At 36.7% G+C, this 72,089-nt stretch overlaps 1 protein-coding gene and 1 long non-coding RNA gene across 2 annotated transcripts; one reads left to right on the plus strand and one right to left on the minus strand.

The window, feature by feature from the left end:
• Window positions 1–29,263: 29,263 nt before the first annotated feature.
• On the minus strand, window positions 29,264–30,163 carry LOC143578836 (putative mediator of RNA polymerase II transcription subunit 26c). Its single transcript, XM_077062303.1, has 2 exons — window positions 29,753–30,163; window positions 29,264–29,665 (listed from the first exon to the last, which is right to left on the minus strand). Exons 1-2 carry the CDS (start codon window positions 30,161–30,163, stop codon window positions 29,264–29,266), a joined length of 813 nt encoding a protein of 270 aa, XP_076918418.1.
• Window positions 30,164–32,859: 2,696 nt separating this feature from the next.
• LOC143578840 (uncharacterized) lies at window positions 32,860–45,929 on the plus strand. Its single transcript, XR_013143346.1, has 3 exons — window positions 32,860–33,020; window positions 33,095–33,333; window positions 45,519–45,929. It is a non-coding gene; the product is annotated as an uncharacterized LOC143578840 (long non-coding RNA).
• The last annotated feature ends 26,160 nt before the right edge of the window (window positions 45,930–72,089 follow it).

The raw sequence follows: 72,089 nt of genomic DNA on the forward strand, positions 1-72,089 counted from the left end.
GAATAACAATAACATACCCAATTTCACTCATTGTTAAGTATAAAGCCGATTGTTGAAAAGGGGATGAAGAATTTTTTAAGAAATTTTGGGAGTTTTTGTTAGTGTGTGAAGAAAGAATTAGTGTTCATCTTAGTCAACTCTCAAGATGGGGAGAACATCGGATAAAGGAAAAGGAAATGCGCCATCTTCAAGTGGGCGAACAGCCCAAGCAAAGAGACAGAGGTTGCATGAAGAGCAAGCACGTGTGCAAGTACAAACGGTAAAACCCACGTGGAAAGGTGGGGGATTGTCAAAGTACGCATTGGAATGGCAAGCGGAGCTGCTCATTGATAAAATAGCCACGTTGAATAAACGAATTGAAGGATATATGTGTGAGAAGGAGGTAAACGATCCCGGTTTTGAGGCTTTTGGGATAGTTGACAAATTTGAAGCTTTGGGTTGGGAAGCAACTCTAAAGTGTTATGATCAAGAGACTAACACTTTGTACGATAGAGAGATTGAGGAGTGGGTGTCCACATTAAGATGTCCCGCGTACAAAAAATGTAATGACATGAAATTGATTGGGACGGTGGGAGGTCAAGAAGTGGTGATGTCATTGATACATTTAATCAGATCACGCTTTTTGACACCAAACCAAGCAACTCATACATATACCCTTCTGCCAAAGACTTATTTGAATGCCCTGACAAGCACCCTCAATGGCATAACATGCTTGAAAAGATTCTTAAAAGAGGTGGAGGTTCGGGTGATTAGATTAAGAGAAAGGATCTGAAGATTGAGGCAAAGTTATTGATGTCCATTTGCTTGTACAATGTGATGCCTCGAAGGGGAGATATTTCGATAGTACGGAACTGTGATATTCCCGTATTGTATGCATTGGTGTGCGGGACGCCCCTTATTTCTTACCGGTATCTAGTCATGCATAATATCTGGATCAGCCAGGAAAGAAATAAGCGGAAGTTAATTCCGCATTGTCTACTGATCACAGCATTGCTAAAGAATCATGGTGTGATAACTGACGAGTCGGTGGGAATAACCTAGGTGTTCAAAGAGTTTAAGCTGTCGGATTTCCCGGGTTGGAAATACACACAAACCGATAGGCAGCACGTGCTTGTGTGTGATAATGTGAGATGGAGAGTAGTAAGAGAGGATGTTGAAGTGGAGGGGGATGATGAGATAGAACATGTGGAAGGGTTAGGTGAGCCCGATTACATGGATGTGGGCGGTGGCAGCAGTTACCAACACGGGGGTTGGGACTATTCGGATGGTTATAACTCCTATGGTAATAATTGGGCCCATGTGGGGTCAATGATTGAGGTGGTGGAAAGGCATAGGCCTTCCATGTATGAAAATTGGTCGGATGAGTCACGTGCATTATTTGACCATCAGACCTTTATGGTGGCTTATGCTGAATGGGCCGAAAAAGAGAGGCACGACAGGTTGGAGATGTGGAACCGTGCCAATGCTTATGGGCGAAAACATGAGATGAATATGAGATACTTGGATGATAGGAATCGGAGGATGCATGATCAATGGCATGCAGGTGAACCGGTTGTACCGGATCCACAAATTGTAGATTACACGATTCTACCTCCGTATGACGGTTCGGTACGATATCCCGAACCACCACTTCATCATTCCATATGGGTCAGCCCAATGCAGTCAATGGCACCACCACCACCACAAGAAGAAGGAAGCAGTGGCGGCGATGGGGCGTTTAATTTCGGCCAGTTTTCAGACTTCATGACATCTATCTTTGGGCCGGCCCACCCGCCTTACAACTGATCGAGCCTTGTGATGCCAGGTGAACACTGTTCTGTATATTATTGTATAGTTGTTATCTTTTGTGTTTTTATGTGTTTTTGGGTGGATGGGTGGTGGACAAAATACTTTTGAGTAAGTATTATGGGTGTGTTGAAATGAAGGTTGTGTTGAACAAGTGGTTTGTTTTATTTTTCTTAAAACCGTACATTGGGACAATGTATCCCAAGTGTGGGGATGAGGAAAATTTCGTTTGTTTTCGTTTGTTTTGAAAAAAAATAATAAAAAAATCAGAAAAAAAAAAAATTTCAGAAAAATAGAAAATTTTAAAAGAAAAAAAAATGTGTTTAAAGAAACCGGAAAGTGGTAAGATGGCGGGGTAAAGTTTTGGTCCCTTTTCATGGTCACAATTCCCTAAATAACATGTGTCTAATTATATTTAAAAGAAGATTATGTAGTTTTCTAACCAAGGTTAGCATGCTTTCGGTGTAATAACTTGCATAACTTATTCGTTTACACTTGAGAATTGAGAAAGTATTGTTTGGTGAAAAGGTTGATATTCTCCGATAGAACTTGCACAATTAGTGCATTTCGATATCTTAGTGTGGCATGAGTGCAAAAGTGATAGAGGCACTTAGGTTAAGCCTCGTCTGGATGAGCGAGAGTGTGGGTTTTGGGTGGTTGGGCCTCATACATTACATATATGAGGGAGGGTATGTGAGGGGCGGGGGGTTGGTTCCTTTAGAAAACTTTATTGGGCCTATTCTTTTATTTAATCAACCCCGGTGTTATATTGCGAAACGATCCGACTTAATAGGTTTCTATGTAATTATTTATAGTATTTGTCAATTAGTATTAAGCATTACGTTTATTATGCTTACAAAAAAAATAGGTTTGTATTAGAGTTACAATGTTTATGTATGCAATGTTTAAAGTATTATGTATTAAGTGAAAAAAAAAGTTAGCGATGTTTATAGTTGTTTATTTTATTGTTTACTTAGTTTGTTTGTAATAAGTCGGATCGGATCGCTTGAGCTACTTTCAATATTCCCTTCCATACCCTTACACTTGGCCCCATTACAACCCGTTTTAAGACCTCTTGATTTGTATTCATGTCAAAAAGCATTTACATAGGTGGAGATTTGATGAATGTACAAGCGTATGCGAGGAGAATTGATTAAATATGAAATGTATGGATGATCACCAATAAAAAGGTTAATGTGTAAAGGTGTTATGTATAGGTAAAAACCGAAAGCATGGTAGGTTTGGTTAGAAATCTATGGTTTAAATGGAAAGTCAAGTGAACTAGTGCAACCGATAAAAACAAGGGAATAGGGTATGACTTGGGACCTTAACTGAATCGGTTTTGTGGTAAGATTGGTGGATACAAGTTGAATGTAATAGAAAGTTGGTGTTGAGATGTTGCTTGGGGGCAAGCAACGATTAAGTGTGGGAATGTGACGGGTGGTCCATGGGACAACCCTTAATTGTTTTGAAGCCGTAATAATCATGTTTTGAATTGATTTATTTTGGGGAATTAGATAACTACGGTGTTGTTGGTGAATTGTAGGTTCAAAGGAGGTTTCGGGGCCCATTATGACGTATAACGAAGAAACCTAAGGAATCGGAGACGCGAAAGAAGTCAAAAACATGAAAAACAATGGAGCATGCTCAGAGTCCACCATGACCCACGGTTCAAACCGTGGGCCACGGTCCAAAGAGAAGCAAATGGACAGAGACCACCGTACCGTGGCCTCTGTCCCACGGTGAAGCCCACCGTGGCCCACGGTGGAGACCATGGGCGTCGGTCCAGTATTTCCAGAAGCCCACCGTGGCCCACGGTGGAGACCGTGGGCCACGGTCCGGAGTCGTAACTGCCGATTTTAGACATATTTTATGAGTTTTTGGGCTGTATTTTCATTATCTTTTCATGCTAAACTACCTGGGGACGATTTTTTGAGAGCAATAACAAGACTTTGGTGATTGTAATCATTCGTTTGGGTTTGAGATTCGTACTATTAACCTAATTGAAGTGATGATAAATCAAACTATGTGTGGCTAGTACTCTTGGTGTTCTCTCCCGAATTGTAAGGGTTTCAATTAGATATTTGTTAATCGTTTATGTGATTTGTGAGATAATATTTTTATCTTATGATTATTTTGCTATGGTGATTGTGAGTTTGTTTGTAATTGTTAGTATGGCATAAATTCGTGTTCTTGACTATCCGTTCTTGGTGCCATAGGCAATCGAGATTTAGTAGAAGAGAATTAGGGTTAACAATACTAAACTGATTATTGAGTGATAACCTTGCGTTTTTATAATTCAAGTACTTAGTCCTCTTTTGTCACATCCAAACACATTTTCACGAACTATATTGTGTAGTTCATCCCACAAGTAAACGTTAATTTTATCAACATTGGAAACCTGAAATCGGGAGAGGGCATTCTTTCTTATATTTTTTAAAACTCGTTTATTGTTTTAGTTATTTTTGTTAATCAAAACCAAACAACCAAATCTTTGAATTTACTTTTTGCACTTAGGTTAATTTAGATAAATAAGAAAACTACTTGGTAACACAATTTCCACAAACTCTCTGTGTTCGATACCCGCTTATCGCTACCTAATAGTTGTAATCGGTTTATTTTTGAGTGAGTCTTCGACTTCACGTCACTAACCACACCCCACACCCCCTTATATGCCATGGATAGTGCTATCCGTGGCATATAAGAGTATTTTCTAAAAAGACGTTTGTTTTGTCTTTTTGTGTTAATTTTATTTTACTTTTAATTTACTTTTATTATTTTTTTTATTTTGTTGTTTTATTCTATATCAACAATTATACAAATTATAACGAAACAATGTAAATAAACGATATATACATACACGCAACCATTACAACGAGTTTGTACAAATAATAACAAAAATCTATCTTAATGGCAGCGTCACGAATGTCATCGTTGCCGTCGTGCTATCAAACCTACATCTGAATCCCAGTCTATCGTCGTCTTCGCGGCCACGCCTGACACCCGGTGTGCTCGCTTCATGGTCAGAAAGTGGTGGTGGTTTTTTGTGTTTTTTTATTGTCACGTAAATCCTAAGATTTGATTATCGTCTGTTAACACGTTGATGACGTTATCATTTATATATATCTCTACATGTTATTATTTATACAAACTCGTTGTAATGGTGGTGGTTTTTGTGTCTTTTATTGTACAACGTCGTCGTTGTCCTCGCGACCACGCATAATGCTCAGTGTGCTCGGTTCATTTTCAGAACGTGGTGGTGGTTTTTTGTGTTTTTTATCGTCACGTAATCCTATGATTTAAGCATCGACTGTTACCACGCCAGTGACGCTGCCATTTAGATAGATTTATACATTTTGTTATTATTTGTACAAATTTGTTGTAATGGTTGTGTGCGTGTATATATATTGCTTATTTACATTGCTCCGTGATAATTGTTGTAATTCTTGATAAAGAAAATCAATAAATAGTTTTTTTTTAATAAAACAACAAAATAAAAAACAATAATCAAAATAAATAAAATTAATTAAAACTAAAATATACATATATATATATAAATATATATATAGATAAATATCAAATGTTGGTGTCACAACTTCTTTCTAGAAACCCACTATTTTAGTATTTATAATTTCAGTTTTATCATAAATACAACTTTGTAGTGATGGTGTGTTGGCTCAATTTTGTTTTGCTAACTGCATGGAGGTTGAGTTTGCTGTTGGATGCCAGGGTTCGAATCCCCTTTTCTGCTGTTCAAATCCATCTTTTACTTCTTTGTAACTATTTATTCTTTTAATTTGACATCACATTTTTGTTATCTATTTATTCTTTTAATTTGACATCACATTTTTTTAAAGGCCTTTTAATCTAGATTTTTTTAAAGTTTTTTTTTTTTAATTTGAAGAAATTGAGTTTTAGATTTAGTTTCGATATCGTAACGAATTTAAGCAACGCCAACTAAAAACGTAACCCATCGCCGCAACACTTGTGTTATTGTTTATTTAGTTTTGGTACCGTAACAAACCTAGCTAATAACAAAGTTATTTGTATGTTTACTTCTGGTACGATAACGAACCTAATCGTTACCGACCGAATGTATGTCAACTCAACACTTCAACGCCCGTGTTTGTTTGTTTTTTTAAATATGTCATTTTTTTCGAAATTATTTTTTGTGTTTAGTTCCAGTGTTGTGGCGAACCTATAGATGCTGGCCGAATTTTTGTCATAACTCCTGTAATTTGCCAACCGAATATACATCGTTCTAATTATATTATTTTGCATATCATAAGTTATACGTTTACTAATTTATTTTTCTATCAAATACCGTTCGTATATGTGTCGCTTTCATCATAAGTTGTACGTGTGTTGACACTATTTTGGGCGTTCACATATACTTTTTTGATTTAGTATAGGTTTCGTGACGAACTTAACTGATACTAACCGAATTTGCGTCAAGCCGTCGCCGTAACGCGGCGGGTTTAACCTAGTTAAACATAAAAAGACAAAAAAAACACGTTTTTTTAGAAAACATATATGCCACATATAGGGCTATAAGTCATGGTTTGACAAAAGACAAAAAAAAACACTTCTTTTTAGAAAACACATATACGCCACGGATAGAGCTATAAGTGGCGGTTTAGGCGGTTTTCAGGTGTGGTTAGAAAAGCCCTTTTTCAAAACCATCTACTATATGCTCCTCTAGTACGTTATTAATGTGAAAGTACTATCACGTGAAAAAAGGTGTATACTTTAATTTAAATACTAAGATGAAGTTATATAAATAAATTAATAATAAAGTAAATAATTTATTGATAAAGTTTGTTAAGTAAATATATAGTGGTAGCTACTTGATACTACTATGATATATTAAAATTTGATATTGTTAAATTAGAATGAATGTTAAAAAAAAAAATATAGTAAAAACAATTTTTTATGAAGTTACAGTGAAAACATTTTTTAAAGAAATGTAAATGTTGCTCTTTATTTTATTAAAAAACACCACATCTAACATTTGTAACACAAATATTGAATAAAAAAAAGCTAGTCAAACCTCTCAACTTCTCACATCATCTTATACACTTCATCTCTTACATTTAAGAGCATTTTCAGTCCATTCTCTAAAGTTGTTAAACCTATATAATATAGGGTAAATTTTAAGAAAACCATCAAAATCACCTCTTCAATCTATTCCCTATTATATGGATGAGTTATATGGCAAGTGAAGTAAAAACCTAAATATAGGGTCTCACTTTTGATCCATACCATATATTATATCAACTATGTTCCAATCATCATATGCTATATAACAAGACAAAAGAGAAAAAAATAATAAAAAAATCATTTATGGATATGAATAGGGAATAGAATGTGGAAGCTTTTTGAAAATGATAGATACATTTATGGAATAGTGTTTTTAGCTAAATTATAGAAGAAAATATATAGAACGGGCTGGGAATGCTCTAAATCTCTTATCAATCTCTTCATCTCATACATTTCATCTATTTAATTTGGAGCTATAGAGGTAGACAAGAGACTCCTCATCCTCCTCCTACTCTTCTTCTTCTTCCTCTTCTTCTTCTGCATATGTTTCACCCTCAAGTTCACCTACAAATTTGGTATTGGATAAAGACCGGAGATCGAAGAACGGAATCCGGACCAGACAGATACCCGAAATATACTCACAGGTCCGTCCTCGGTCCTGGTTTTTGATGAAATCTCGGTCTCGGATCAGGTTGGGTTTAACCCGGTTCCGTCCGGTCTCTTCTGTTTGTGCAGCCCTAGCTAAGACGTTTGATGTCTTTCTTGTGTCTATTAATCAAAACTATTTTATAATAAAAAAAAGTATCGTTTCTAGTCTTTCAAATACAACATGCCATAAAGATTATCGATTAATGTGGTTTTTTATTTTATTTTTTGTACATGTTCACAACCCCAAAATCTTACGATTTGTTCCCGAGTTCAACTTAAGGAAGGAAAGGAAATGGATGGAAAGAAAGGAAGACTTGTGTTCCTGAGTTTTATATAAGAAAGGAAAAAAATAAAAAGTGTTCTTGAGTTTTATTTAAAGGAAGAAATGAATAAAAAATGAAAGGAAAAAAAATGAAGGCTTTTGTAGTGCAAATTATTTCTTTATATTTTGGAAGGAAATGAAATAAAAATAAATGAAAGGAAATGAAACTGAAAAAAGAGGAAATGAATGTAAATATTTTCAATTTCTTTCAAAAGATCTTTTGTTAAGGTTTTGTTAAGGGTATGTTTGGGATTGCTTATTTAATTAAAAATTGATTTTATTTAAAATGACTTATTAATTTATGAATTTTTTAAAAGAAGTCTTGAAAAAATATTTAGATTAGTTTATGTTTATGAAGAAAACAAAAATGCACCTTTACAACTACAAAATCCCCCTTTCCCCTTTTCAACCAAAAAGAACTCGGGAACGTTAAATCTAACATAGGTCGTTTAAATTGCTCGCCGCTCGAACTTGCTCTATAAATGCTCGATTCAATTTTGATTCATTTCAGTTTTCACTCGATTTGAATTTCAGCTGTTCGGTTCAGCTCGTGAATAGCCTTAATTATAACATGTGAGTCATCAACAAAGCCACAAAGGGGTAACTTATAACTTCACCTATAAATACAAGTACAAAATCCCCTTTCCCTTTCTTTGTGAAACCAATATACAACCATATCCATCCTTATCAAACCATGGCTCGTCTCCTCTCACAAACCCTAATCCGAACAACCCCACAAACCTCCATCCAATCCATCAAACTAACCCAACACCACCATCGATTATTCTCCACCCACTCACCAAAATCCCAACTAATCGAAATCGATCTCGAATCCGACGAGGTTCTGGGCCTCCCAAGGCTCGAAGACGCCATTCATAATATTATCGTTAAGCAATCGGCACCCGCTTGGCTCCCCTTCCTTCCCGGCTCCTCTTATTGGGTCCCGCCTCGCCGACACCGACATGACTCCCAGGGGATTGTTAACTTGCTTAGGAAGTTTACCAAGCCGTTGTCGGACGAGGAGTCGCTGTCGTTGACGTCCGCCCGCGGCTGGCCGTCTTCCGCTTATTTTATTGAAGGTAATAGTGAGAAATTGATATTTCTTGTGTAGGGTTGGTAATTATAAATACGGGTGGATACGATAGCCTATCGAGTAAGGTTGTTTAGTTATTGAAGAAACTAACGGGTATATAATTGAGTACACTCAATTCTCTAGCCGGCCGCCTGTTAGGTTTAATTATTACAAATAATGGTTCAAATGAGTCAAGTAGCTGGTGAGCTACTTTAGATTGGATCGATAAAAAGCTTGAAATTAACTGAGACTTATCGAGCTCGAGCCTTAAATAAGTTGTTTGGTTATTCAGCCTGAACTCTAGTCTTGTTTGGAAAGATTGTTTTGAACTGTATGTTTAAGTTGAGGCTCGTTTAAGGTACTGCACATGATCTCGAGCCGGGATTAAGCTTGTGAAGGATTTTTTTCTGAAATTTTGTAAAAATAATTGAAAGTGTATATAAATTATTTGATATATAATAAATAAGCTGATCTTGAGTCGAGCTTGAATTTGAAAAAAGAATCTTGAGCTAGGTTCGAGCTATAGAATTATAGCTAGAAACGAGCCAAGCTCGAGCACTCGTAAGTCAAACGAGCTGAGCTTGAGCCTAGTTGAGCTCGGGCTTGCCTTGTTTACACCACGGGTTATAAAATATGAATCAGTATGAAGTAAAGATCTTTTCTTTAGAATTGATAATCTAGTAATTCAAGATTAAAACCAATTCTCTTAATCTGTGATTATCTGGTACTTGATTTTCATATATATATATATATATATATATATATATTTTTGAGTCTTTTGCATGATGGAAGTTGAAAAACAGGTTATTGATGATGTTGGATAAAACATAAGATCTTTGTGTAAATCCACTTATAATAGGGTTTATAACATTTTCAGAGTGGATAATGATTTCTAATCATATTGAGGAGTGAGGACTATGTTGCACTCTATGTGTTTGGTTTGTTAATGTTATTTTATTAACAATCTTTGGATTGAAAGGATTTTACGTGCTGTTGAAGTGTGTTTTCCAAATGAGTCATGCTATTGTTAGTCTAATAAGAGTTGAAGAACATCTTTTATACGTTAAGGATTCATTTTGTCTGTACATAATCTCATTCGGGACCTAAACAGAAGTATGAAGTTTTTTTATGAAGTTTAGCTTAACAACTGTTTTCTTTTATCCGGGTTTTGGAACCGCTGTGCCAAATTTAAGTTTTAGGTAGCGTTTGGTATGCAAGAATGGAGGGCGGAATAGAATGACCCATTGTGAGGGAATGGAAAATGGTGTGTTTGGTTGACCAAAGGAATGGAATGACCCATTACCTAGTTCATTCCATTCCCTTTAAAATACCTCAATTTCATTCCATCCATACCCCATGTTTTTTTTTTTCATTCCATTCCCTTCTTCACCCTACATCACCTCCACCACCACCACCACCCAACATCAACACCCACCACCATCACCAACCATCGCCGCCACTGCTACCAGCCAACACCACCGTCGCCCACCGCCGCCACCACCCATCTCCACCAACCATCGCCATCGGTGCCAGCCACCCAGCACCGCCAGCCGCCCGCCACATATATCAACCATTGCCCCACCATCACACATGCCGCCCACCACCGCCGCCACTGCCACCAATCACCACCATTGGCGTCCACCACCCACCTCCACAAACCATCGCCATCAGTGCCAGTCACCCACCACCTCTAGCCGCCCGCCGCATCCATCAATCATCGCCCCACCATCACACACGCCGCCCATCGTCACCGGTGCCCACCACCTCCTCCACTGTTACCGCCACCACCACCTCCATCGTTATCGCCGCCACCACCACCACCACTCATTACCATTTTAATTTTATTTTTTATTTTTTCTTACCTACCAACAATACAAAGTAATGATTCATTTCATTTCCATGTGGTAACTAAACATTTCATGGAATGGTAATAACCTATTTCATTCCTTTGTCCATTCCATTACCATGTCCATTCCATTCTGTCGTCCATTCCATTACCCCATATCAAACAGACCCTTATAGTTTCACTTTTGATTTTGAAGCCAACTAAATATAGACCCTTAATTTATCGTTGGTGGTTTTAAATTCAGATAAAAAAAATGGTTGTCCGCTTAAGGTTCTTTATAAAAAGAAGTTTCACACTTGTATTCTCGTTTCGTTTAGGTCCCCATATTTTATCGTGTCCAAAAAATGAATATTTGTGTGTAAAACATGTTCTTTAATTCTTGTATGACTATCGATGACAAAACTCGTTTGGAGAATATTACACTTCAATAACACTAAATATAAGTTCAATTTATAGGTTGATAGTAAAATAATTTTGACATACAAAAAAATTGGAGTGCCAAGTCAATACAACACGCATACATACATATGTATACGTATGGGAGGGTTCCATGTAAAAGACATTTTTTTTGCGAGAACAATATAAACACTGCAATTTCAAAATTAGAAGGAAATGATGAAATGCAATTGTTGTTCTTCTTCTTTAATATTATGAAAAATATATAAACAAAATTCGTGTATTTGTTGAACCTACACGTGTAGTGTGTAAATCAGTAAATTATGTCGCGTGTAGGTAAACATTAAAAAATGAAAAAAAAACAAATTAGTTTAATGGTTTTTTAATGTACATAACATAGACGTTTGTTTGTATATAAGAAGCAAAAGTTTTTAAAAAAGATAGTTATTTGTAGAAAAAGTTTTAGGTTTGTTCCTTTTGTTCTCACAATGTAGTCTTTCACGCGTGTGTGTGTGTGTGTGCACGAATGTTGTAACTTTGTAGATGAGTACATGAAAGTGAAACTCTTATTTTTCATATAATCAAATCTCAGTATTTAAACATTATTAATCAATAATTCTTGGTCACTTGTTAAAGACTATTTTCTTCTACATCTGGTTTTAGCCTTTTTATTCTGCAAATTTTGACTTTTCTATTCACAGGTACGTCTACCATTCATCCAGTCTCTATAGAGATGGAACCGGAGGTGGTTAATATAAACGACGAGAATACCGCTGATGTTAAGAATAAGGAAGGATGAACTCACATCTACCACAAGTCCTAATCTTGTAAGAACCCTTGTTATGAGAAAGATGAAGTTGACTTAAATTGTTGCTGGTTTGTTGACTTTCAGTTGACTTACAGGCTGGCTTCCTGTTGATATTTATGGAAAGACTAAAATGCCCTTTGTGGGTTGAAGAAGGGGAAGCAAAAGTAGTTTGTACAGCTGTGGTAGCTGACTCTTGTTTCTTCTCAACTTAATTTAGGGCCTCATGCTCTATTTATGTATGTGTGTATGAATGTTATAACATAATCTCATAAGCTGCAAGGTTCTTTTACTTACACTGTATTCTTGAGTTTTTTTTTAAAAATAGTATCTTGTTAGTGCTGCACACGCTCCTTGAAGGTGTTGTTTGGTAAGTACATGTTATTGTCATTCGTATACGCTCGTGAACCATTATCTTTTAAAAAAAATTGAGAGCTTTTTTTTGACCATTGAAAGTGTAAAGATTTGGAGTCTCAGTGGGGGGTAGGCTTGCTGTTGTTTCATCATTTCTGAGCCGAACCTCGAGATTTTGCCATCAGTGTGATTTGATTTTAGTGAGTACATTTGTTAACTATGAAAAATGCAAAGGAAGCAAACGGTAAATTCGATCTTAATCAAAGTTGGATGATAACAATTAAGCCTAAAGTATTTACATGTTTGAACTCTGAAAAAATGAGTAAATAAATACTTTTGTTAATACTTTTGTTAATACTTTTGTGCATTATGTTCTTTAGTTTCATAATAGATACATGCACCCTATGCATATGTTTATAGTATACCTTCCGTATTCATATATCATGTCTTGGAGAAGAGGCCTTGTTCGAAGTAGCCTCTCTATAATGTAGGATAGAGGTATGACGTGTCTACATTATATCCTTTTAGACTCTACTAACAACTTTGCTATGCATGTGAGTTTAATGGACATGGTTGTTTTTGTTGTTTATGTTCGGTTGTTTGTCTTCAAATTGTCTGCATCTTATATAGTTATGATTTTCACAAGTCCATGCCGAATTGGGTAGCAAACAAGTCTCAAAGTTATTCAACGTTAAGGAAAGGACTAACCCAACACACAGAACAAATAAAATGGTATAACCATCTTACTGTGTATATATTATTAGTACTAAAGATCCTTTCTACGTCAGCCTTACACCAGGTAGAAAACAACTAATGTGACCTTTCAATACAAACTCGATCACTGCAAACATTGTATAAATACAAACTCGATAATACATGTGAGAGAATATTTTGGACATCATAGATTTATGGCAATACAATTTAGCCCACACCCACAGTTCAGACAAGCCAATTTCAGTCAAAGGTACACCCCTTGCCATTAATGCTTCAGCCAATTCGTTTCTTCCCATAGCAGTCCTCCATACAAACAAGTTGTTGACCTTCGGAGTTGCCCAGTTATTACGTCGAACCCTGTTTGCACAGGGTTCGATTGGTTATTTCTTACCAAGTCTGCTTTTATGTTTTTGACCGAGAAATAATCCACTCTATCGTTTTCCTGACTCCAAAGATCTTTGCATTCTTTTATTCCCGGTTGCTGCAATAATTCCCTCAGATGTTCATACCCGTTTTTATTGCAGTCGAATTGGGGAGCCTCACCCATGTCCAATTCCACAAGACGGCTAATCCTACTAATGATGCTACCTCGCTAATCAACGCCTTTTTCACAAACTCGTATAATTCGAACCTAGGGGTACCTTTTACAGCTCTTAGTCTTACACGTGCTTGGCAGTCGGTAACCTTGTAGTTAATGCTACGTGGAGACTTTGTAATTAGTGTATCAATATCTTTGCCACGATAAATACCTTCTCTGTTACAAAGGATATACCTATTAGTAATAACACCCTTATGTCTCTTGATTGTAGATAACCGTGTATCAAATCCAGCCTTATCAGCATACAACTTATACATTGATTCAGCATCCTCCAATGTAGGATATATCATGCCCACAACTGGTTTAAGGCCAACAGCAACGTTGGGAAACTAGTATCTTGTTCCATTAGGTGATGTTTATGATTGATTGTATGATGAATTTGTTGGGTTTCTATGGATATTTTAAAGTTAGTTAACCATTTAACTAGTCATTAATTAAGGCGGAAGCGTGATTATCTTTGAACTTTATGTACATATATCCAAATATATATATTACAAGTTCATATGTGTGTTAATCTATGAATAACCCTTTATTCTTGTTTCAAGATTACCATTAATCTTAAGATTAGAAACCCGAGACTAAGGATCAAATAATACGGGAAAAACTAAACTATCAAAGCTTGTAAAACTTACATTCTTAAACCTTTAAGAGATGTAGTTGATGGTTGAAGAAGATGATGATGTTGATGCTAGACTTTCAAAGGGAAAATCCTCAAACGGAAGATACCCCGAGCCTCCAACACACACCGAGCTATGTTAGGGAGCTTGAACACTTGAAACCGAAAACCGAATCCTCTTCCTTTTGCTTCTTCGGCCGAACCAAGAAGAACAAGAGAGAAAAGTTGGTTTGCTTACTTGAAAGTCATCTTTGTTACTTGTTTTAATATCTATATATATTCCCATTCAAACATGATCAAATCTTTTCATATATTGTGTTAGTTTTTGGTCAAGTAAAGATCACTCAAGCTCCACCAAAACCATGACAAAGTTTGACCAAATCTTTGGGGTGAGGGGCCCACCCTAAAACCGGCCCCAAAATATATATATATATATATATATATATATATATATATTTAATTTTAATATATTTTATACTTTATAAAATATATAAACACCCCATCTTTTATAACCATTTTATAAAAGAACACATAGTTAAATAATCATTACAATAATAATTATTTGAATAAATAAATTAACCAATTAATTTATTTAACACTTTTAAGTAAGTATTCAGAAACCCGATTTTCTGAATGTGTCGTGTTCTGTATTTGTCTTATAGATCTTATCTTAACAAATACATAATTGGTGTGTGTCTAACTCGTTATTGGGTATGACCCGACTTGGATCAAACACGGCTAGCCACATTAACCTAATTATGTGTCTCGGGCATACGGTATTCCAACAATCTCCCACTTGCACGTGACTCATAAGAAGTTAATGCTAATGGTGAATACCGCCTAACAACAGGTCACCACCCCTAGTGTGTTTGACTAAGTGCCATTCAATAACATCATCCCCTTCAAGTCCATACTTGATATGATATAGGTAAGTCTTATCACTACATCTCTTTGTTACTAGATGTCCTGTCAAAACGAAGAGACACAGAGTGATCATTCTCTCAATGATTTAACTTAACAGGCCTTAGACATCTAAACTCTCAACACATAAGAGGAACAAATCCCATCTTGACTGCATACATCCTCGTTGACATCTCGTATGATATCTGAGCTCTTTCTTACACGTTATCGTGTTACCGAAATAACAAAGAAGAGAGTCAAGTTATCAGACTTGATGAAAACCAGATCCAATATGCATCTCAGGTCAAAGGACATAATGATACTCGCCTTTACTCAAGGATTACTTATGATCAGTTACACTAACTCCATGCAGTGATCCTTGAGAGCGGGTCAGTCCAATATTTGTATCCCACAAATATCTATGAACCTTGGTGGCAAACCTATGCCCTATATTCATCACATGAATATCAACCAATCCGGGTTCATAATAGTCTTACCTTCATACTTGTTCCCACAAGTATGATCGACTACGGACGTTTAGAACAACATAAGTCATTCATGGATTAAACATGCAAATATAGAACATAACTCATTGAATAATTAAAACATAATTAATTTTCATGAGATACCCATTACATTCGTTCTTATACAAACACTAAACACAGATTAAATCCACTCACTAGAATACCGAAGTCCTAATGCACAAACATGACCCTCATGCTTTGGCCTATCGAGGAGCTTCGTGAGTGGGTCCGCAATATTTTGATCGGTATGAACTTTATGAATACATATCTTTCCCTTTTCAACTTCATCCCTTATGAAGTTGAATCTGCGCTCAATGTGCCTCGTTTTCTGATGAGCACGAGGCTCCTTGATCTGTGCAATAGCACCCTCATTGTCACAGAATATCTCTAGGGGCTCCTGAATGGTAGAGATAATCTCTAGATCCATGATGAACTTTTTCATCCATGCAGCCTCTTGGGCTGCCATTGAAGCGGCGATGTACTCAGATTCTGTAGTGGATAACGCGACAACATCCTGCTTCGAACTCTTCCAAGAGACAGCGCCTCCATTCAAAATGAAGACATATCCCGACTGTGACCGAGAATCATCTCGGTCAGTTTGGAAACTCGCATCCACGTAACCCTTTACGACGAGTTCCTCCTCACCAGACCCATATATTAAAAACATATCCTTAGTCCTTCTAAGGTATTTTAATATATTCTTGACAGCCATCCAATGACTGTCACCTGGGTTGTGCTGGTATCTACTCGTTATGCTTAAAGCATACGAGACGTCCGGTCTAGTGCACATCATTGCATACATAATAGATCCTATTGCCGAAGCATAAGGAACATGCTTCATCCTATCCTGCTCTTCCTTAGAGCTAGGACTTTGGGATGAGCTTAACACGGTTCCTCTAGGAATAGGTACCAAACCTTTCTTAGAGTTTTCCATCCTGAACCTTTTCAGGATTTTATCAATGTATGCACTTTGATTGAGTCCGATCAATTTCCTTTGTCTATCCCTATAGACCTTTATTCCCAAGATATATGTCGCTTCTCCAAGATCCTTAATTGAGAAACGACTACTTAACCACGCTTTAACGTTTTCCATACTTGGTATATCATTTCCAAATAAAAGTATATCATCGACATACAAAATAAGGAACATGACTATACTCCCACTAGCCCATTTATACACACACGCCTCATCACCGTTTTGGACGAAACCAAACGCTTTGATTTCTTCATTAAAACGATGATTCCACATCCGTGATGCTTGTTTCAACCCGTAGATTGATTTCCTTAACTTACATACTTTGTCAGGATTAGATGGATCGACAAAACCTTCAGGCTGAACCATATGGACATCTTCCTCAAGATATCCATTAAGAAAAGCGGTCTTGACATCCATCTGCCATATCTCATAATCAAAACGAGCTGCAATGGCAAATAATATCCTGATCGACTTAAGCATCGCGACCGGCGAGAAGGTTTCATCATAATCAATCCCTTGAGTTTGTGTGAAACCTTTTGCTACAAGTCGTGCTTTGTAAGTATCTAGATTTCCATGCATATCGGTCTTCTTCTTGAAGATCCACTTACATCCAACCAGTTTGGAGTTAAGTGGACGATCAACCAATTCCCAAACTTGGTTATCGTGCATGGATTGCATCTCGGCGCTCATGGCTTCAAGCCACTTTTCACAATCGGGTTGTGACATAGCATCTTTGTAGGAGATCGGTTCATCCGAATCGACCAAGTAGCAATAATCCACGAGAAATCCATATCTCTCGGGAGGTTGACTAACCCTACTAGATCTGCGAGCAACGTGTGTATGATCAACCATTTGATCACCTTCAACATCCTCGTGTTGAAAGCTAGTATCGACCAACTGTGTATCATCCAGTGATTCTTGAACCTCTTCAAGTTCCACTCTCTTTTCACTAGGTCCTTCCATAAGGAACTTAGTTTCTAAGAAGTATCCTTTGCGTGAAACAAACACTCTTTGTTCACTAGGATCATAGAATATATATCCTATATCATCCTTTGGGTATCCTATGAAGATACACTTGATGGATCGAGCCTCAAGCTTATTTGGGGTGTCACGTTTAACATAAACTTTGCATCCCCATACCCTTAAATATGAAAGGGATGGAACCTTTCCATGCCACACTTCATAGGGTGTTCGATCCACCTTTTTGGTCGGGGCCATATTCAAAATACGAGCTGCTGTAAGTAGCGCATATCCCCAAAATGATGGTGGTAGTGAGCTTCGTGCCATCATTGATCGAACCATGTCCAACAGTGTTCGATTCCTCCTCTCAGATACTCCGTTATGTTGAGGAGTACCAGGAGGAGTGAGCTGTGAAACAATTCCACAATCTCTAAGGTGACTTTGAAAAGCATCACTTAGGTATTCGCCTCCTCTATCGGAGCGGAGTACCTTGATTGTTCGGTCGAGCTGATTTTGTACTTCATTTTGAAATTCCTTGAACATTTCAAAGGCTTCATGTTTGTGTTTCATTAGATACACATACCCATATCGACTAAAATCGTCGGTAAAGGTAATGAAGTACCTTTCACTATTCCTACTAGTGGGCTTGAGAGGTCCGCATACATCCGTATGTATGATACCTAACAAGTCCTTAGCCCTTTCATTTGTACCTTTAAAAGGCTCTTTGGTCATCTTGCCTTGAATACAAGATTCACACTCATCAAACGAACCTAACTCGTTTGTTTTCAAAAGACCATTCTTTTGGAGAGTATTTACACGATTCTTGTTTATGTGTCCAAGACGACAATGCCAAATGTAGGAATCACTCAAATTCTTTTTGAGTCTTTTGGTGGAAGTTTGATATAATGAGCCATTTGAGGTATTATCATGAACCAATTCATAAATACCGTTGTTTGGTACAGCTTTAAAATAAAAGATACCATTAGATGATACATGTATTTCTGATTTTACAAATTTAAAGTCAAAATTACATTGTCTAAGAAGGTGCACGGAAATAATGTTCCTAGTCAAACTAGGAGCATACAAAACATTCCTCAAAACAACTTCCAAACCACTTGGAAGCGATAAAGTGAAATCTCCTCTAGCGACCACGTGCACCCTTGCACCGTTGCCCATGAAAAGACTCACTTCTCCCTTCTTTAAGTCTTCATTCCTTTTGAACCCCTGCAACCAATTGCAAATGTGAGTTCCACATCCGGTATCCAATACCCATGTGTTAGAAGAAATAAGATTTAGCTCAATATTAATCATAAAGACATTACCCGAGGCATGCCCCGCATTCCTCTTGTCTCTTAGCTCTTTTAGGTAGACCGGGCAATTGCGTTTCCAATGTCCGGTCTGCCCACAACCAAAACAAGGATCATCCTTATGACCCCTCGGTTCCACAACCTTTTGTTTCTTTGCCACAACCGGTGCCTTGCCCTTACCCTTAAGATGCACAGGAGGACCCTTTCTTTTTGCTACCTTAGCCTTAGGATTGGGTTGAGATCGATTCTTGGATCCACCTTCATTGATCGCAAACACGGGTAAAACCCTTTTACCCATACTCGCCTCGGCTGTTTTAAGCATCGAGTGAAGTTCTCCAATGTTTTTGTCCCACCCGTTCATGTTATAATTTAACACGAAAGTGTCGAACCTTTTCGACAAAGAGTTAAGGATCAAATCCGTTGCTAACTCTTTTGAGATGGGACAATTGAGCTTGGCGAGGCGATCAATGTAACTTTTCATCTTAAGTACATAAGTTGAAACTGGTTGATTATCATCCATTCTACATGCATGCAAGGCTCGAACCGTTTCGAACCTTTCAACCCTCGATTGCTTAAGGAACATTTCCTTAAGTTGAGTAATCATGTCGTACGCATTATGGTTTTCGAAATCCTTTTGGATTTCGGGAACCATAGTCGCCAACATGAGGCATGACACTTGAATGGAATCTTCCGTGTGTTGGACCCAATTCATGTATTCGACCTCACTTCCCTCTTCCGGTTCGTTGGGGATAGGTGTTTCAAAAACATGATATAATTTTTCTTGTTTTAGAACAATCCTTAAATTTCGGAACCAATCCGAAAAGTTATTGTGGTTAAGACGGTCTTTAGCGAGAATAGATCGGAGAGATACATTTTGGACGTTAGGGAATATGTTGTCGTCGACGTGTGCAGCCATCTGCAGAATTTTAATTAAGTTCATTTTAGTGTTTTACAAATTTTAATTATTAATACCCTTTTATATATACCAAATATAATTAATAATTAAAATCTAGAATCCAACGATAAACACGACTCCGGTTAGGTGACCTTTTTCCCATTGTCGGTTTATCAAGGTAGTTATTCATAACAATTGCAAACCCTTTTGCAACTTCTAGAGTTTATGGGACCGGTTCGAAATCATATTTCGTGTCGGCATGTTTATCCCATCAACACCTATTAGACCCCATGCTTGGGTGACCCTCTTCACATGGTTCTAATTTAAGTCGTCCTACTTGTATCAACTTGTAATATCAACATACAAACGGTTAGGTGACCTTTTTCCCATTTATATGCCAATATTACCTCAACATATTAATTTACTCTACGCGGTTAGGTGACCTTTTTCCCACTAAGAGCTTACTAATATGTTAAGCGTTATACAAAAGGATGGTGTTTAACTTGTTATCCTTAATTTTAAAAGGAATTTTTAGTTTTAATAATTCTAGTTGTAAAACTTTAAATCATGTTCTAACATGCATTTAGTAACATGATTATTTTGAAACCATTTTCAAAATTCTAATTTATAATAAAACCATTTTATTATGAGCGTGAAACGTCTAGTTAATAAATCCATTTTATTAAACTACGTGTCACGTAATTACCGATAATTATTAGAACCCGTTTTATGCTTTGTTAATTAATTCTATGTGACGAAGTTGATATCCTAATATCTAACAACCACATAATCAAACAATCAATTAACAAGCATACACAATTATACTAGACACGAGCCACTAAGTTAGACCACACTTGTTAGCCGAAACAAGTGTGTGTCTTAGGTCCGATCCTAAGGGACACACGACACATGGATGTTGTAGCTCCCACTTGATCCCGCATCCAAATGAGTCAAACATCTTCTTCAACCCCGTTGTAATCCATTGGGCTTGAACTTGGGCCTTAGCTTCCATAAGCTTCCATTTGGGCTCAATTGGTGGGCTTAGGTCCTTTTGGGCTTGAATCCCCTTAATGGGCTTGTGAGGCCCATTATCACCATACCCGGCCCAATAAGGCCCAAACTTCCAATTTTGCAATCTTCTTTAATTTTACAAAACCAAATGTCCTAATACATTTTTAATTCTATAAAATAAAGATATTACAAATAATCTATTTATTACATACCCATATGAATAAATAATTACAAAATTACAAAACTGCCCCTAATTAATTATTACAAACCGAAACTTGAATAATTAATTACAATTACAATCATCAACCACAAACAAACATCCATTTTGGTCTACGGCTCGGTCTAGTTTTAATAAATAACAAACATAACCCGTTATGTTTTAGGATCCCGTTCCAAAACCCCTTGACCTTATCGGGCCTAGCCCAACCCATTTGGGTTTGACCCAATAACTTGTTCTTGGGCTTCGGCCCATAAGAAAGTCTCATGGGCTTCGGCCCATTTAACTTTCTTCCCTTTTTTCGGTTAACCCATTAACCAAAAGAAGTGGGCTTCAGCCCAATAACTCCCGAATTGGGCTTCGGCCCATTTGCTCGGTTTTATTTATTTTTATTATTTTTTTTTTGAACAAAGCCAAAAATATAACAAGATTAAATACAAAAAATCATGCATGTTAATTTTTTGTATAAAATCTTTCAAACGGAAAATATAAAACCGAAAACCCGAAGCTTAGTTTCCCGTATCCCGGCTCTTGATGCCATTTGTTGGGTTTCTATGGATATTTTAAAGTTAGTTAACCATTTAACTAGTCATTAATTAAGGCGGAAGCGTGATTATCTTTGAACTTTATGTACATATATCCAAATATATATATTACAAGTTCATATGTGTGTTAATCTATGAATAACCCTTTATTCTTGTTTCAAGATTACCATTAATCTTAAGATTAGAAACCCGAGACTAAGGATCAAATAATACGGGAAAAACTAAACTATCAAAGCTTGTAAAACTTACATTCTTAAACCTTTAAGAGATGTAGTTGATGGTTGAAGAAGATGATGATGTTGATGCTAGACTTTCAAAGGGAAAATCCTCAAACGGAAGATACCCCGAGCCTCCAACACACACCGAGCTATGTTAGGGAGCTTGAACACTTGAAACCGAAAACCGAATCCTCTTCCTTTTGCTTCTTCGGCCGAACCAAGAAGAACAAGAGAGAAAAGTTGGTTTGCTTACTTGAAAGTCATCTTTGTTACTTGTTTTAATATCTATATATATTCCCATTCAAACATGATCAAATCTTTTCATATATTGTGTTAGTTTTTGGTCAAGTAAAGATCGCTCAAGCTCCACCAAAACCATGACAAAGTTGACCAAATCTTTGGGGTGAGGGGCCCACCCTAAAACCGGCCCCAAAATATATATATATATATATATATATTTTTAATTTTAATATATTTTATACTTTATAAAATATATAAACACCTCATCTTTTATAAACCATTTTATAAAAGAACACATAATTAAATAATCATTACAATAATAATTATTTGAATAAATAAATTAACCAATTAATTTATTTAACACTTTCAAGTAAGTATTCAGAAACCCGATTTTCTGAATGTGTCGTGTTCTGTATTTGTCTTATAGATCTTATCTTAACAAATACATAATTGGTGTGTGTCTAACTCGTTATTGGGTATGACCCGACTTGGATCAAACACGGCTAGCCACATTAACCTAATTATGTGTCTCGGGCATACGGTATTCCAACAGAATTTTCGTTATTACTTTCGAGCAAATCAACAATTAAGTAAACACATGTAATAATTGACATATATGAAAATAAATCAACAGATGACAAATTTTTTTCTTAAAAACAAAATAGAGAGACTTTTATTAAATGAACAAAACTAGAGTTTAACATCAAAAATGAAAAACCAAAGCTAAAATTTATTTAAATGGAAAATTCCTAGAATCATGATAACCAAAACGACTACATTTGCTACAAAATCTTCTCGCCATTTTCATACGAAACAAGGTATTAGTACCTCTTTGATCACCACGTTCTTCAACACCAACTACTTCCCCAACATCAGTATCCATCACGTCATTGTGAACAACCCGAATAGCTTCTTCAATTTGGTATTGAACAGGAATTATATCCATATTCGAATCTTAATTCGTTTTATCCATAACTACAAAAAACAAACAATATTATCCTGTTAATATATAACAACCTTGACATGAAAAAAAATGGAACTGTTTGACCAGGTTTGATCATATTAAGTGGGATAAAAATCGAAGCAACAAATGAATTTAAATCATTTTAAAGAACACGATTTAAATCCTTTTATTAATTTTAAATAACAATTTTAATGATGCAATGTTAAAGAATTGAAATTTGTTTTCAATTTCTTTTCTAATAATGTACCCGGATTGAAAACACATGTAGTAATAAATGTATAGTATAATTACAACAACTCTTTCAATTGGCGATTAAAGAATTGATACATACCTGATAATATGGAAATTGATTTTGTTGATTGATGATGGATCTTTATGAACGATTGAATATGATAACTATAACTGAGAGTGAAAATAGGAGGAGTTATTCAATAAGATCATAATACGTTATACGTGAATATTTGTTAGTTGTTCAAAATACTATACTACCCCTCATTTAAAAAAAATAAAAGAAATGAATAATAAATTTCGATTGGTCAATATGAGTTTCTAGAGTTCCTAATTAAATCTTGGGTTTCTAATTGATACTACCCCCTCTCTCTCTCTATATATATATATATTTCATTTATTTAGAATTTTACTAATACTTTTTATCGATTTATTTTTTACTATTAGTATTTAGATATGATTATGTTTATGATTACTCTGTTAAGCTTTTCTTGTATTTATTGTGCGATGTTTTTCCAGATTGTTGGTGATTCTATGCTGATTCATTGATTACTATTCTCAAATTAATATTTGTTCGTTTATGTTCTTTTATGTTCATTCATGTACGGATACACTCGTTTGTGTCTATCGGTGTCTGTTTACATAAAATGAATTAACGGACACGGGCGTATACGAACAAGCTTAATTCCTTAACGAAACGAACATAGACACAAAATTTCGTTCAGTAAGGTGTTCATGAACCGTCCGGTTTGTCCGACAAAAGCTTAACGGACTAACATGAACAAGGTCTCGTCTAGTTCGGTTCGGTTCTGTTCGTTTACCCCCTATATACACCTATAAACTGCTTTTATCTTCTTTATAGGAACTAATGAATGGAAAAATATATTGAGGTGAGGTATGTTAAAGAAGATGATAACTGTGGTTATTTACAAAAGTACAAAGGGGTAGTACCAAAACATAATAAGAGTTGGGAGGCTCAAATTTGTTCAAACAACCAACTTATATGGTTAGGAACTTTAAAATCTGAAATAGATGCTGCTATTGCCTATAATAAATAGGGCATCAAGCCATCAATGAAGCTTAGAAGTGTTGATGAACCAAGAAACTACCCGTTGACTAAGTTAACTGCTCTAGAAGCAAACTTCCAAAGTCTTTACAGTTTGTTACTAAAGTATAAGTTATAAGTTCAAAGCTTATAATAAACAAAAAATATTTTCTTAATAATTGTCATGAAAATGCCACAAAATCTTGTTTTGATTTAGGCTTTCACATTCGTTGAGCCGGCCCAGCTAATGAGGTGAGTTGATATTGATGTAAACAATACATAGCTTTATACTCAAAAACCACTTTAATAACAAGAAGTTAGTTTTTAGTTTAATAATATTATACTACAAGGACCATAAAACCCTTTGTCACAAGGGTGCATGGCGTGCGCTCTCTAGACGGGAACTCTGTACTGAACAAATACCAACCAAACACCATCGATAAGGGTGTTGGTATTTGTTTTTCATGTTCCTGTTTTGGTATTTTCAAACTGACAAAATTGATAGGACTCGGTTTATAGTTTCACTCGTTTTGGTTATGACGTTTTTTTGGCACCGCTCTCATTCCGGGGTTTTTTCATATGGAAATATTGGTGTATTGAGGATCGGGATCACTCTGTATTCTCTTATGCATCATCGATTACATCATCATCACTTACAAGTACTCCATAGCCATTGGATCATATACGAGCATAATTTTACAATTATATATATCTTAATTTAGAAGTGACGGCTGCTCTCATATTTATATTGTTTATGAACTTTATAAATGATGAAGCTTTGTGTACATGCTCATAGAGCATGCAAGTATATTATTCCAGTTGTCGATAGTATAAACCGTTAACTTAAAAGCATTGATGTGAAAATGGTTAATCAATTATGGTCAAAGTCACTTAAAACTTTAATTTATTACATTTTTTATAATGTTAATGCTAGATTCAAAATCAAGTTTAAAACTTTAAGAAAGCTATAAAATTGGGCGGAGATGTTTTGGTTTGAGAATTGGGGAAAAAGACAGGCTGAAAAGAAAACTTTTGACCTTCATATGCATATTGGACTATCAATATGCATACATGCTTTGCGGTCGCGATCGCGATGTGGTGTGTCTAACCTTTTATACTATTGAGTTTGTTTAAATAGTTATACAAGCAACAATGAGCCGCGTGAATGCCTTTACACTCTTTTTTTATCGCCCGTCGGTTGCATAAAAGTCAAACGGGTTGAGTTGGTCCGCAAACTAAATTATCACTTTTAACAGTTATTTTATGAATGGTTGTATTTTGAATTCTATTAAAGAGTTAATTTTTGAATGGTTGTGCTTACTAAATTATCTTAACTTTAGAATGAATAATACTATTCGATATGTTAGATTTACATATCGAATATATTCATGTAACCAGTATAGGTCATATATTGTAATGAACAATCAGCTTTGGCATTTGTAGTTAATACTAACTGCTTTTTTATTCTTTGAAGAGTCCATCGAGATATCAAGTTATGAGGCTAAAAGGGATTTTAGTAATCACGCATACGCCATTTCTCACCAAATCAAATTAGCTTCTTACGATACAACAAAGGTAAATGCTAAATTTTAACATTGCCGAACTCAAACTAGTATACAATTTTACTATGGTAAGGGCAGTATTTTATGCACTTTGACTTTCTAAGTCATAAGGGGTCTACAATTTCACTATGGTCAGCGCAGTAACATTACAGACCATATCATTAATCGTCATTTAACACACATATGAAGTTGTTTATCGTTTATATAACATTGTACGCAATCTGTAATTGTACGTATTGTGTAAACACCATCATCACAGTCAAAGACACAACCACCAAAGCAGTTTTCTGTCATGAAGCCATGAACGACATGCTTGAAACAACCTGTGAAGAAATGGTCAAGAAACGAGGCCACATAGACACAAGAGTCATCTTAGAAGAGATCATTGCAACCCAAGGACAATAGTGCCATCTGCAAATGAGCTTATGAAAAGACACAACATTAGTCGTCAACAGAAACAACACTTAAAAGGCCACCACCTGACTCTCCGTCTCCAGTTATATAATGAAAAACCCATCGAGACACTTAAAACACATCACGTGTTAACTGCAAATTGATTTTCAACAGGCATCTAACACATCAAGAAAACAAAGGTGTAACAGCTGCAAGATAACGGGTTCGGCAAACTGCTCATGAATGGTTCGGCAGGAAGTTTGTTCGTTTAATAAATGAACATGTTCCATAATGTTTCCGTTTACGCTCGTGTAAGACCATTTATGTTCTTTACTTTATGTTCCTTTAAAGTCTTTAATACTTTTCAATTACCCTTGTAATCTTATCATACACATTTAAACAAAATTAGTAACTATAAAACAAAAATATATATGAGTCTTATATAATTAACTTAAATATAAAATTAACATATGAATATAAATGTTAAAGAAAACACCAACACAAACTTGATAGCCGGACCGAACCATTGACATTGACTTTCTCGATTAGTCAAATCAAATGAAACATTATTTGTGTTGTTTTGCCTGTGCTCGTGAATAGTTCACGAACGAGAAATTCCGTTTGGTTAGCTGTTTGTGACAGGGTAAGCAATAACCGAACCGAAATTACCTGATAACTGAATTAACTGAAAATCAGTTACCTGTTATTTTCGCACCCTCGGTTAACCGAACCGAACCATTTCATGTAAGTTTTTATCCATTTCATGTATATACATCTCCACTTAATGTATTTATACTTTTATTTCATGTATTTATGCATCCATTTTGAAGTATTTCTAAGTAAAAGTTTTAACGAAAATTTGATTTACTTATTATTAACCGAAATATTAACCGTACAATCCGAACCAATTAACCAAAAAGTAATTGGTTAATTTTGTTGAGGCTAATAAAGCGCGCAAACCCCTAGATGAAAGCTTAAGTTAACGAAAGAACATGAACTTCGGATCCGTTGACTGTTGGTTTACACTGCCCTACATAGGAAGTAACTTGATGAATTATTGAACAACACAAGTGCGAGACATCACTACAAAAACTCAATACAAATCTCCATTGACATAAGTAGTTTGTGAGTTCTATAACCCTGTACATTATGTTGGCTACAGAAAATTGTTTCACCATATGTTCAGTTAGTGTTTAGGGTCTTTTGAGGGTACAATTGTTTGCTTTACACAAGTATGAATCTACATGTTAGGTTCATTTACTTTTGATTTTAGTTATAATAATATTGTTTTTGAGGAGAAGTCAATGTTTACACTTCATTTAAACTGTAGTTGTTACGTACTAAAATAACCTTTGCTTTGAATGTGCAGGTCATCTTAATACTAACGGGTGATGACAGCTTGACTTACACTATGTCGGGTCTATTAATCAGGTTTATGTTACCACAATAATAGTGAATTATTCACAGGTCTTGAAATAATGTGTTTTCAGTAGTGTCTAACTTGGTCCTTCCGAGTCATTTTTGAGAGGCCGGGACCATCCTAAACTGTTGGTCCGGTCAATGGAGCTTCCAAGTATGTTAGCTATGTTAATTTCTTAAAAAGCACATACTCGAGTCAAACATCTCATTTATAATACGTCTATATAAATGAAGTCGGATGCTGCTTTTGTGTATTAAATTGTAGGAAATGAAATAGGATATTAACTTTTAGCCTGCTGCAACATTCCTTTTTTCTTCTTTTGGTTTCTATGTTCTCCTTCTTGCAACTCACGTCTTCTAAATCATTAACGAATATTCCGTATGTTAACTAAGTAATGCTTTTGCCGCAACGCGTGAACTGCAGGTTGTATTTCATGGGAAAACTTATACAAGTTAAGCGATCCCCGATTTTGTTTTGATGGTTTAACCATTTCCTTAAAAGTGAATTAAATTGTTTACTCTAACTTGTAATATCTCAAAAAAATTGTGGTCATTTGTGGGGAGCTTCGAGGTTGGATACACAGCATGCACTGTGCAGATTACCAAATAGATGGGCATTCTACCTTTGCCGAGAGAGTAAATCACTAGTTATTATCATTACCAGATGGCGCATTTTAGTGGCTGGAGAAGCAAGCAAGAAGTCAGTGCTGACGTCATCATTGACTTGTATAATATATTATTTTATGACTTTGTTTAGAGTACCCACCGAGTGGCATCTGACATCATCTGGGAAGTGCAAATCTTATTGGAACATCATCCCCGGATGCGGGTTTTTATCATCGATGTATCACTTTCTATTATCTTAATTTATTTGGGTGAATTCTCAAAATCATTTCCTACAAATACTTGATTGCTATTGGATCAAATACGATAATACTATAATTTTACAACCGGATGTTAGACTATGTGTTTTCCTTTTTTTTTTTTTTTTTTTATTGTGGGCTACAATCTTAAATAAAGTTATAAGATAGTGGATCAAACAAATAGTTAAGCCCATGCATTACTTCATGATCACATTAGTTCATGACTCAAATAAATTTATACAATAGTCACAATATGTTTTTGTGATGCAAGTCCAATGGTATTTAAATCCATTTCTTTTTGTTTATGTTTCTTACATTCTCATAATCATTTATTAATTAGTAATTCTGAAAATACATTGCACCCAAAAGTTTATGAAGCCAATTCCCAGATTAAAAAATTGTTACTTTTTTTCTTTTAAACAACTCAAGTTTATTTATTATCAATAAACAAGACAGGTATTAGTTAACTAATCGATCAAGTTTTAAACCCATCTGAATTAATGTAACATTAATATCATATTTATGCATCATATCCGTCGACCCAATAATTATAACTAGTTCACATAATGCTCTAAAATAAACATAAAAATTCTATAGTAATAAGTGATTAATGCTTTCAAAACTAATTAAGTGTTCATTCCCATAATCAGATTATAAGTCACACCACATTAATTGTTAACACCCATTTGATTTCAATTCATAGAAATATTAAACTTGAAAGAATCACAAACAAAAGTTGCTACCAATTAATAATGGTCTAAACGGTAGACAATTACATCATATACATTATATGATCATGATCATCTTACTAAGCCAACACAACGACTCATGTTCTTATTGCCAAACCTCCTGTTGCCGCCTCCGTACTTGGGAGCCAAGCACAACCTCATCATGTCATGCACCTCGATCACCTGCACTCTTCGTTGTCTCTTGCGGTTTTCTAATTCCTCATAACATTCGTGCATCTTTCTTTTTGCGGCTTCAAGTTTCCGATCTTCAACACTTAGTTCCTTCTCCAAATTAGTCTTCAACTGACCAACAGCAGATTTTGTCGGATTTTGCATCTTCCTGGTTTCAACAGTAGTACTCTTATGATCTTTTTCCACAACTGTTGATGGTTTGTTAATCTTGACTTCTTTCTCCACCACAGCCGTCCCTAATCGTCTCCTGTTAAGCTGCCTCCTTATTAAATCAACAACACGCTTTGGTGTTTGATCAGTAGCAGTATTATTAGTCTTTCTTGGCACCGCCACCGGTGGTTTTCCTCCATCTTATTTGCTCGTTAGCACGGTTGCTTTCTCGATGATCGGTTGACTGATCTTTGTTGGCACCACCGGTACTTCTTGTGGACAAACAGGCATGATATTGTTATTATTATCATTAGCATCCATCCAGTCGTCAACAATAAGTCTCCATGCACGGACGAGGCTTCTTGCGGCATGCCTAACATCTTTGGATGAATGATGACGAAGTCCGCTAACAGTCACTCCGATCTTCGATGCTTCAAGAACCTTCATAGACACCGCCATTTGCTTTAGCTTCAACAACAAGTCACGCAAGATGACGCCTTCAGATACATTATACGCACTATCAAGAATGTCGGCTTTGATTCTTGAAACCTCGGCGATCGTTCTTGTCTCTTCTTGTGTTTCTTGAATGCGATCAAGAACGGCTTTAACCTTAATAAACTCCGAACCCATTTGTCGATCGATATGATTTCAAGAATTTTAAATGGAGGAGAATGAAAAAGTAGCAGTAGCTATTTGTAATTTGTTGTTTTACGTTGTGACGGTGTGAGGAGATGCATATATACTATATATAATTATGGAAACTCAAGAGTAAGCTTACAACTTACAAGTTGCTATAATCTCGGAGTCGAGATAAGATATTCACATACAAATTAAACGGTATAATCATTTCCTAAGTTAAGTTATTTTAATTTAAATGATATCATAATCTTGTTTAGTTACTCGTTAATTATTAGTCGGTTCACTCAATAAGAATTATTATACTCGACAAAAGATACCAATACATTATGTTGCAATTTTCTTCAATAAATTACCTTTAATAAATATATTAAGTGAGGTAGTTTTACGCAAGATAATATTTTTATCCCTATTATAAAAAACAAAAGACAGAAATACAAATTTTGTCCTTTAAACATAACAGATTTACGAATCATGTCCTTTAAAAAGTTTACTTTCAGGCGGTGTCCTTTATATGCTATGCTTATTTGTTTTTTGTCCTTTAAGTTAACTGCCATCCATTCCCGTTAAGTTGATGCTAACATGTGAGGGTGTTTTTGTCTTTTAACATCTCTCTTCTCCCTGCTCTCTCTTAAACAACTATATAACACCAATCCCAAATATCTTTAACCCTCTTTCTTATCCCAAATTCCTAATCAGTAACATAGTCTAAACCCTAAAGTCCTAACCAAGAACATTCAGATGAACGATTGAAAGAATCATGGAACCTCGATTCTACATTCGTGAAACCCTCGATCAAGCAGAAGTTGAAGGATTCTATGGTAAGTCAACTTTCTAGGGTTTACGATATTAATGTTCTAGTCCTATTTAGCTTAAATTATGGTAGTTACTGACTGATTAATGTTATTTTTGTGGAGATGATAACAATCATCAACCTACAAATGAAGGTAATTGTGGGGGAGATGATGGAAGTGGAGATGATAACACTGAATATGATAATAATGGAGATGATAGCAATGAAGATTGTACAGTTGATTGGGGGGGGGGGTGATGGTACTGATGAGGAAGATAGTGATAATTTCAGGTTTGAAGATGGTGACATGACAAATGATCTGGAAGTAGGTATGAGGGATTTTAGGTTGCATACCGATATTGATGTTGATCACCAAGACACCATTGGTAGTTTAGATGGTTTGGAAATGGAAATGGAAGAAGCAATGTTGGATAATGATAAATTTTATGGAGAAGAAGTGAATGAGAGAGACATAGATTCCCTTTTCTATAAGGGTCAAGTGTTTGGTACAAAAGAAGAGGTGAAGAAAATGATTAGATCACATGCTGTGGAAACAAGAAGACAAATTAGGATTCGAAAAGATGATCTTTTAAGGGTTCGGGCAGTGTGTGAAGGTGATATGCAAGATGGGTCCCACATGAAAAAAAATCTGGGGTTGAAACTAGCAGTTGTGAAAAAGATAAAAGGTCAATAGAGAAACATGTTGGGGGGTATAGGAAAAAGGAAAGACCCATTTGTGAATAAATGCCCTTTGGTTTTGTTGCTTTCTTACCAAGACAAAACAAGATCTTGGAAAATAACCAAGTTGGTGAGTGACCATAAATGCCTTCAAACAAGGCAAATTTATGCTTGCACAGGTACCTTCCTATCTCATCACTTAGTTGAGGAACTACAAGGTAACCCCAAGATGCCAATTAAAGCTATCAAAGAAAATTTTTAGAAGAAGTATGAGGTTGGTGTTTCTGACATGAAAGCATATAGGGCAAAGATTATGGCCAAGGAACATATCAATGGAAATTTTAGATCTCAATATGGGCTGCTGAGGGATTACATTGAAGATTTTAAGAATACTAATCCAGGTACAACAGTTCACCTTGAAGTAGAAGCGTTCACCGACCCCACATCTGAGACAAGAAATTTTAAGAGAATCTATGTATGCTTGGGGCCTTCGAAAAAAGGTTTTAAAGCTATTGGGAGATATCTTTTGGGACTGGATGGGGCTTTCCTCAAAACTGAATGGACTGGTCAATTGCTCACAGCAGTTGGTCTAGATCCAAACAATGGCTATTACCCCTTAGCATATGTGGTTGTAGAAGCTGAAACAATGCTCTCTTGGCAATGGTTTTTGCAATGCCTTGGTGATGGCTTGGACATGGACAGCAGATCTAAGTTTACCTTTATGAGTGATAGGCAAAAGGCTAGTATACATTCCTTTTCATTCAATATTTTGATATTTATCTTATCATGTCATATCAATGATGTAATTGTTCCTTGAATGCACAGGGGCTTATCCAAGCAGTGGAAAGGGTTTTTCCTTGTGCAGAGCATAGATATTGTGTTAGACACATTATTGAAAATGTGAAACAAATATTCAAAGACAAGATTTACAAGGATGCCATCTAGAAACTGGCTGCATGTACAATTGCTGCTCATTATGAAAGGGAAATGCATATATTAAAAAGGTTAAACAAAAGGGCACATCTTTGGGTGTCTAAAATCCCACCCGAGCATTGGTCAATATCACACTTTACGGGTATCATTGTCATTTTCCTTTCTTAGTTGTTAGTTCGAGTGTTCATTTAAAGTGTATAATACTATTAGTTATTTTGGTATAATAGGAAGAGCACTCTCAAATGTCTTGATCAATAACATGTGTGAAGTCTTCCATTCAAAGCTCGTTGATGGAAGGGACAAACCAATAATTACATTGTTGGAATACATAAGGGAGTATCTTATGAGGAAAATAGTGAATGTTTTGAAGGTAATTGATAAGTCACTAGGCTTGCTAACACCATATGCTACTAATATTATGGAGTCAGCAAAGAAGGAGGCTAATAGGTTAGTTCTAATCCTTTCATGTGTCTTTTAAACAAAACTGGAATATACATTGTTTTAACACATTCAAATGATAGGTACACTGTGCATTGGAATGGCGAGGAACATTACCAAGTGACTGGACCAAATGGTGATCAATGTGTGGTGAACATGAGAACAAATACTTGTGCATGTAGGAGATGGGAAGTCACTGGATACCATGCAGACATGCTGTGGTAAGTATTTGGGTGAAGGCTGCTCATGACCCAAATGTTGGCAAACCAGAATCATTTGTCAATCCAATATACACAATGGAGAGGTGGAAGGTTGTATACATGTTAGTGCACGGATTCGGTGTCCATAACAATCGAATAAATTATAAGTTGTCTAGTGTGTATATTTAATGTATATTGTAAAATGGGCTATAAATAGGTAGCTCATGCTCATAATTTAGGAGAGAACTTGTACATAGATCTAAATTATCCTCTCCATAAGTTATTATTCTCTCTAATGTATTCTTCCATATCTATCAATAAAGTATATATTTAAAGTATCGATTTCGTGTTGATGTATCGTATTAGTGGCTAGATCTTGAACTCTATGACGTTCTCTCAATTGGAAAAACCCCTTCTACTCCTCTCCCCGTGTGTCACAATTTATCACCGGATGAATTGGAGGATACTGTCGATCCTACCCTCTATCAAGCTATGATTGGTTCTTTGATGTATCTTACTGCTTCTCGACCCGACATAATGTTTGCTGTTTGTTTATGTGCTAGGTACCAAGCTAGTCCCCGAGTGACTCACCTGGCAGCGGTCAAGCGAATTCTTCAATATCTGAGGGGCAATCCAGAAACCGGGTTATGGTACCCCAAGGACGATACTTTTGATCTTACCGCTTATTTTGACTCAGATTATGGAGGATACAAGATTAATTTCAAGTCTACTACAGCGGGATGTCAATTTTTAGGAAGCCGGCTTGTTTCCTGGCAGTGTAAGAAGCAGACAACTGTAAGGCCCCGTTACCGGTGCCTCACATTTGGACGTTGGATTTACTCATAAACGCAGTTCTAAAATCAGAGTTAATTAAAACCTTTCGCGGAATTATAAAATAGTCAACCATTCGTTACAATCATCCATGATTTGTCTTTTTAAAACATAACGCAAAATAGAGTAATAAAACATCATAACAAAATCTTCAGATGCCAGCTTCGTCCAACCCTACCACATGTCCTCCTCAAGCTAACTGACTCATTCTACTCACCTGCGTGCAAAGTAAAAGTCAGCTACGCTGAGTGAGTTCTAGTTAATACAAGTAACATACAATACTTTCTTATACTACATACTTAACCTCTTTTACTTTCTTTCGTACTTACATAAGTATATACCTTCGTACTTACTTTCATACTTTATATTTCTTTATAAACATAATTATACATTTTAAAGAGCCTTTCGCCCTATAACCTCACAGATATTTTTAGGGTCTGCTACCCTTAAAGAGCCTCTCGCCCTATAACATCACAGATATTATTAGGGTCTGCCACCCTCCTTCACAGATATTATTAGGGTCTGCCACCCTTTACCGTCAATTCCTTCATATCATGCCTTCCCTCTCATTTATATAATTTACATACTTTCTTTTATACTCATATTCTATAACATACATGCTTCATACATACGACATATATATAAACATCCTCATCATCTAACTATCTCCTGGAAGTACATGCAATATCCGAAGATCGTTCATGTACCGTCAAGCATTATTCTATAGTATACACATATATCATAAATAGGCATACACTTACCATTTAAGGTAGGTGTATTAACTAATCACATCGAGTATGCACACAGCCGCGAAAACATAATAAGGAATGGGGCTAGAAACTCACCTGAATGCGGTTACGTTCACCGTTAATTGTAATCCCTTTCTTCTGTTGTGCACGGCTGACTGTATAATAATTACACGTATCAATTAACTATCACTACTCATATCATCTTTCTAGTCTTAGCTATTACCCCCAACGAACGGGGGTCCCGGGGCAGCGCCCCTGGCAGCGGGGTTCTAGGGGCGGCAGCCCCTAGCAGGGTCCAAGGGGCAGAGCCCCTGGCTGGGGTCGAGCTGCCAGGTCAGCTTGGGAAAAAATTATTTCCAATAACTGTCTTAACACATTTTTCATTAGGATTTTAATTTATTTTCTAATTCGTTAACATCAGCGAACTTAGCTAGTAGCGAACTTAACATCAGCAAACTTATGGATTGGCGAAGTTATCTACGGCGAACTTGCTTATAGCGAACTTGTCTATGGCGAACTTGCTGCAGCGAACTTAGTCAATCAGCGAAGTTGATCAGTTAGGCGAACTTGCTTGCAAGCGAACTTGCTTGCAGCGAAGTTCGCTTGTAGGCGAAGTTGTTCAGCAGCCGCCGCTGTTCGTCCTTAATCCCCAAAATCATCATCGTTTTACCGAAAAAATTCCTGGATATGATGCTAACCGAACCCGGGATCATTCCCATGGTCTCGTTTGGGTAAAAATTGGTCCGGAAGACATAAAGTTTGAGTCTTTAGGCTCATAACGTTCAATATCGGTTCTAAGGTTTATCTTAAACGAACCGTTTATATTTACGGGTTCATTAGGTTTGTTTTAACATCAAGTTTATAACTTTATATACCCGATCTATTCTAGTTCTAAGTTTTAAGGCTAAACGTTTATAAAAATGTAAACTTTAGGATCGAGACATACCTTTTTCGGGTTTGTTGGCTTAGCTATGAGCTTTAGATCTTGTATTTATCTCGTGTATTGAAGAATCTACCAATTGTAACGTACGCTCGATCTCGCTCTTCCCTTTCCTCTCTCGGCCGTATACATATAAGGTTGTATGTGTGTGTTTGAGTGTGTAGGCAAATATGGAAGGTGGAATGAGGATTAGGGTTTTAGGGTGATTTAAGGGGTATTTATATCCCTTAAAGCCCATGGACCTAAGGCCCATTACCCTTAATCCATCTTAATTAATCCAAGTCCATGATCTTTTCCTTATTAGATGCTAGTTAATATTATTTAACACACGACAATTTAACGCAACTTTCTTTATTTATTATTAGAATATTTAGGATGTTACAACAACGGTCTCCACTTAAGCCGCCGAAGCTGAGTATGTTGTAGCCTCGAGTTCCTGTTCCTAGGTTTTGTGGATACAACAACATCTTCGCGACTACGGTTTGAAGTTTCTTACTACTCCCATTGTAATTGATAATTCTGCTGCCATTAGCATCACCAAGAACCCTGTACAACACTCTGATACGAAACATATCGAAATTAAATATCATTTCATACGGGATTGCTTTGAAAAGAAATTAATTGATCTTGAGAAAGTACACACCGATTTTCAAAAAGCTGACTTATTTACCAAGGTATTTGACAAAACGGGTTTTCAATTTTTGCTTCACTTAAATGGCTTAAAGACCCTTGCTGATGTCCTGAAACTAGATAACTATTTTTATTTTAGTTTATTTTTCTTTAGAATTTTATTTCGGTTTTGGCTTTTAGGGGCTGAAAATAGAAAATACAAAAAGATTGTTTTTTTGTTTGTATAGGAAAAATCCAAAAAGATGGTGAAGTTTTATCTTATTTATAAAAAAATTTGAAAAACTCAAAAAGATTGTGTTTTTGTTTGTACAGAAATATCCGAAAAAGACTAAAAGAGTGTGTTTTTAAGTATGTAAAGAGAAAAACCAAAAAGATTTTTGTTTACATTCGCTGAAAATTATGTCATTTACTTCTAATTGTAGGACATATACTTGTATATGTTTGGTCCTGATAATTTCTTGTAAATATTCAGGATAGCCATTCACCTGACAATGGAAAGTATTTGGGGCGTTCGTTAGACTTTCTATTTTATTTTCTCGCTGAAAATTATGTCGGTTATTTAAGTTTGTGGAGCATGTTTACATGTTTTGGTCCTATTATCTACTTGTATATTGATAGGATAGCCATTAATCTAGATACTCAAAATAACTAGGGCGATTAAATTCATTCTGTTTTATGCTCCTCAAAATTTTGAGTTTTTTGAAGCAAAAAGAGAAAATGATAGTACATTGATTATTTGACCCCAATTCCAGTAAGAAATAAGCTTAAAGGAGTGAGTGCTTAATTGCATTGGTGCATTGATAGGTCTTAAACAAATTGTTAGAGTATAGTATGTGATATAAACATAAAGAAAAGCTAAATTGAAAGAGGTGTTAGTCTCTAGTAAAAGTCTCGGTGAGGATGGCAGAAATGTAATAATCGGTCATACTCAAGCCTCATAGCTGTTGATCACCCAAAATTATAATAAAGCAAATAACAAGCATTAGGGTTCTCGACACTGTGAGTCTTTATGCGGCTTAATCATCTTGGTATTCATAAACATGAATATTTCACTCGCTTCTAGAGCAAACCCAAAGTCATTAAACTTGATCACTGCTGTACTTCGTACAATTTAAACTACCGACTTGATCAAAATCCGCTGTTAGTCATACAATTGTTCCTCCCTTGCGCGCGTCTCAATACCAATAAGAAACGGACCCTAGGGGATACAATGTATGTAAGGCGACAGATGGACTCGTGCATACTCACTCAAAGTAAGGGAAACTTGATGCATTGCTCAAAAGTTATAAAACTCTCAAAATTTTGATCAACACTATAATGGTTTAAGTCAAGTTGGGGTGATTTGACAAAAATCAAATTAAGCTTGAACCGAGATTAGAGGATGATAGTTTCTGACATTCTGTGTGCTAATTGAACTATTAATTATATCACTAAAATGCTTGAAGACTTGTTATAAGATTTAAGTGGACGACAATATCTATGACCGACTTAACGCCAGTCATAATATCGCTGAAATATAAAACTGTGATAGAAGGGCAATTTGGTCAATATGATTCTCTGCTCGAACTCAACAAAAATCCAAAAATATGTACTGCTTTTGATAAAACATACAAAATCACAAAAACATTTTCTATTACATTTTTAGTTTCGGATACTTCTTGTGTAAATATTTTAATCAAAATATCAAAATTCAAAAAGATTTTGCTTTTACATTTTTTTATATATATTATTTAATTCTTTTTAAGTTCTCGGTTTCAAAACGTGAAACAATTTTAAGGTATTCGATTATCGAGATAAAGGTCCTTGGTAATTCGTATTAAGTTAAAATGGAGTTTTCTTTAATTATTTAAATTCTTTATTTCTTTTTTTAATATTTAATTAATCTATCATTTATTTATTCTTTTAAAATTAAATAAAGCATAATTCGTTAATTATGAATAACGAATTAGGTTATTCTAACGAATTACATTTTAATTCGTTATCCTAATTCGCTTCCGCACTCTGTAACGAATGACTTTAATTCTTTATGCATAATTTAACGAATTAGACAATAATCAAAATCTTATTCGTCATGACACATGTTAAATGAATCAAACGAATTGGCTGATTCGTTAATTCAAATTTCAAACGAATCATCTAATTCGTTACCTTCGGAATCGTGCAGTGTCAGTGTATATAGGACGGCGTGCATACGAACCGTCCTATTACACACTTTTATTCTTCAATATTACAAAGTTACCCTGTTCATAATTTTCAGAATCTTTGATTTTCGATTTTTCTATGTTTTGATTATACCATTGTGTTTATAAGGTATAGACGATCATTTCTTTGTACTTTTCGTCAAAAATCATATAGTTTGAATAGGGTAATTAAGTTAATATTGTTACCATTGTTTAAGGTTTCTTTGAACCTTGATGTATATGCTGCAATGGACCTTGAATCGGTTACCATGATCATCGGAAGGGGTTTCCGAGTTCAATGGTACCCTTTGATTATCTTTTGATTACTGATTGATGGGTAGTTTATGAGTGGCCTTTATCGGGATTTTATGTTATGGTTTAAACCCTAACTTACGCACCTTATTTCATGTTTTGGATGTTCAAATCGATACCATTTGGGTCGCTGAGGGTTTCCGAGATCTTTATGGTCACTTGTTCGAATATCCATCGCCGATTATGGGATAATTGACATCAGATTTGCAATTTTGATTTCTGGTGTTCTTGGTTAATTTTGACTTTGACTAGAATTGAGTCAAAGATTAAGCCTTTTTGGCCATTCGTTATACTTAGCGAATTGGAATTACTTCGTGTCCAACTTGTTACATAATTATAACGAATTTGAATAGAAAATCCATTTTATTAACGAATCAGATGTGCATTCATTAAATTATAACGAACCAAATGTAAATTATAACAAACTAGAGGAATAGTTCGTTACCTGTTCATAGTAATTCGCTAATTCTAATTCGTTAATAATTTACTTGATAGCAATTTAGCTGATTCATCAAAAATCTGTGTAACGAATCAGACTGAGTATTTAACGAATGACATTTTCATTATTTTATATTATACAATAGTTATTTTATGGTTACTTATTCTCGTCCTTATTTATACAGTAGTATGGCTGATCAAATGAACCAAGACCCACCAGTTGCTGAGCAACAAGAGCAACAACAACAACAACAACAAGAAGTTATACCGCTATTGCCGTACGATAAGAAGCATAATTATGTGCCTTTTTAGGTACAAACTTTGCAGATGAAGCTTTATTTGGAGATTTACTCGCTTTTCTAAGACGTTCGGTGATACATTTTGCTGTAACTGCAAGACCTATCGTTTATTTAAGCATCATTCGTCAGTTCTGGAATACGGCAAGATGCATTGAAGTTGAGAACCACATCACGGCTACAATCAACCAAGTGCCTATCACCGTTGATATTAATGTGATCCGGCGAGTACTTCAGTTTGTTGATAACATTGACAATCCTTGTGAGTTTAACAAGACGTTAATCAAGGGTTTATTTCGTCGTGTGTTGTACGGTGGTGATGTCGGAGATTCTATGTACAATAAGAATGGCTTATGCCCGACATCAAGTATCTGTTACACATCTTGATTCATTGCTTGGGAGGTCGTAAGGGTGGTTTCGATGAATGCCGTGTCATGTTGCAGTCGGCTTTTGTTGCACTAGTTCTTAACAAGCCGTTCAACTTCTCAGAGATGATCTTTTATCATCTTAAAGAACAGTGTCTGCAAACGATTCAGAATAAAAAGTTCTTGATGTATCCACGCTTTCTTCAGCTAATTATTCAAGACTTGATCCCAAACTTGGTCATCGATCAAACATTGATAGGGGATGTGTTGGACTTAGACCATGACGGCTGACATGGTACGTCGAATGAAGATCTATCGAAAGGAAAGACCTAGGACTAAACGTTTGATTGGTCATATAGTGAATCCTGATTATGTATGTCCTCTCGAGGATCGCTGGATACATGATGATTCGGACTCCGAGCGTGAGGGAGGAGAAGGTGGGAACGATGAAAATGATGATGGTGATAATGGTGGAATTGGTGGTGATGGTGATGTAGCTATCTTAGAACAACAAGCCGCGGTTGAAGATGCGTTAGCTGCTACAATTGCAGCTCAACGAAAGAGAAGGGGTAAAGAGTTGGCAACTGAGGGTTCAGCCAAGAGACGTGTGTCAGCTGGGGCTGGCGTTTCGTTTGGAGTTCAACCTCCAAGTTCGTCCACTCCTCAACGCCCGGCGGTGCCACTTACTACTAGCACTCCAGAGCTTACATTGATGACGACGTTGATTCCTCATGACAGACTGGGTATGATTCCTCAAATGGCTTTAGCTGAGATACCAATACCTTCTGTTATTTCCTTAACTACTCCTCCAACACCGTCCATGAGGCCGCCTCAACCTAGTGATGTTTCATTTATGAGAATTACACAGCCTCAGGGACCAATCCAGCCAGTTCATCCATCTCTTTATAATATGCCACCACATCGTCAAACAGACATGCTTTTGAATCTTCTTCATTTATATGAAAATCAAATGTCGGCTGACCGCATGAATCAGGAACGACTCATGGAAAATCAGAAGAAACTAATGAGTTACGTCTCCTTTTTTCAAAAGGAAACGAAAGCTCTCCGTGAGATTGTCACGTCTCAGGGGGTGAAATTGAAAGAACAAGAAGATATCATTCTACAACTCACGTGTAAAGACGATGTGTTAAAAAAGTTGAAGAATGATGATGAGGAGGACCCTGATGCTTCAGGTGCTGGAGGTAATGAGCTGAAACCATCTCACGGTTCTTCCTCTGGTGTAGGAACTAGTGGAGTTGGTGAGTCGGACAAGCAGATTATTGTTTATCATGATACAACTGCTGCGAAACTGATTGAGATGATTGAAGCTGATATAGTTATCTTTGTGGATGGATCGGGGGTGATCAGGAGTGTGCTGAACCGGAATGAGATTGAAGTTGGGCAGTTTGTGCAACGGTCTCTAACACGAGAGCAGATTTCACTACTGCTTGGTTTGAATGATGAACAGTTGATCGTGTTAGAGGCAGAGCCGGATGTGGAAGTAGAGAATGAGGAGGAGATTCTTAACGATCTGACTATTCAGATGAATACAGATTTTATTTATGAAGATGACGAGGTCGAGGTTGAAGACGTCACAACTGAGGAGTATCCTGATTTGTTTCAACACACAAATGTTGATCAAGGTGCTCCAGTATTTAATGAGCAAATGTGTAAAGCAGCTGAGGATAACTTGGATAAGTTATCAAAGGGTAAAAGTGTGGTTGATACGAGATTCAATCTGACTGAAAACCCGACCGATGCTGATATTGAAAGATGGTTTGGGTATAGGAGCAAGAAAGCTCATAAGATTATCGAGGCTTACAGCTATGTAGATCAAGAGGAGAAGGTTGAAGCTGTTGCTCGGCCAAAGCCATCCAAGTGACTTCATTAAAGAACGTGTCAAAGGTTCAAGGTGATATCATTTCTTGGCTATTTGTTTCTAATCTTAAAGTATGCATTGTGAAATGGGAAAAGGGGGTGCAATATTATGAGAAAATAATGGATGTTCTCACTTTACCGCGATGGGATGTTCGAACCCTCGCATGTCGTCCATATATCAACCGTGGGGGTGACCGAATAGCAGATTGATTTCATCAACAATTGTTATTCAAGGTCAATTATGGTTTCAAGTTTCTCAAGCCCCAGGTTCCAACCCGAAAATGTATAAACGAAATTGAACCAAGGACGGGTTGGAGAAAGTTCATCCACAAGGTTAAACCACCTAATACCTTGAAGCGGGTACCAGTGAAGACGTTGAATCAACATATGCATATGTCTTTCAACCGCTGGTATTACGATAACAGAACTGGCGAGGCCGTCATTGTGCTGGGTAAAGGTTTGAAGACCAAGTTGATCAAGATCATTGATCCGATGTGGCTTGTTAACTTAACTGAGACCGACAACGACGTGCTACACAAGAATAATATATTGTTCGAGCGCAATGAAGACTATGATCTGGCTATGCAATTCCAACGCGTTGTGCGTGTATGTTATGAGAACGGGATTCATAGTTGCAGAGATTGACAGTCCAAGCGTTTCAAGTAAAGTAAAGACAAAGAGCTCAAGACGAGGGGGTGTCTGTTAGTACACGGTTTTGCATCTCGAGTCTTTGTATCTATTGTTAATGTGTTTGTCGTTTATTTATGTAATAAAGTATTAAGTTTTCATTGTAGTTCGCTAACGTAATAGGCTAGTTCGTTAAGGATGTTTAACGAACTAGATCTAAGTTAATATTCCTCCTAATTCGTTAAGGATGTTTAACGAATCAGGGGGTGGTTCGTTAAGTTTATTTGAAGTTTATGTATGTAACGAAGTGGATGCTAGTTCGTTACGGAGTGTGTAACGAACTAGATCAATCTTCTATTTATAGTGGCCTTAGTCCACAGTTAATTTAAGTTTCGAGATTATATTATCGAATCGCTGCCCGATTACTCTCTCAAGCTTCAGTACTAATCTTATTATACACATACATACAATTAATATATATATATAACGTATTACTAACAATCTATGGCAATCATGAGCTAGATCCGTGTTAGGTTAATTATACATAGATCAGATATGTGTGTTGGATTAACCAGACCAATCAATTTGTATCAGAGCAGGGGCTGCTCTTGTTGCATCGATTAAGGTATGAATCTGAGTTTTTCGTGTTCTTCGGGTTTTGTACTGATTTAGTCAGATCTGGAGTAAATTAGTGTGTTATAGATGGATCTGAGTGTGAATTCGTGTTTATGAATGGAAGATGATGCTTCCTGTGTAATTTGGTGTTAAGTTATGGTGTATTGAGTGATTCACCATGGAAGAGTATGTTACTTTTTGATTCGGTTTATGATGATTTAGTGATTGTTAAGTTAATTGGATGATGGATTCGTGTTTATAATTGAAATCCGCAAGTTTCTGTGGATTTTGGTGGTTAATTATGGTGAATTGAAGATTTCACCATTGAAGAGCATGTTATGGGTTGATTTATTTGGTGATGAATAAGTAATTGTTAAGTTATTTGGATGATAGATTCGTGTTTAGTATGAAAATCCGAGTGTTCGGTGTGATTTTCGTGGTTAATTGTGGTGTTTTGATGACTTCACCATGGATGAAGTTCAAGTTTCCAGAATCCGGCCAGATCTGAGTTTTTCCGGCCTTGTAACTGATTTTTCCGGTGAAAATCGTTTTTCTAGCGAACAGTTCAGATCCAACAACTTAATTCGTTAAGTTATTGTAGCAATTCGTTAAGGAAACTTAACGAATGGAAAATATAACGAATCAATGTAATTCGTTAAGTTAAAAGTATAACGAATTAAGGTAATTTGTTAAGGAGATTCGTTAAGTTAAAGTTGACGAATTAAGACAATTCGTTAAGTTAATTCGTTAAGGTAAATGTAACGAATTAAGGTGATTCGTGAAGTGAATTCATTAAGGTATGGGTAAAGAATTAAGACTAATTCGTTATGTATGACGAAGTGTGGATATCTTAGCAAATGGGAAGCCATTCGTGTAACTGCTATAACGAATTAGAGCTGGTAAGTTATAACGAATTGATTGATTAACGAATGGAGTGAATATTTAGAATGAATTAGAGAGGTGATTTGTTAAAAAAAAAGTTATTTGGCGGGAAAATTTTTCTTGAAAGAATTTTTTCCTGGATACTCCTCGTAAGTTAACTTTCATTCGTGAAAATTTTGGCGATAATATTTATTTTTCGAAAATTTTCGGTGAATTTTTGGCGGGAAAATCGGGAAAATTTTTCTTAATCTAAATTTTTCTTAGATGTTCCTAATGTATTGGAGACTCTTCGTGTAAATTTTGGTAATATATTTTCCGGCCGACTGTTTACGCGTTTCGGCTGGCCAAGGGGGAGATCTCGTGTAATTTAAGGAGGAGATTGTTTGTGAGTTTTGGATTATTCAAGACCTTGCTGAATTTGTCAAGAAAAGGGGGAGATGAAACTTTCATTTGAGATTATTTGGCATGCATCTTCCTACGTTTGCAAGGTTCCTTGAAAATTTACTGCAAATCGGGTGGTAATTCATGATTGCTAAGCTAAGTTTGACTGAGTTCAAGACTGAAGTTGTTTTTCGATTGGTGATTGATTTGGTTGAGATTGAAACCTGACTATGTGGGATACGAGTGTCTGTCCGTTTACTTCTTTCTGAGGGACTTTGATCCTTACTATGTTGGCTACGAGTAAACGGCGGATTACTTCTGTTGAAGGTGACGATTCTCGAACGGGTTGATCTTGTTGAAGAATATATGAGTCTTGTCATTGGATTGAAGAAATTGATCATTTTGGGTTTATTAATGGAGGTTGGAACTCTTTATCATATGCCCAAACATTAGTCCATCTTTGCGAATGGGATGTGGAAGAGCTTCAAAGAGTTATTTGGGATACACGTTATCAAAAGAATGGAAAACCGAAGTGAAAGATGTTGAATGATCGGGGTATTCATGAAGATGTGTGACGAGGTTAAACGTAAAGATATGTTTTTCTTTACCGGTGCTGATGGATAGCCGATGACTTGTTGCTGATTGTTGAAAGATTGAACCATATCATACGACAATGGATGATCGGGATGATCTCCAAGAGTTGCTCACTTTGAGGGGGTGATCTGATATGAGAAGCTACAGGTTGTTGGTTTGCTGAAAAGATTTAAAGATTGTCTGTTTGCACAAGCCCGAAAATCATCAGTCAAGGGGGTGTCTATTAGTGCACGGTTTGTGACTAGTGATTTGCAGTTAAAGTATTCAAGGATAAAGTATTCGATAGCTACGGAAAAAGGGGAATCTGTTAGTGCACAGATTCGGTGTCCATAGCAATTGAATAAATTATAAGTTGTCTAGTGTGTATATTTAATGTATATTGTAAAATGGGCTATAAATAGGTAGCTCATGCTCATAATTTAGAAGAGAACTTTTACATAGATCTAAATTATCCTCTCCATAAGTTATTATTCTCTCTAATGTATTCTTCCATATCTATCAATAAAGTATATATTTAAAGTATCGATTTTGTGTTGATGTATCGTATTAGCGGCTAGATCTTGGACTCTATGACGTTCTCTCAATACAGTTACAAAGTTTATCCTATTAACGGAATGTCTATGTGGCCCAAGTCACATGTTCCAACACTGATCACAACACCAAAGTATCATAAGCCTATTGGAAGGCCAAAAAAATCTAGGAAAAAGTCAGATGTGGAAAAGGAAGATGCTACTACAGGTAAGAAAGGTAAGAAGGCAAAGGGAAAATCTGTCCAAGTTGAAGAGCAAGGTCCTTCTAAGAAAGCAAAAACAGTTAGGAAGGTCAGGCCACCAGGATCCAATGCATGTCAGGGATGCGGCCAAAAAGGTCACAACATAAGATCATGCCCTGCTGTAGTGTAGAATTAATCTTTTGGGATGTAATGTTTATTCCATGGAACAATATTTTCGGTTGTCTTTTAAATTGTCTTTTGGATTGTAATATGTATTGTCTGTTTTTAGATTGTGTTGAAGCCCGGATTACCAATCAATAACAATAACAGATCTCAGATCTGTGAATATCCGATTAGTACTATTAAGGATCTAGCTCATAATTAACCTTGATTCAGTGTTATGTATGTGTATATATTATCAATATATTAGACGAATAATGTTAAGGTGAAGCTTGTGAGAGAGCAATTGGTTAACACTCAAAAACTCTTTTCAAAACTTACATTAAAAGTGAACAGTAGTTCACTATATATAGAAGGTGATCTGGTTCGCTAACATCCCCTAGCGAACCAGCCTCTCCTTCGTTACATACATTATCATAGCGAAACATCCCCTGATTCGTTAACATCCCCTAACGAATCAGAAGGGAATACATTAAGTGGCTAGTTTGCTAACATCCCCTAGCGAACTAGCCTTTAACATAGCGAACTAGATAATAATAAACATTAATTATTACATTAATTAATAAACAATAACGTTAACGATAAATACAAAGACTCTAGACGCAAAACCGTGCACTAACAGACACCCCCTCGTCTTGAGCTCTTTGTCTTTAACTTATTTGAAGCGCTTGGACTGCCAATCTCTGCAACTATGAATTCCATGTTCATGACACACACGAACGACTCGTTGGAATTGCATAGCCAGGTCGTAATCTTCTTGGCGCTCGATCAAAATCTGCTTCCTGTGTAGCACATCATTGTCTGTCTCTGATAAATTAACCAACCACATCGGGTCGATTATCTTGATGAGCTTGGTCTGCAGTCCTCGACCACGAAAAATAACGGCCTCGCCAGTATGATTGTCATAGTACCAACGGTTGAAAGACAGATAAATATCTTGAGGCATTGTCTTCATAGGAACCTTTTTCATCGTCTTTGGCGGCTTCACTTTCAAGACAAGTTTCTTCCAGCCGGTCCTTGGATCAATCTCGTCAATGCGCTTACGTCTTGGGACCTGGGGCTTGAAGAATTTGAAGCCATGATTGACCTCGAACAGTAAGTGTTGGTGAAACCACTCAGCTGTTCGGTAACCCCCACGATTGATAAATGGACGTCTCGCGAGGGTACGAATATCCCAACGCGGTAGAGTTAAAACATCCATTATCCTCTCGTAATACTGGACACCCTTTTCCCACTTGACTATACATACTTTAAGGTCAGAATCATAGAGCCAGGAGACAATATCACCATGTACCTTAGAACGGTCTTGAAGGTAGTCACCTGATTAGCCTTAACCCAAGCAGCAGCAGTATCTTTTCTTTCTTGATCTACATAACGATAAGCACTGATAATTTTACCCACTTTATGACGTTTGAACCATCTTTCTACGTCCTCATCAGTCACTTCTTTGAGTGAGGGAACTGTTCACTGCACAACCTTTTCCAATTCATCCTCAGTCTCTTTAAACACCTCTTCTTGAAATACCGGAGCACCTTGATCAACGTTCGTGTGTTGATACAAGTCCGGGTACTCATCAGCAGTCACATCCTCCATCTCAATGTTCTCATCCTCATAAACACAATCCGTATTCTAAACAACGGATCAACTTCCAAATCCTCCTCAGTTATCACTTCGACATCGGGCTCAGTCTCTAAAACAGTCAACTGATCATCATTCAGCCCAAGCAGAATCGAAATCTGCTCCCGTGTCAAGGATCTAACCACAAACTCACCAACCTCTATCTCATCTCTATTTACCACACTACGAACCACCCCTGATCCATCAACAAATATCACTGTGTTAGCTGCAATCATTTCAATTGGCTTGGCAGCTATTGGATCTTGATAAATAATTATCTGCTTGCTCGAATCATCACCGCCACTAACACTAGCACCAGAGGATGAACCATGCGATTGTTTAGGCTCACCTCCTGCATCAGGATCATCATCGTCATTCTTGAGTTTCTTGAGGGCATCTTCTTTACAAGTTAATTGTAAAATCAACTCTTCTTGTTCCTTTAATTTCACCCCCTGAGACTCAACAATCGTACGCAACAATTTCGTCTCCTTCTGACAGTAAGAAATATAACTCATCATTCTTCATTGATTCTCCATGAGTCGTTCTTGAGTTTGATGATCAGCTGCCATTTGATTTTCATATAGATGTAGCAGATTTAGCAGCATTTCAATTTGACGACCTGGTGGCAAGTTGTATACGGACGGGTGAACAGGTCCTTGAGGCCGAGTGATTCTCATGAATGAGACATCACTAGGCGGAGGTGGAGGAAGAGTAGTTGTTGGCGGAGGAGGAGGTCTCATTGATGTAGTAGGAGATACTGTAGACAATGCAGCAGGAGGTCTCGGTATCTCGGTTAACGCCATTTGAGGAATAAGACCGAGCCTCTCGTGTGACACCAACGTTGTCGTCAAAGTAAGCATCGGAGTGCTAGTAGTTAGCGGCACGCCGAGCTTTGAGGCGTTGTATGACGTGGTGGTGGGGTTCCAATGATTACTCCAGCCCCAGCAGACACACGAGGCTTCTTTGATGACTCACCAGTTGCCACCCCGCTTTCCCTTTTCGTTTTCTTTCTAGTTGAGCTTTAATGGTGGCAGCTAGAGCCGCATCAACTGCATCTTGTTGTTCTTTAAGAGCTCGTTCACCAACTTCACCATCACCATCATTCCCATCATCATCTCCACCATCACCGTTCCCACCTTCTCCCCCTTCACGCTCGGAATCCGAATCATCATGGATCCAGTGCTCATTAGGAGGACATACATAATTTGGATTGATTATATGACCAATCATCCGTTTGTCCTGTGGCTTTTCCTTTCTATAAATTAACATACGATGCACTGTTTCAGATTTCATATGTTCCATGTCAAGAACATCGTTCACCAACGTTCGATCAATCACCAAATTCGGAATCAAATCCTGAATGATTAGCTATAAAAAAGCGAGGGTACATCAAGAACTTCTTTGACTGTAGAGTTTGCTGAACCTGTTCTTTCAGATGATCAAAGATGAGTTCTGAGTAGTTGAAGGGCTTGTTCAGGATTAGGGCAACAAACGCCGACTGCAAACTTAGGCGACACTCATCAAACCCACCGCGACGTCCACTCATACAATGAAGTAGAACATGCAACAGATACTTGTATGGTGGACACAACCCGTTCTTGTTCAGCATAGATTTACGAATATCACCACCATAGTTTAAGCGTGTGAATAAACCTCTAACCAATGTCTTGTCAAATTCACTCGGGTTATCATCATTATCGTCAAATTGAAGTACCCGACGAATGACCTCAACATCAATCGTAATTGGAATCTGATTGATTGTAGCTCGAACCAATTTATCTGTCTCAACATATTCCGCCGTGTTCCAAAATTGCCTGATTATACTAAGATACACTTTAGGTTTAGCAGTGATTGCATAGTGTATCTTTGAACGTCGTAAGAAAGTCAACATAGCTCCAAACGTTTCCAAATCAGTCACATCTTGATCAACATAAGCACAAATGTTGTGCTTTTTATCAAACGGCAATAAGATCACTTCAGCTTGTTGATCTTGTTGTGGTGGTTGTCCTTGTGGAGATTGTTCTGGTGGTGGTTGATTTTGTTGTTCTTGATCAGCCATGTTTTACTGTATAAATAAAATAGAATATGAGAAGAGATATCAAAATATATAATTAAAAGATATGTGTAATTAATCTATTTACGCGTATTAGACGATTTAAATCCTTTAATTAAATTAAATGAATATTGAAATTAATTTATTTAATAAATGTCATTCGTTGGGAATCACACTGATTCGTTACAATAAGATAACGAATCAGACGATTCGCTATCAAGTAAATACTTTAACGAACTGAACATAGCGAATTATTATTTAATTTTGACGAACTAAACTCTAGTTCGTTATATATTAAGCGAATCCAAATCTGATTCGTGTAACATCTTATTCGCTTAGCTAGTTCGTGTAAGATCTTTAACGAATTGGACACGAAATAATCCCAATTCGCTAAGATTAACGAATGGTCAAGATAATTAAGACTTTCTCTTTGACTCGCATAAAGTCAAGGTCAAAATTAGGATGAACATAGATAGTCAACAATATGAACCCGGGGACGATTAGGCCATAACTATCGTCGATTCATCATAAAAATGTGCTCATTGTACTCGTAATCACTCTAATACACTAAGATTGATGAGATTGAGACTCAACATCTTGAAATATCAAGGTTAGACGAACCCACTGTAACTACCGATAACAAGTAATCATAATTAACCCAGCAAACAACAATCAAATGATGATTGAAGTCCACCAAAGGTATCGAAATCACATTCCGATCACAATGACAACTAAATCATCAAGTTATTAACATAAATGAGGTTAATAAACTCGGAAACCCTTAAACCCTTAACAGTTCATAATTTTACTATCAAATCTTATCCATTTTTTACGAAAATTAGATCGCAATAATCGTCTATACCTAAGAAACTCAAATATATCCTTGAAATGTCAAAACGAGAAGGTCGAAATTTCAGAGAAAATTTGAACAGAGTTTCTTAAAGGTGAAGGAAGAAGGTGAACAGTGGAGGACTGTTCGTTTTCTTGTCTTATATAACCTTGCACACAACCCGAGGTACAACTTGTACGAATCAGATGATTCGTTTAAATTAAAGTTAACGAATTAGCCCATTCGCTAACTCAATTCGTTACCTTATGTTGGCGAATCGCTACTTGATTCGTTAAATTAAAGGTAGCGAATCCAGACATCATTCGTGTCATGATTCGTTAATTATGCATAACGAAGGGATGATTCGTTACAGATTGCGGAAGCGAATTAGGTGAGCGAACCAGAAGCTAGTTCGCTAAAGAATCATCTAGTTCGTTATCCATAAATAACGAATTAGATTCTAATTAAAAAATCTTTTATTTAATTTTTAAATTAAATAATTAAAAGAATTAAATAATTAAATAAAATAAATAAATAAATTAGGTTATCGAGAATCCTTTTATCCCGGCAACCAAATACCTTAAAAACGTTTCAGTTTTACGAAACATAACTTAAATAAAATCTTTTTGGAATTTTGTAAAAAATTAAAGAATGAAGAATGTATTTACAAAAGAATATCCGAATCATAAAAATAGACAATATTTTTGTGTTTTTCAATGATTTATCAAACGAAATATATTTTTGTATTTTTGTTGAGTTTGAGCAGAGAATCATATTGACCAAATTGCCCTTCCATCACAGTTTTATATTTCAACGATATTATGACTAGCGATAAGTCGGTCATTGATATTGTTATCCACATAAATCTAATAACACACATTCAAGTATTTTTGTGATATGATTAATTTGTTCAATTAAAGCACAGAATATCAGAAACTATCAACCCTTAATCTCGGTTCAAGCTTAATTTGATTTTTGCCAAATCACCCCCAACTTGACTTAAACCATTATATTGTTGATCAAAATTTTTGATACCAATTTTGAAATTTTGAGCAATGCATCAAGTTTCCTTTACTGTGAGTGAGTATGCACGAGTTCATCTGTCGGCTTACATACATTGTATCCCCTGGGGTCCGTTTCTTATTGATATTAAGACGCACGCAAGGGAGGAACAATTGTATGACTAACAGCGGATTTTGATCAAGTCAGTAATTTAAATTGTACGAAGTACAGCGGTGATCAAGTTTAATGACTTTGGGTTTGCTCTAGAAATCGAGTGAAATATTCATGCTTATGAATACCCAGACGGTTAAGCCGCATAAAGACCCACAGTGTCCAGAATCCTAACGCTTGTTATTTGCTTTATTTTATTTTTTGGTGATCAACAAATATAAGGCTTGAGTATGACTGGTTATTACATTTCTGCCATCCTCACCGAGACTTTTGCTAGAGACTAACACCCCTTTCAATTTGGCGTTTCTTTATGTTTATATCACATACTTTACTCTACTGGGTTGTTTTAAGACCTACCAATGCACCAATGCAATTAAGCACACAGTCTTTTAAGCTTACTTTTTGCTAGATTTGGGGTCAAATAATCAATGTACTATCATGTTCTCTTTTTGCTTCAAAAACTCAAAATTTTGATGAGCATAAAATAAAGAAAAGATAAATTTAATCGCCCCAGTTAACTTAAGTTTATAAATAAATGGCTAACCATCAATTCACAAGTGAATAATAGGACCAAGACATGCAAGCATGCTTCACAAACTTAAATAACCGACATAATTTTCAGCGAGAAAATAATCTAAAAACGCTTGCAAAAATCTTTTTGGTTTTTCTCTATACAGACTTTAAAAACACAATCCCCAGAAACACAATATTTTTGTCTTTTTCAATTTTCTTATAAACAAAATAAACTTCACAATCTTTTTGGATTTTCGGATTTTTCTGAACAAACATAAATCACATTCTTTTTGGTTTTTCAAAATTTTAAAAAGTTTTTGGATTTTCTTATGTTTTCTAATGTTTTTGGGTTTTATCTATACAAACGAAAAACACACTCTTTTTGTATTTTCTAGATTTTCACCCCCTAAAACCAAAATAAATTTAAAAAAAAAAAAATATGACAGAAAATAAAGATAGTCATCCTTATTTAAGGATATCAGCGAGGGTCTTCAATCCGTTTAAAGCAAGCAAAAATTTAAAACGTGTTTTTCTAAAGCTATGGTAAATAGATCGGCTTTTTGAAAATCAGTGTGCACTTTCTCAAGATCGATTAATTTCTTTTCATAGCAATCCCGTATAAAATGATATCGAATTTCAATATTTTTCGTTTTAGAATGTTATACAGGATTCTTGGTGATACTAATAGCAGCAGAATTATCAATCAAAATAGGAGTAGTAAGAAACTTCAAACCGTAGTCGCGAAGATGTTGTTGTATCCACAAAACCTGGGAACAACAACTCGAGGCTGCAACATACTCAGCTTCGGCGGTTGAAGTGGAGACCGTTGTCTGCTTCTTACACTGCCAGGAAACAAGCCGGTTTCCAAAAAATTGACATCCCGCAGCCGTTGATTTGAAATTGATCTTGCATCCTCCATAATCTGAGTCTGAGTAAGCAGTAAGATCGAAAGTATCATCCTTGGGGTACCACAACCCGATGTCTGGATTTCCCCTCAAATACTGAAGAATTCTCTTGACTGCAGCTAGGTGAGTCACTCGTGGACTTGCTTGATACCTAGCACAAAGACAAACAGCAAACATAATATCAGGGCGAGAAGCCGTTAAATACATTAAAGAACCAATCATGGCACGATAGAGGGTAGGATCAACGGAATCCTCCAATTCATCCGGTGACAAATTGTGCCCTACTGGAAGAGGAGTAGAAGGGATTTTTCCGGCAGTAATCTTGAATCGGCTCAAGACGTCGTTCACATACTTAGTCTGGTGAATAAAAATTCCGTGAGCAGACTGATGAACCTGCAACCCTAAAAAGAAATTCATCTCTCCCATAGAGCTCATTTCGAACTTTGGTTGTATGGACTTCTCGAACTCCTTACACAATGTGTCATTTGTAGACCCAAAAATAATATCATCAACATAAATCTGGACTAGGAGAAGATCATCACCAATATTCTTGTAAAATAAAGTGCAGTCGACAGTCCCACGTTTGAAACCGTTATCCGTCAAATGGTCGGCGAGCGTGCCATACCAAGCTCTCGGGGCTTGATGTAGACCATACAGGGCCTTGTTTAATCGGTAAACACGGTCCGGATAATCAGGATCTTCAAAACCAGGAGGCTGTAAAACAAACACTTCCTCGTGTAATTCACCATTGAGAAAAGCACTTTTAACATCCATTTGATACACTTTGATAGCATAAGCCAGGAAGATTCGAATCGACTCTAATCTTGCCACTGGCGCATAAACCTCAGTGTGATCAATACCCTCTTGCTGATGAAAACCTTGCACCACTAAACGTGCTTTGTTTCTGATAATCACCCCTCGATCGTCTTTCTTACACTTAAATACCCACTTAGTCGGAATGGCATTCTTGACTCTAACAGGTTTGTCTATTAAGTCCCAAACACCCAAACGTGCAAATTGCTGTAATTATTCTTGCATAGCTTCTACCCAAGAAGGATCTTCAAGTGCCTTACGAGCTGTCGTTGGCTCAACTTGAGATAGAAAGCAATAGAATTTAGCAAGATTTACAATTCCCGAAGAAAGTAAGTTAGTGTAAGCACACAATATATTATTATCACTTGACGAAGCAACTTGATGACGTGTACGAACGCCCACATCAAGTTCTCCAATGATGTTATCCTGTGGATGATATCCATGAATCCGAAGAGTGGGATTCTCAGGAACAACAACATTATCAAATAAGTTAGTGTAATGTTCACCTAACTCGGGAGATAAAACATTATCACTGTCAAGATCAATAACTTGAACTTCAGCTTGATCATTATCAGAAGAAGTAGAAACATTATCAATAGCAACTGGAGAAACAACTTGAGGTTCTTCAGTTGGAGAATCTGGTTGAGCTTCAACATCATTAGAATTTGAAAATATTGGAATGGTCAAAATGATCTTCAAAGTATGCTCGAACCAGATCTTCGTCAATGTGTTCAGTCGAAGGAGTAAATGAATTAAATAAACTATCGTAGTCAAACATCCAGTCTGGACCTTTCCCTTGCGGAGGAGTTGTGTACTTTTGACAGTCCACATGGTACCATTCTTCAACACAACCAGATGCGAAATTAAAAACCCTTTTCTTTAGAGATGCATATCCCAAGAAATACCCTTCGATAGTTTTTTCTTCAAATTTACTCGAATCCTTCTTCAACATTGTACACGGACACCCAAATGGTTCCAGGTACTTTAAATTAGGTTTTCTATTATTTAAGAGCTCGTAGCATGTCTTCTTGAGTCGTTTCACAGTTAGAACTCGATTAAGCGTATAACAAGCTGTATTCACTGCCTCATTCCAGAATTGGACAAGAAGCTTAGAATCAGCAAGCATTGTGCGTGCAGCTTCAATCAGAGTTCTATTTTTCCGTTCAGCAACACCATTTTGTTGAGGTACATAGGGTGCACTATATTCTCTGAATTCCCTTTTGAATATAGAAGAAATCCAATATAGTGTTTTTGAATTCAGTACCATTATCACTTTGGATTCTCCTCACCTTTTGTTTATACAGTGATTCGATCTTAGTAATAAGGTTTTGTACCAAAACTGGTGTTTGATCCTTCGAACTCATAAATAACACCCAAGAGTATCTTGAATAATCATCAGTCACTACAAGACAATACCAATCCCCAGAAATACTCGCACGATTCACAGGACCAAACAAATCCATATGAAGTCGTTCAAGAGGAGTATCAATGGAATTCAATATCTTAGAGGAATGTGTCTTCTTCTTCTGCTTGCCCTTTTTGCATGCAACGCAGTGATCGGATAACTTAAAATTCTTTAACGAGACACCCTCAACTAAGTCATTTGCCATTAAATAATTCATCTTTCTGACATGTATGTGACCCATTCTACGATGCCATAGAATCGAGTATTTCTCGGTTGCTTTCGAGACAAAACATGTTTCGATCGATGTGGATACCTTAGAACACATATTTAAGACATAAATATCATTTGATCTTGGTGATCGCATGGCAACCATATCCTCGGGAATAACATAACCCGGTTTCAAGATAAGACATTCTTTGTCAGTAAATAAGTTACCGTCTTCCTAGACTTTCGTCTTAAATAAGCTGCCTGAACAATGTTTGAATTCTTTGTTCTGACATATGGGTTCAGTTGGAACGAATTTTAGTTTCACTTGACCATGTGTCTCATTGACATGAATAACCTTCCGAGGATTCACATTAGAGAATAAAATATGAGTATCATCAGCATACGACACAGGTCGTTTCAAAATCTCCTTGACCAATGGAATTGGCTTAGATTTGTCCTTGATAAAAGGATGAAGATTCTGATAGTTCTGCTGACTACAATTCCTCACAACATGACCCTGTTGACCGCATAAGAAACAACTTCGCATGTTTACACGATGTTGTTGCGAGGTATGTGGAATGAATGACCCAGAAGTTTGATGATGACTCACATTTTTAGTCATGCTCTTAGCAAACTCATCAGATAATCAGACTTCTTCTTTAAATAAAAATCTAAATTAGAACAGTTTGAAAAACTTTTTAGTGTATCTGTCCCAGTTGACTTCACAAAATTAATTTTCTTAGCTTGTTTTAAAAGTTGTTTTGCCTTAGTCAATGGGTCAGATTGAACTGATGTTTTTGCTTGAGCATACACACGTTCAAGTTCTTGAATTTTTGAAGTTTCATTGACAAAAACACTCTCAATAAGTTCAGGTTTGATAATACTTATTGGAATATCTTTTTCAGTGAACATCGTATCCATTCCTTTTAACTTAAAAACTCTAGTCAATGAAGACTTAGAACTCAGAGGATTAATGAAACGCATTAAGTCCTCGTCAGAAATCTTTGGTTTAACTGACTTCTTTGCCCTCACTGGTTTAGTTTTCACAGTTTCTTCCTTGTTCACTTGAGATTTGAATGAACCATACACAGCTTCCTCAAACTCTTGAGGTTCGCAAAGAATATGATTAGAACTAGGAATGTTCTTATTCTTGTGTATTATCTCAGGTTCAAACACATCCTCAATAATCACTTTGTCAACATTTTCAACAAAGACCTTTTTACTTTCCACATGAGGTTTTTGAGGAGCAACTTGGGGTTTGACAATTTCAGGTTTAACCAATTTAGGTTTTTCAGAAATCACAGAATCTTTTTGAATCAAATCCTCTTCTTTTCTTGCAAAAGGATTAATTTTATAATCATTATGAAAAGGTGGTGGAATTTCAACAAAACCAATACCTTTTTTGGAATCCTTTTGTTTTCCAGATACCTCAATTATTTCATTTAACAAAACCGAAGAATTTCGAAATTTACCCAATTTGTTCTTCAACTCAAGAACCTCATTCTCAAGCTCAGTTATCTTTGAACGAGGTTTCAAGATTTGTAGGTTCCCTGGACGGATCACACGAGATATCTCGGTCTACTCAGGTGCGGAATCCCTGCGTAGATCGTTACGAGCGTAGAAAGCAAATCAAACAAACACACACGAATAAACCGAAACACGTTATATATTAATAACTGAACTCACGTGATATGAATCACTGATACAGACTCTCGTCCTCACGTTACAATGAACTCAAACCAGCTTAGATCAACTCGATTAACCTCTCAACACTAAGCCGTAACCTAGTATAAATACACGACAACTTCGCCTGATATGTTCAGGCGAAGTTGTCCATAACTTTGCTTGTTCAACAAGTTCGCCTAGGCGAACTTGTTAACAACTTCGCTTAAACAAAAACATAAATAACATTACAGACTCGATTACAGACACTAGACTATGAACTACTGACATTTATGCACCAACAGACTCCCCCTTGGAAGTAGCTTCATATCTTGATCTTTAAGCACTTGTCTTGTAATCTTCACGCATGCACTCCTTCTCTAACACATACCGTGACTACTCGCTGATACTTCCTCGCTTCATCTTTTCCAAGCAGGAATATAAAAGATTTTCTTCTCATTAAGCACCTTCAGATCAGCTTGCGATAAGTTTACCAAATGCATCGGATCGTAAACTCTTAGGAGCTCCTGTTCATCCTCGTCTTCCATCACCGCCTCTGCTGTCTCACAATCCACATACCACCACATTAGGTCTTTAAGAACATCCTTGGGCATTAGCTTCATCGGTACTTCTTTCAGGCACCGGATCGGTTTATACTTCATGACCATCCAAGGTTTTCCATCAGCTCTCAAACCTCTATCCTTGTCTTCAACAAGTTTTCCCTTCTGCGGTTTCAACAGCTCAAACTTCTTTTCTTTTATACTCTCTCTCCATACAATTTTCTCAATGACTCTTGCCATATTATCGTCATTTCGATTGATTAACCCCAATCTGGCTAAGTCTTTCACTTCACATTCCGGCAGTGTATTCAACGACCTTAACATTCTTTTAAAATACTGAACGCCGTCATACCGTTTAATCACAAAGAGCTTCAACTGCTCATCATAGATCCAGCAAATAATCCATTTCTTCGCTTCAGCATAGCCTTTAATATTGTAACTCTTCTTAAACATTGTAGGGACCGCTGGTTTCTTCATTTTGACGAACCACTGAGCATAGCCTTCCTTCCACCTAGGCTGCTCTTCCCATTCAGTCTCATCGATTACTGTCTCATTACCCATGTCTGCTTTCTCAATATCTGGGATCTCGTGTTCAACATTTTCTTCTACTATCTCACCTTCTTCAACATCTTCTTCAATCACAATCTGTGCGCCAATCTTCTCAATCTCCTCAATAGGCAGCACATCATCATCAAACATCACATCATCATCTAGCATATCATCATCTAATTCTTTCAAAGCATCAATCACATCATCTTCATCATCAACCATCACCACCTCATCACCACCAACTGCACCCGCAGACTCCCCCTGAGCTGTGGAAGTCCCAAGAGCTTGAGTAGTTCTTGGCAACTCACCACCTGCACCTTTCGGTGTATTGGGATCATCGTCTCTGTCATTTCTCTTCTTTGTCCTTAACTCGTCGCCTCTACAGCCTGTCTCCCCCTGAGATGCCAAGAACTCCTTCATAGCATCTATAATTTTCCCATGTTCTACCAGGAGGGACGACTGTAGTTGATTCTCTGCTACAAGGCGCTGAATAGCCTGGGTCTGGATAAAGTTTATCCTCGATTGCTCTGCCACGACCCGTTCAAGTGCAGCTATTCTCTCCGAGTCTGAGAGGGTTGCATCGAAATCAAACCTCATGTTAGATGTGTCTTGAGTATACTCAGCAGGGATCTCGAATGTAACCGGGACATCAGAAGCAGTTGTGGACGTAACCGTAGGTGGTATCGTGACCGACAACCCTGCAGTTGCAACGACTGTAGACTCTACAAATTGTGCCACCACCACTGAAGAAGTAAGCGTTGGAGGTGGTAAAGACACAATCTCCGGAGTCGTCAGCTGGATAGTAGTGATTGATGGGATGCCGACAGCTGATGTAGCCACCACGGGAACATCCGCGGCGCTCAAACCTGTGACCTGTAGTGATGTAGGAACAATCGACATACCTGACAGTGCGGATGGAGCAAAACGTACAACTCTTGAAGTCTCTCCAGCTCCCATACCTGCACCGGTCCTTTCACGTCTTGATCGTCTAATCAGCTTGTGAATATCCTCTTCTTCTTCCTCTGACTCAGTATCATCAACTGTCCTTCTTCTTTTCCCAATCGTCCTTTCTCGTCTCACCAACATCCTTCTCGCCTCATCCATAACATCATCAAGATCTGAGTCAGCCACCGTCGTAGCTGCTCTAGTAACATTCACTTCCCGAACCTGTTCAGCAGAAACCTGCACCTCTTCTTGTGGATCAAAACGGTCCATGTCGAAGAATCCTTGGCCGCCAAATGCAGCATCAATGTCTACATCCTCCTCAGCCGACACCACAGGCACAGTAGGTACATCTCGAGTTGCTCCTGCCTGTTGTGGTTGAGGGTCTCTGAACTCATCCCCCCGAGCTGGCACATACCCCGGGTTTATTAAGAACCCAAAGAGTGGAGTATGCCTTGGACGACGTTCAGGCTTGCTCCTCGCACTCGAAGTACGACATTGAGCAAAGATACGTTTGCTCACACTCTCCACGTATCGTATTGGGCGTCGTTGAGGCAAATTTGGAGCCACATGGTTCAAGATCATCTGGATGAATCTTGGATACATTATGAACCGCTCACGAGCCATCGCCCTCCTCTGTCTGTCGATCTCATAAAAGACCATCTGACTAAAGCTATAACGTTTGTTATAAGTCAGAGCAGTCATTGCTGACTGCATGGTCGCACCCATTCCGTCAGTACCCGCCTTCCTCCCTGAGTATCACCTAATGGACCAGAATAGCCCATTCGGAGAAACGCTCCATCACGGAACGGAGCCACAAACTCTGTAGGGTCATCCCTAGTCTCCTCACCAAACCGTAAAGCCACCCGTATCTGTTCAGATGAGAACTGAACCTCTTGATTGTTGACGGTTGCTCGCATAACCGGGGGCTCAACACGGCAATCGTATTCCACCGTCTGCCAGAAATCCTCGATATTGGGTAAGGATATCGGCAGAGTCGTCGTGATAGCGTGGAATATCCTCGAGCGAAGGAGGAATGTGATTATCTCCCGGTAATCCTCCACACCACTCGCTTCCGGGTCTAAGGTGATGAACATGTTGTGACCTGGGAAGAATTGCCTCTGATTATCTCCATCGTCACCTCCAGCACCGGCTACTGCAGCCATATCTGCAACAAACGAACCAAGTTAGATAAACGTTAAGGCGTACCACAAGTTCGCTTGTTACCATGTGCGAAGTTGTGATAAAATCTGTATAGGCGAAGTTAAAGTTGGGGCGAAGTTAGGAACAACTTCGCTTCATCTTTAAGTTCGGCTAATAATTAAAAAATTAAAAGGTCCAGGCGAAGTTAATGATAACTTCGCCTCACCACAACATCGCCTCAGGCGAAGTTTAGACTCAGGCGAAGTTACGGATAACTTCGCGTAAACCTTAAGTTCGCCTGAATCTGAATCGGCGACAGTAAGGATTTCGAACGACGTGCCGTTGGCGAATTTAACGATTGTGGAGATTAAGGACTCTGAAACACAAGCTTTTAAGGATAACTAGACGACCAGGTTGTACATGACCACGTGAAAACAAGGTTTGAAATCGGGTTTAAGGATTGATCGGCCGAGGTTATTAACCGGTTATCGAAACAACCTTAGATTAACATCAAAGAACAGATAACACGATGTAATGACCCAACCAACCTTTAAATCGGTTTGAAATCGAAGAAAGAAAATCAGATGATAATGAATTAAGTTCGCTGAGATAATCGAGATTAAGTTCGCTGATATTGAAAGTTATGAACAGTTTGACCTTAAAAATTCTTTATATAGGGTCAGAGATTATACAGGCGAAGTTACGGTTAACTTCGCCTAGGCGAAGTTATTCATAAGTTCGCCTGTTTAACAACATCGCCTATATTTACAAAATCAACCCTTATAATTTGAACATTTTGCAATTAAGTTCTAAAACTTCCCTTTAAGAATTAAATGACACGATCAAGTCCAAATAACCATTTATAAAAGCATACTACTACATAAAAAGAAAACTTTAACAATTAAAGTATAAGGGATCAAATTTCAGTCTCGATAGGGACTACTACGTTTTAGAAAAGATCCGAACAGGAATCATACTAATTACGTGACTGTCACATAGATCCGTGTTTAGCTGTATTATGACATATAGAGACAGGTTGTAAGCAGGTAAATAACTTAAGATGGTTTTCATCGTTTCTGTGATACGAGTTAAGTTCAATTAAGCTCAAAAATTAAGTGGGCAACAACTCAGAGATTATGATGCCTCCTATCTATTCTCAAAGCGTATTTGGCTTTCCCCAAGTCACCCCGAATTGACTTCGACCCTTAGTGTCTGATTAAGTTTGTAATTACTCTTCATCTGCTTCCCGTTCTCTTTCTTACTCCATGATTAAGAAGTCTTGATATTTTGAACTCTAGAATGTTTCAATAACTCATAAGTTTTTTTTTTTTTCAAACATTCATATAGACTTCAGAGTAGTAAACAACTGCAAGTCCCGAATCTGGATCACTGCAGTTTCTTGAAACGCTATCTTCACGGGAATCAGAACACTTACGGGCTCGTGTATGACTGGGTAATCGCTTTCTACCTATCATTCGGAAAGATATATATGAAGACATGCAAAAACGTAAAATCAAGTAGCATATCATCATCTAATTCTTTCAAAGCATCAATCACATCATCTTCATCATCAACCATCACCACCTCATCATGACTGGGTAATCGCTCTGATACCAATTGTAGGTTCCCTGGACGGATCACACGAGATATCTCGGTCTACTCAGGTGCGGAATCCCTGCGTAGATCGTTACGAGCGTAGAAAGCAAATCAAACAAACACACACGAATAAACCGAAACACGTTATTTATTAATAACTGAACTCACGTGATATGAATCACTGATACAGACTCTCGTCCTCACGTTACAATGAACTCAAACCAGCTTAGATCAACTCGATTAACCTCTCAACACTAAGCCGTAACCTAGTATAAATACACGACAACTTCGCCTGATATGTTCAGGCGAAGTTGTCCATAACTTCGCTTGTTCAACAAGTTCGCCTAGGCGAACTTGTTAACAACTTCGCTTAAACAAAAACATAAATAACATTACAGACTCGATTACAGACACTAGACTATGAACTACTGACATTTATGCACCAACAAGATTTCCTGAAACTTTTGGTTATTAATGGTCATTTTCACAGATAACTCGGCTTTGTGATCGTGGTTACTTGTCGACAATGCTTCCATCTTTTCTCGAGATCTCATTTGAGACTCAAGAGATTGTCGATAATTATCCTTAAGAGAAGCAATTTCTCTTATTAGACTATCATTTTGATTTTTCAATGCTTCTAACTTAGATTTGTTAGATTCACAGTCAACACATGATGCTTTAACAAATGAAGTAGCAGAAATAGAGTTACTAACCTCATTGATCTTGGCCATGTTGATTCAGAAGGCTTGTCGCAAGAGTCGTCGGAATCAGATCCAGAATCATTATCGGAAGACATCTCACTACCAGTTGCATCTTGACAATCTTTATGTAACCCAAACATAGCCAAATTTGCTTGAACATCATTGCATAGTAACCGTTGTGACCAATCAGTTCCATCTGCTAACATTGCTTGTGTTGTAGAAGAAGATGATTTCTTTTCAGCATCACTTCCTCGTGGTGTAGAAGCATTTTGATTTTGACCATGAGGACCAGTGTATTCTTTCCTTGGTTTGTCACATTCCTTCGCGAAATGCCCAAATTCTTGACAATTATAACACTTTACTTTTAATTTGTCAAAACCCAACTTCTTGTTTAAAGCTGGAAGTTCTTTTCCAGTTCTCTGCATGAATCTTTTAACTTTACGGACGATGATAGCCATGTTCCATTTTAAATCCATGATTTCTAGATCATCTGGATCTATCTGATCATAGTCCTCATCTGTTAAATCACTTGTGGCAATCTTACTACTCACTAAGTTTTCATATGAAGACATAAAATCTAACAGAAAAGAAAAGTTTTGCTCAGCTTCCTTCATATTAACACTAGGTGGTGTAGCAAATGGATTTGTATTAGTTGAACTTCCAGAACCACCCGAATTACCAGCAGAGTAAAAACAAACTTTTGGATCATTAACCATAGTTGATTCTTGTTCACTTGTAGCATGAGTAAGAAAAGCAGTGATTGGAGAGATCGTTGAACTAAGAGGCATACTTCCACCATAGAAAGCTGGATCTTGATTTTCTTTGGAGGATTTTTGACACTTAAGATCGTATTCTCTAGCTTTGATCTTTTGTAGAAATTCAAGTGCCGTCAAGTCTTCATTCACAAAATAGTCATTCTCTTTCAAAACCATTAGAAATGTTGAGTAAGACCTTGGAAGCACACTTTTAATAGTGTCAATTTTATCCCTTTCAGAAATTTCCATTTTCATCTTGTCCATTTCATCAATTAAATGACTAAATCTTGTAGTCATCTCTTCAACTGTTTCTCCCTTCAATAGATTAAAGTTTCGAAACTGAAATTTGAGCATCACTTTCTTACTCTCAGCTGTGTTTCCCATGCTTCTCATACGCAGATGTTGAAATAAAGACGCACATCTCTTGATACTACCAACTTGATGAAAGCTATTTTCTGGTAATGCCATAGTCAAAGTAGAATATGCTTTTATCTTGATTTCTAAAGCTTTCTTCTCTTCTTGTGAGTATTGAGAAACAGCTTTAGGAGTATATCCAATAGTATCATCACCAATCATTGGTGCAACATAAACTTCATCAAGACAATATGAGCAGTCAGGATGAACAGATCCCAAATGTGCACGAAACCGAGGTTCCCACTTGGCAAAGTCACTGAACTTCATCAATCTTGGACATTTAGAATGCGAACCTATCTCGGTATCAAGTTGCAACATCTGTTGCATTAACATGTTTTGAGAAGCCAATGTATACATACCGGCCATCTTTGAAAAGTTTCAAAAATTTAAAGGTTTAACGAATAAGGAATAAGATTTAACGAACTGTAACTGTAGCGAACTGCAAATAGTTATAGCGAACTGTGAACAGTTATAGCGAACTGTGAACAGTGTTTAACGAATTAACTCTTAACAAAGTTAAGATTGATCAGTAGCGAAGTAACTTAATGAATGAGAAACTTGTTTAGCGAATCACAAGTCAAGTTAACGAATCAGTGAACAGTTATAGCGAACTGTGAATAGTGTAGCGAATCAAGCCTAAACGAAGTTAAGATTGAAAGTTAACGAATCACAAATAAGGTTAACGAATCAACCAAATGGCGAAACAGATAACGAATGAGATGAAGGTTTAGCGAATCACAAGTCAACTTAACGAATTGACCAAATGAATCACAAAGGATTAGTTTAGCGAATCAGATGATAATCAGTAACGAATCACTAAGGAATACTTAGAGAAATAAGATAACGAATCAGCTACAGTTGATTAGCGAATCACACTATAGCGAATCAGGTTGTTACAACCGTTTGTAACAAACTCTGACACCTTATGCCACGTGGCAAAGGTTGTTATGACACAAATCTCAACGTGGACGCGTGTCACACGAATCAGTTAATCTAGATAGCGAACTAGATAACACGAACCAATAACTCACACGAATTGATTAACGAACTGGGTAACGAAGTAACAATTTTTATAACGAATTACGATGAAGCATATAGCGAATCACCATAAAGATGATAGGACGTTCATCTTCAAATCTTCAAATCTTCAAACAATTTTTCCAGAAATTTTGAAGACCAAACCCAGAAATACCAAATCTGTAATACTACCTCGTTACTTAACCAAAACGCACAAATAACCTATCAATCTTCTCATAATCAAATTCCGAATCCAGTACACACCATCTCGTAACCGATTAACACTAATTACCTTATCAATTTGACCAAAAACACACCCCTGTTTCGGACTTAAACCGAATCCAAATCCAAAACACACAAATCCAATCCAAACCTCAATTCCACTAATCCGAACCTCTACAATATCTTAACCAACACGAATTCAATCCAATTCGTCCATAATTCAACTAATTCAAACCAAAATCGATTCAAAAATTGTAAAACCGAAAAACTTAATAACAATAACAATTGAAACACCAAATCAAGTGTAAATCGAGCACCAACAGCTCTGATACCACTTGTTGGAGCCCGGATTACCAATCAATAACAATAACAGATCTCAGATATGTGAATATCCGATTAGTACTATTAAGGATCTAGCTCATAATTAACCTTGATTCAGTGTTATGTATGTGTATATATTATCAATATATTAAACGAATAATGTTAAGGTGAAGCTTGAGAGAGAGCAATTGGTTAACACTCAAAAACTCTTTTCAAAACTTACATTAAAAGTGAACAGTAGTTCACTATATATATAAGGTGATCTGGTTCGCTAACATCCCCTAGCGAACCAGCCTCTCCTTCGTTACATACATTATCATAGCGAAACACCCCCAGAAGGGAATACATTACTTGGCTAGTTCGCTAACATCCCCTAACGAATCAGAAGGGAATACATTACTTGGCTAGTTCGCTAACATCCCCTAGCGAACTAGCCTTTAACTTAGCGAACTAGATAATAATAAACATTAATTAATAAACAATAACGTTAACGATAAATACAAAGACTCTAGACGCAAAACCGTGCACTAACAGATTGTTACTACTTTGAATTGTCCATGGAACAATTATAATTTGTTTAGTATTAATCTACCAGGTACTACTTTGAATGGTTGATGTTTATTTTGTCAATATTTGGTTCTTGAAATTTTTGGTTCATATATTTGAATACATTTATTAAATTGTTGGTTGTTGATGTGTTACTACCAGGGGTATTTTGGTCATTTGGATTTCTGGGCACCTGGTCAATCTTAGCATTTTTAATATAGTTGATGTTTTTGAGGTCAAACAATTATTCTGGGCAACTTTGACTTTTTTTGGTCACCAATGGATTAGCAAAACTGATGGTACTACTGTTTAGATTATACTGGGCAGCTTCTGAACCTGTTGACTTTTTCTAGATCAGTTTACTTTTTCTGGTCAACTAATGGTACTACTTGGTTAGTTTATGTCACCTTAAGAAATTGTTGGTTAATTTTGATCGATATGCCTTTTTTTATCTTAAAGGGTAAATTGGTCATTTGACCAATTGCTTGTGATGATAAATTTCATGACATAAGAGTTTGTTGAATTGGAATGGTAGTAAGATATGGATTAAATAAAGAGTTGGTTGAATTGGTCATTTGGTCATAAGTAAATTTTGATGATCACTTTGCAGGTTCATTCGAATACCGGGTCAGATTCTTTTAACAATATGTCGTATCATGTGACTCGTGCCGGATGATTCTTTACCTGAAGTATGTGCAAATGTATCCTTGCAGTACATAGAACGAGCTCGGGTACATTCATCATCAACTGTTACAATAGTAAAATGTTCCCAAACCATCGACTTTGCTTTTCTAGTCTTCTTATTCTTCACTGAATCCACATTAACAAGTTCAATGTTGGTTGTAGGGCTAGCCATTATTATATGAATGTCTGCAATATACATATATATATATATATAAAGAAGATGGGCTTATATAAGCAATAGTGTTATTAATCAAATATATAAATTCATTAATAAAACATGTGTCTGCAACTTGGGTTATAGTTTATATAGTTTGACTCTCATTTGGTCAAACATGTGTCTGCAAATTTCTTTTTATTTGTGTAGTTTGACATAAGTGAATGGACTTCCCTCCTTAGGTAACATAATCAAATTTAAAATGGTGTGTACCTGCCAGCGCGTTGGCTCATGCAGACACCAAGTTATAAAGAAAAACCAACAACGCAACCAAATCGACAACGGGTGGGCTAGGTCGGGAAGGCTACAAGTCAACATGGGTTCGGGTCGAAACAGGTTGTTTTGAAACCGGTTTGTAAAATAACCAAATAATTTTTTAACATCAAATGAACATGGTGTTTTCACCATTTAAAAGTCAAGCTAACATTCAAAATACTTCCAAACTAACAACCAAAATACATTCCATAGTGATGATTATAGTCAATAGAACAAGATTACATAAACATTCAATATTACATCCAATTTTACAACCTAAGGAGATTATCCAAACTACATTCTAAACAACATGACCCTATATCATTTTCATTACAATTACACTGAAAATGATCCAACTCATGACCAAACGCTTCTTCATTTTCATGGCTTCTGCTTTACTTTTCTCTACACTTTCTTCAGCTTTGTTCTTAGACTTTAACAAACCAGGGATAATATCCATTGCCTTTTCACACATTGGAGGATCACGCCATCCAATAAATGGGCAATCTGATGACTCAAAAAGAGGAGGATGATGAAGATATTACATTAATCAAAGAAAATTGAAACAAATTAAGAAGCTACCATGTCCGAACAAGAAAAGAATCTCCGACTAGGATTTTTGTCGGTCCATGATGTTCGAACAACAGTTTGCTTACCACAAACACGATACATCATCCTCGATTGAGCTTTAATTTTTTATCCTTGCATCGAGCCCTAATTTTGGATGTATGAATTGAGCCCTAGTTGGGATCTGAAAGGTGGAAAAGAAAGAGGGTCAAAGGGTTTTTGGGTGTTATATCGTTGTTTGAGAGAGATAAGGGAGAAGAAAAATGTTAAAAGACCAAAACGCCCTCACATGTTAGTATCAAATTAACATAGCATATAAAGGACACCGCCTGAAAGTAAACTTTTTAAAGGACATGATCTGTAAATCTGTTATGTTTAAAGGACAAAATTTGTATATCTGCCAAAACAAAAATAATAGTTACGTAAATAATGAAAAAAAAATCTAAACTATAATTTTGTAGATGGGATATTCATGTTAACTATGCACCATTACTAAATGAAAATCAAGAATTAAAAGAAAAAAACTGGTTTTCAAAAACCGTCAATCAGTTAACAAGTAAGAAAAACAATATAAATAAATATATGCTCTTTTTATCATCGAGAGTAGAAACTCTGATTTTCTAAGATATTTGTAGTTAGTAAAAGTCTATAATTAAAATCGTACTTCAAATAAAACTATATACATAGTTTTTAAAATCGACATACTGTTAAAACTATAAAAAGTGAAAAAATAAAAGTATTTAAATATAAATAAATAAATGCACACTTGCAGCCGTCAGTTTCGAGAAAAAATATATTTCAAAACAATAAAAAAGTGTATAGATATAAACAAATATAGGAAATCATAATACAAAAAGAGAGCAGAAAGTATAAAACTTATATTTAGTAGAAAACCCAAAAATTCTTATGATTAAAAGTTGGTGAAAATACAAAAAAACCCTCAAAAATTGTATTAACTAATGATTGGTGGAGCCGTTAACGAGCTGTACTAAAACTGATAGTTAATTGATACTATTGTACCACAAAAGCCTATAATAAACTATTTTAACCAAAATTTATAATTTAATAAACTAGATGAACCAAAATCGAAGTTCTCTCTTTAATTAAAGTGGAATTCCACCACTTGCCATGATATTTGTTCACTAATGTTTAGATTGTCACACTTTTACTTACGAATAAAATTGTAATCAGTGGTGGACCCAAAAATATTTTTTATGGCTTTAGTGTCCTGATGTCTATTAAAAAGGATTTGCTGTTGGGTCGGGTCAATAAAAATAATTTATCATTAAGTTGGGTAATTGTATTTTAATAATTTAAGTTTATTATTACTTTCATTGTATTTTAGATTTCATGAAATTTCAATGCTTGGTTTGAGTATTTTACCAAACTCGTCATTTAATGAAAATAAGTTCCATTATTGTTCTCTATTCACTTAAAACCTTTCATCTTTCTCAATCACTCTGCCACCCGAGAACCATCACCGGCATAATCTAATCGAGCTACTATTATTATTCGTGTTTGTTGATTCACAAGTAAATGAGCAAAGGCTCAAGTTAATGTTTTTGTAAGATTCGTAGACTTAAAGTATTTTACAAGTAAGATGTTTGATAATACGGACGAGCGAAGCAACTTGGGATTAGTGATTGATAATCTCGATTAGGTGTATCAGGGTTAATTGTTGGGAAAATCAAATGAGCTTGTTGCAGGTTTCATGGAGATTTTGGCCTTCTTGGAGAAGACAACACATGTATCAAGGAGAAACCCAAAGGGTTTTCGGCTTCCAGCTGTAAACCAGTCAGGTGTCTTGTTGCAATGTTATTTTAGGCAGGCCTTGGCTACATGGAATGAAGGTAGTGGCCTCTACTTACCATCAATGCATCAAACTACCAACCCCTTGGGGAGTTGTAAGGATAGATGGTGATCAGGTGGAAGCCAAGAACTATTATTCTTCATCTATGAAGCCAACAACCAAACATACGATAGCATAGCAACCACAGCAACATCCTAGGGACGTGCTGGAAGCTCGGGAGAAAGACGTAAAAGAAGTATCCTTAGATCCCGAGGATCCAGATGTAAAAGTGTTCCTAGGATCCAGTATCCCTAGTGAGATAGAAGAGGATATAGTATCCTTCCTAAGGCGAAGAAAATCCACCTTTGCCTTCAAACATTCATATATGACTGGTATAACTAAGAAGGTAATTACTCATAAGTTAGGCCTTGATTTATCTATTAAACCCGTCCATCAGAAGAGAAGAAAATTTGCTCCTGAGAGGAACACGATCATACAAGAAGAAGTTGAAAAACTTCTCAAGGACGGTATGATCAGAGAGGTTAAGTATCCTCGATGGTTAGCCAATGTGGTTGTTGCTTCTAAAAAGAATGGAATGTGGAGGGTGTGTGTCGATTTTACTGATTTAAACAAGGCATGCCCCAAGGATCCTTTTCCGTTACCACATATGGACTCCATGGTGGATGCAACGACAGGAGTAGTTATTCTTCCCGTCACTCTTTGGACATCTTTAGCATTCACATGAGATTTTAAATTAATGATGGCTTTTATCTGCTCGGGGCTCGCTTCTATTTCACTTTTAGTCACCATGTATCCTAGAAACTTCCTAGCCTTAACACCAAAATGGCATTTTGACGGGTTCAGCTTCATATTGTACTGATCCAGGATATTGAATGCTTCTTCAAGATCTCTGAGGTGATCCTCAGCCCTCTTCCACTTTACTACCATGTCATCTATGTAGACTTCAATGGTTTTGCCTAACTGATCCTTGAACATCATGTTGACCAATATTTGATATGTTACCCCTGCATTTCTTAGTCCGAACGGCATAGCAATATAACAGTATATGTTGGTAGGAGTCATGAATGCTGTATCCTCTTGATCAGATGGTTCCATCTGAATTTGTTGAAATCCAGAGGAAGCATCCATAAAGATAAGCATCATACTCTGCTGGTAATCAGGTTGATCACCAAACAGAAGCACCTCGTTGGTTGATTGAGGCAATGACACAACTCCATCTGGCCCTCGTTGGTTGATTGAGGCAATGACACACAGTTGTTTGCTTCTGTGACAATGACTAGCTTCTTCTGTACTTTGGAGTCTATCGACACAACTCCATCTGGCCCTCGTTGGTTGATTGAGGCATTATTCCAAAACTCAGTGATCATCTTCCTGCATATAACAGGGTTTTCTCGTAATGTATGAGAAATCCTGCAAGTGTTGAGGCCGACAATCATAGACTTGAAACCAAAGATGGCATGGTGGTTGAAACAGAGGTTTGTTGAGAGGCCATTGATGGTGATATGGGTAAAGAAGATTGAGAACTGATAGGAAATAGCATGGATTATAGCACCAATTGCCCCACGGTGGGCGCCAAATTGTCCCACGGTGGGCGCCAAATTGTCCCACGGTGGGCGCCAAATTGTTTCGGTCAAAAATTTATTAAGGATAATGTAACCAAATTCGTTTGGTGAGGTTAGTGCTAAATTGATAAGAACGATAATGAATTAGTTGCAAACACAAACACAAGGATTTTTTGCGAGGAAAAGCCCTTGATCTTGTTCGAATCGCCGGCACAAAAACTCTGGGTGATGACAAATCATCTATCACCACTTTATTAATCAAAAATCTGGTTACAAAGGTGGAGATTATGATCAGTATTACAATATTTCTAAGTGTGAGTGATGTGCTAGAGAGAGTTCTCAAAGATGCTAAAGTGTGCGAGAGTACAAGTGTGTCATCTAGCTGATAAATAATCTTGTTTATAAAGAAAATAAAAAGCTAACTACGTTTCCTATAAATCTGCCACTCTTCCACTAGCTCCTTCAACGTCTTTTGACCATGTGTTAGAAGCGTTCAGTAGCGATAAATAAGGTGGACTTGGTCATATAGCCGTTATACCTATTGATCACAACACCACTCAAACACAATCGTTAGTAGATAATTAATGTTGTATCACCAAGGATCCTACAACTTCCAGCCTCAAGGATCCTTCCTTCAGAATCAAGGATCCTCAGGAATTCAACATCAAAGGTCTTCAGAGGTCCATGAATAAGATATTATCCCAATGCAAACCATTGCCTCTGGTGGACCAACTCCTATGGCATACGCCTCTTACGTCAACTATTCTTCTGGGATGCCAACATTCACACAACAGAGAGGTAGCACCTATAATCCTATATCCTTAGATGTTAATCTTGGTTCCATGCACGATGCAGGTATCAACCAGGCTATGGCTAAGGAACTGCAAAAGCTTAAGGATATGATATCCAGTGTACGAGGGGTGGTCCGACCGATCCCTGAAATACTAGAAGGGAGCCACAAGTTATCCAGATTTTCTCCACCTATTTGTGATGCTGAAATCCCAATATGATTTCAAACCCCTAACATGAAGGTGTATGATGGAACAACTGATCCCGAAGAGCATGTGGCTCAATATAGGGAGAGGATGGAGATCAATCCAATTCCTGAAAGACTCAAGGGAGCTTGTTTATGCAAAGGTTTCGGATCCACACTAACAGGATATGCACTAAAATGGCTGCTAAGTCTTCCTCCATTTTCCGTTACTTCTTTTTCACATTTAGTTAACTTGTTCA

The sequence above is a fragment of the Bidens hawaiensis genome, unplaced genomic scaffold (assembly GCF_021521415.1).
Source record: "Bidens hawaiensis isolate Kalapana, Puna unplaced genomic scaffold, B.hawaiensis_p1.1 tig00029360_1, whole genome shotgun sequence".
Taxonomy (NCBI): Eukaryota; Viridiplantae; Streptophyta; class Magnoliopsida; order Asterales; family Asteraceae; genus Bidens; species Bidens hawaiensis.

What these genes read in the sequence shown, in the direction of transcription:
- LOC143578836 (XM_077062303.1), bottom strand. Translation starts at nt 30,163, where the DNA reads ATGGGTTCGGAGTTTATTAAGGTTAAAGCCGTTCTTGATCGCATTCAA. An exon ending in CGATCATCGAGAAAGCAACC is followed by an intron (nt 29,666 to 29,752) that starts GTGCTAACGAGC and finishes CAAACACCAAAG; the next exon opens with CGTGTTGTTGATTTAATAAG.